The 64,285-nt window shown below is 51.7% G+C and overlaps 3 protein-coding genes and 1 long non-coding RNA gene across 6 annotated transcripts in view; all 4 read left to right on the forward strand.

Moving 5' to 3' along the window:
* PVR (PVR cell adhesion molecule) overlaps positions 1-2,474 on the forward strand; it is a 15,180-nt gene extending 12,706 nt beyond the window's left edge. Inside the window, exon 8 of the mRNA XM_058280394.2 lies at positions 1-2,474. This exon is cut by the window's left edge and continues 551 nt beyond it. The gene's annotated coding sequence lies outside the window, so the exon portion shown is untranslated.
* A 5,580-nt stretch (positions 2,475-8,054) lies between these two features.
* On the forward strand, positions 8,055-39,918 carry CEACAM19 (CEA cell adhesion molecule 19). 2 transcript variants are annotated; one of them, XM_058280396.2, is made up of 8 exons: positions 8,061-9,873; positions 10,477-10,845; positions 30,505-30,655; positions 35,190-35,273; positions 35,674-35,720; positions 36,373-36,458; positions 37,319-37,378; positions 37,927-39,918. In XM_058280396.2, exons 1-8 carry the CDS (start codon positions 9,762-9,764, stop codon positions 37,978-37,980), a joined length of 963 nt encoding a protein of 320 aa, XP_058136379.1. In that variant the 5' UTR covers positions 8,061-9,761; the 3' UTR covers positions 37,981-39,918. The 2 variants fall into 2 exon arrangements, with proteins under 2 accessions (XP_058136380.1, XP_058136379.1); XM_058280397.2 differs by lacking the exon at positions 37,319-37,378 and having other exon boundaries at positions 8,055-9,873; positions 37,927-39,136.
* LOC139436879 (uncharacterized) lies at positions 23,005-28,572 on the forward strand. Its single transcript, XR_011646371.1, has 3 exons — positions 23,005-23,035; positions 26,393-26,493; positions 28,462-28,572. It is a non-coding gene; the product is annotated as an uncharacterized lncRNA (long non-coding RNA).
* A 10,334-nt stretch (positions 39,919-50,252) lies between the features above and the next one.
* On the forward strand, positions 50,253-58,257 carry CEACAM16 (CEA cell adhesion molecule 16, tectorial membrane component). Of its 2 annotated transcripts, XM_058280395.2 has the most exons (6): positions 50,253-50,381; positions 51,816-52,160; positions 52,484-52,759; positions 53,609-53,887; positions 55,915-56,241; positions 58,058-58,257. In XM_058280395.2, exons 1-6 carry the CDS (start codon positions 50,345-50,347, stop codon positions 58,066-58,068), a joined length of 1,275 nt encoding a protein of 424 aa, XP_058136378.1. In that variant the 5' UTR covers positions 50,253-50,344; the 3' UTR covers positions 58,069-58,257. The 2 variants fall into 2 exon arrangements, with proteins under 2 accessions (XP_058136378.1, XP_023441998.2); XM_023586230.3 differs by lacking the exon at positions 58,058-58,257 and having other exon boundaries at positions 55,915-56,389.
* Positions 58,258-64,285: the final 6,028 nt, after the last annotated feature.

Raw genomic sequence — 64,285 nt, forward strand, 5'->3', positions numbered from 1 at the left:
TGGTGGGGGGCAGGCAGGGCAGCTGGTGCGACGTGCTCCCCTTGGTCCTGGTGGATGCCGCCCAAGACCCGAGGGCCTTGGACGCCACTGACGTGTTTATTTTTTAAAGTCTGTGCTCTTGGGAAGCGGACTTGGCCCAGTGGCTAGGGCGTCTGCCTACCACATGGGAGGTCTGTGGTTCAAACCCCGGGCCTCCTTGACCCGTGTGGAGCTGGCCCATGTGCAGTGCTGATGTGAGCAAGGAGTGCTGTGCCACACAGGGGTGTCCCCTGCGTCGGGGAGCCCCACGTGCAAGGAGTGCGCCCCATAAGGAGAGCCGCCCAGCACCAAAGAAAGTGCAGCCTGCGCAAGAATGGCGCTGCACACACACAGAGCTGGCACAGCAAGATGACGCAACAAAGGAAGACAGATTCCTGGTGCCACTGATAAGGATAGAAGCCATCACACAAGAGCACACAGCGTCACAGAAGAACACACAGCGAATGGACACAGAGAGCAGACAACGGGGGGATGGGGAGGTGGGGAGAAATAAATTTTTAAAAATAAGTAAATCTTAAAAAAAAAAAAAAGGTCTGTGCTCTTGGGCGTGAGCACCCGATGACTCTTACAGAGAGGACCGTGGGAGCATCTCAAGAGGGAGCTCACACCTTGGGCTATGGGGGAAAGCAAGGTTTAAAGGGCGCTGTGAAAGAAAACCAGGGAGCTCTGGGCTTGCTGCTGGCAAGGATGGGCGAGTGCTGAACAGAGAAGGGAGGGCGAGAGGCAGGAACCGGTGGGGGGGCAGGAGCCGGGGATTTGGGGAGCCAGGAGGCCATTGGGTCACCCACAGGGTCGGGGCGGGGGCAGAGGCAGAGGGGCTTTGCAGGACACTGATGTGCCCAGTGGGAGGTCGGTCACTTTACCGCAGCGTAAACCCTTTGTCCGCCCCCGGCCTCTGGCAGCTCAGGGGGGCCTGTGTACTAGGCCTCAAGTGCACGTGGGTCTTTTGTGGAAATGGAGGAGGGGCTGAGGGTCCTGGGCATGCAGAGCGCGTGGACGAGACCGTGAGGGCACCAGTCCCCGGGACTCTCAGGACCCCTGGGAGAGCTCATCTTCCTTCCTTTATTTTTAATTATTTAATTAGGTAATACATAAACATTCCAAAATCAAAAGTTATTTAGGGGGAAGCGGACGTGGCTTAACTGATAGAGCATCCGTCTACCATATGGGAGGTTCAGGGTTCAAACCCCAGTCCTCCTGACCCGCGTGGAGCTGGCCTACGTGTGACGCTAATGCATGCAAGGAGTGCCCTGCCATGCAGGGGTGTCCCCCACATAGGGTAGCCCCACGCACAAGGAGTGCACCCTGCAAGGAGAGCTGTCCCACACAAAAATAGCACAGCCTGCCCAGGAGTGGCGCTGCACACATGGAGAGCTGATGCAGCAAAGTGACGCGACAAAAAAAGAGACAGATTCCCAGAGCCGCTGAGAATGCAAGCAGACACAGAAGAACACACAGCAAATGGACACAAGAGCAGACAATAGGCAGGGGAAGGGGAGAGAAATAAATCTTTTTTAAAAAAGTTATTTAGGGGAAACGGACTTTGGCCCAGCGGTTAGGGCGTCCGTCTACCATATGGGAGGTCCGCGGTTCAAACCCCGGACCTCCTTGACCCGTGTGGAGCTGGCCATGCGCAGCGCTGATGCGCGCAAGGAGTGCCGTGCCACACAAGGGTGTCCCCCGCGTGGGGGAGCCCCACGCGCAAGGAGTGCGCCCATGAGGAAAGCCGCCCAGCGTGAAAAGGAAGTGCAGCCTGCCCAGGAATGGCGCCGCCCACACTTCCCAGGCCGCTGAGGACAACAGAAGCGGACAAAGAAACAAGACGCAGCAAAAAGACACCAAAAACAGACAACCAGGGGAGGGGGGGAAATTAAATAAATAAATAAATCTTTAAAAAAAAAAAAAAAAAAAAAGTTATTTAGGGTGCAGATGTAGCTCAGCAGTTGAGCACCTGCCTCCCATGCACAAGGTCCCAGGTTCAAGCCCCAGTACCTCCTAAAGTAAAAAAAAAGTTATTTGAAAAGATGTGGTAAAGTGGATGTGGCTCAAGCAATTGGGCTCCCATCTACCATATAGGAGGTCCAGGGTTCATTGCCCAAGGCCTCCTAGTGAAGGCGAGCTGGCCCACACAGAGTGCTGGCCTGCACAGAGCACTGCCCCACACAGGAGTGCTGGCCCACGTGGAGAATTGGTGCAGCAAGATGACGCAACAGAAAGAGACAGAGGACAGACAATAAGAGACACAGCAGACCAGGGAGCTGAGGTGGCACAGGAGGATGATCGCCTCTCCCACTCTGGAAGGTCCCAGGGTCGGTTCCCAGAGCTGCCAAATGAGAATGCAAGCAGACACAGAAGAACACACAGCGAATGGACACAGAGCAGATGATGGAGGGAGGGGGGAGAAATAAATACATAAATAAATCTTTTTAAAAACATTTTTTTAGAGATGGGGAAATGTGTCTCTCCCCGTATTCGCTTCCGGTTGCTGCCAAAGCGCCTTAACACAAGCCTAGTGGTGTGAACGGCACACGTCTATTCCCTCACGGTTCCAGAGGCCTGAAATCCGAAGTGGGGCTGACAGACGGGAGTCCAGGTGTGGGCAGGGCCTCGGTTCCCCCTCGGATGCTCTGGGGAAGCCCCCTGCCTCTCCAGCCTTAGAGGCCACCCGCTACCCCGCTCAGCGGCCCTGCGGCCCCTCGTCTTTTCTCCCCGCTGCCCCCCTGGCACGCTGCCTCTGCCCTCCTTTGACCTCCTTGCCTCCTTCTGTCCCTTATTAGGACCCTGGCAATTAATGCAATTAATGCGAATAATGCAGGATAAACCCCCCATCTCAGATCACAGTTTAGTCACACCCGCACAGTCCCTTCTGCCACCTAAGGTCACGTGGCCACAGGTGTGGAGGATGAGGACGGGAACATCTTTGGGGGATCGGGGGTGTTTTTTGTTTTTAGGAGGTACCGGGGATTGAACCAGGACCTCGTACCTGGGAAGCAGGTGCTCAACCACTGAGCTACAGCCGCTCCCCCGGGGGGGGGGCCGGTGTTATTCTGCCACCCTTGCACCCGATTTCCCCCACTCCACTGCAGAGACCACCACACAACTTCCTGGTGAGTTTATTTTTGCACAGACCCCAAAAGATACACTGGATTTTTCTCTTCTCTGTCACAGTTGGTAAGGGGCTGTAGGCACTGTTCGGCCCCTCGCTTTTCTTAAGTTTTCTGGCAAGTCAGAGAGACCCTCCCTAGTCGTTGCGGAGTTGCCTGGAACTGCATGGGCTGAATGGACAGAAGGTTTCCCCACCAGGCCCTGCGGGTGGACTTGTGCATCGTTTCCTGCCCTTCAGTGTCACCACGCCGTAGTGACCAACTCGGCACACTTGTCCCTTGGCTCATGTTGACGCCTGGGTGTCAGATACACTCTCGGAGGTGGAATTTGGGGTCAAAGAGCACACGCCCTTGCAGTGTCGATGGAGGCTGACAAATGGTTCCTCCATGGAAGTTGTGCCTATCTCTAGCCCCGCCAGGGACATAGGTGGTGGCCTGTTTCAGGAGAAAGCTTTGGATTCCCCAGAGCCAGGAATCAAGAGTGGGCACAGGCGGCGGACTTGGCCCAGTGGTTAGGGAGTCCACCTACCACATGGAAGGTCCAAGGTTCAAACCCTGGGCCTCCTTGACCGTGTGGAGCTGGCCCAGGCGCAGTGCTGATGTGTGCAGGGAGTGCCCTGCCACACAGGGGTGTCCCCCGCGTAGGGAAGCCCCATGCACAAGGAGTGCGCCCCGTAAGGAGAGCCGCCCAGCACAAAAGAAAGGGCAGCCTGCCCAGGAATGGCACCGCACACACGGAGAGATGACACAACGAAAAAGAAACACAGATTCCCGTGCCGCTGACAACAACAAAAGTGGACAAAGAAGATGCAGCAAATAGACACAGAGAACAGACAACCGGGGTGGGGAGGGAAGGGGAGAGAAATAAATAAATCTTTAAAAAAAAAAAAAGAGTGGGCACAGAATTTTGATGCAGGTCTTGTATATACTTTACATAAGATTGAGAATCTCACAGTTATTATGTTTCAGAGAATGGCATGGGGGTCTGATGGAGATCATGGAAAAGTTCAACAACTTTTCCCCACCACACACACACTGAGAGCATATCAAGATAATTTTTTAAGAAGATTTCTTTATTTCTCCACCACCCCCTCCCACTCCCCATGGTTTGAGCTCACTGTCTGCTCTCTGTCTGTTCGTTGTGTGCTTGTCTTCTTTTTTAGGAGGCACCAGCAACCGAACCCGGGACCTCCCATGTAGGAGGGAGGTGCACAATGGATTGAGACACCTCTGTTCCCACTCGTGGCTCTCATTATGTCTCCTTGTTGTGTCTCTTCATTGTATTACCTCATTGCGTCATCTTGTTGCATGAGCTCGCCATGCTAGCCTGTCACATCAGCTTGCTGTCTTGCTCGTCTTCTTTAGGAGGCACCAAGAACCGAATCCAAGTTCTCCCGTGTGGTAGGCAGGCGCCCAACTTCTTGAGCCACATCCGCTTCCCTCAAGATAATACTTCACCACCTCAAGGAATTACGATGTCCCAAGAAGTCTCTGGTCTGCAATTGTGCTTGACGATGCAGTGGCCTCTTCTACTGAAATTCTAACTTAATGAAAACTTACTGAGTGACCCAGCAATTCCACTGGCAGGTATATACCTAAAAGAATTGAAAAACAGGTACCCAAACAAATACTTACATAACAATGTTCACAGAAGCACTATTCCAGTAGCCAACCAATCAGTGTGTCTATACGGTAGAATATTATTCAGCTATAAAAAGGAACGAAGGGCCGGTCCGTGTAGATGAGCCTCAAAAATGTATGTTAAGTGCCATATCAGTCACAAAGGTCCCATATTGTATGATTCCATTTATATGAAATGTCCAGAAGAAGCAAATCCATCAAGGTAGAAAGCAGGTTAGTGGTTGCCGGGAGCTAGAGAGGGAAGAAAGAAGAGGGACTGCTTCCCAGGGACAGGGTGAGGACAGTGCTCTGGACCACGACAGTGGTGATGGCTGCACAACCCTGCGAATGGATGCGATGCACTGTATTTTTTAATGTTTAAAACAGAAAATTTCGTATTATGTATATTTTACCACAATTTTTAAAATAATAGGACTTCTTTTCACTCACGGGCAGAATTTTCAGGAACCAGCTAAAGTAGCAAAGTGAAAGATGGGTGTGTACAAAGATGTGATGGCGAGAACGCTTCGACTGCCAACACAGAAAGCTCCACCAGGCTGGCTCCAAATCAGGAGCTGCGGGCTAGTTCCCCTCTAGGTGCAGCGGGAGCCGGGCTCTGCTCTCCTGCTCTTCCTTCTGCTCTCCTCGTGGACCATCTTCATCCACATGCTGGTATCAAAGTGGCTGCTGAGAAGAGAATTCCCTATATTTTTTTAATGTAACATTACACTCTGTGTGATCTATGTATCTTTTACAAATAAATATAAAATATTTTTAAGGAAAAAAGCCCAGAATGCCAAGTTTGAGTGTGACTTCTCTTACCACTATCCATCCTGTGGCTTGAAGTTTGTTGGTACAAGGTATAAGATCTCATCACTATTTGTTTTCTTCTTTCCACTCCCGTAAAACAATTTTTGTTTCTTAAATTTCTTTTTTTTTTCCTCCCCTCCCCCCGCCCCCCACCATGCTATTTTTGCTGTCTGTGTCCATTCACTGTGTGATTTTCTGTGTCTACTTCTCTTTTTGTCTTCTTTTCCCATTTTCTCCTCTAGGATTCCCTGGGATTCGATCCTGGGGACCTCCCCTGGAGAGAGATTCCCTGTCACTTGCGCCACCTCAGTTCCTGGTTTCTGTTGCGTCTCACCTTGACTCTCACATCTCTCTTTTTGTTCCGTCATCATCTTGCTCTGTGGCTAGCCAGGCGGGCCTGGCTCGCTGCATGGGCACTGACTCACCATGTGGGCACTGGCTCACCACACAGGCACACCTTTACCAAGAGGCCCTGGGGACAGAACCTGGGTCCTCCTGTATGGTAAATTTCTTTTACATTTTATTAAATAGATTCCTTTAAAAATAATTCAAAGGGACATATGTTTACTTCAAAAACCTAAGAAGTAAAGGATAAGCAACATAAAGCCTAGTGCCAACATATTGATGCATTTTGTTTATAAGTGGGGTCATAATGTACTAATAGGCTTTAATACCTATTGTTTGAGTTATATATATATATATATATATATACATATATATATATATATATTACGTAGGGCTGGGGAAACATGCGAAGGGGGGTGGAGTTTTGGGTTTTTTTTGGAGTAATGAAATGGTCCTAAAATTTTTTGTGGTGATGAATGCACAACATTGTGATTATACTAAAAGCCAATAGATTATACACTTTTTTTTTTTATGGAGCAAAATGAGACTTGTTTGTGCTGAAGGATATAAAAAGCATACAAATGTATCTTCAAGAGTTTTTCTGGTGCATTCTGACATATTACATTAAAGCATCAACATTATCTAAAACATTAAATCATCTGAGGAGCAGTGCAAATGTTTTAATGCAGTGACATCCAACAGAACTTCCTGTGATGATAAAAATATTCCATATCGCTTTGCTGTCCAATACAGAAGCCATTTGCCACATGAATACTTGAAATGTAGCTAGTGCAACTGAGGAACTGAATTTTAATTTAATTTAATTTAATTTAAATTTCATAGCCACATATATAGCTAGTGGCTACCACTTGAACAGCACAGTTCTAATGCCTCATGCTAATTGACTGGGAGAAGGGTGTGGGAAAAAAGATCTCTTTGGCCACTGAAACAAGATTGGGAATTCTCCACTGCTTCTGGAGGTAGGGGGTGACACAACCTAGTCTGACGGATATGGGAAGGACTCTTGTGGAGACCCCAGTATGCCCTTCCAGCTTCTGGCTAATGCCACTGGAAGGAAAAGGTCTAGGATACTGATCACTCAGATGGCCTATGGTTCAACGAAGAGTCAAAGGCTTAGGCCATCTGTACATGCAGGTCATGGCTGAGGGGCTGGTAGGGAGCTTGAAATGGAGGTGCTCATTTTCGGACAGAGTTTCCAGAGGCAGAGGAGGATTTAGAAGTGGAGGGACCCGAGGGCCCTTTCTGGGTGCCTGCAGGCGATAATAAGCAGTAAAGGTATCTGTGAGAAAATGCCAGTCTAAAGCTCTGTCCAGGAACCAGATTTCAGTGTCTTGTGCTAATGCTGTTCCCATGAAGAAATCATATGACGTTCAGCAGGTGCTTTTTCTATGATGGTCACCTCCGTCACTCCCGGGGAAGATTCTAGAATGCAGGTGATTCCGAGGGTCAGTTTCTCCAGGTGCCCCTTGCTGCCGCCCAGCAGCGGGAACTGCTTGTCCTCCATAGCTCGCGAACCGGCTCCTTGCGCTGCCGGGAGAGCGGCGTGGACCCGGGAGGAAAGCAGAGCAGGCCCAAGGAGATCATACACTTTAAATAGACAACATGGTATGTGAATACATCTCAATAAAACTGCTTAATAAATAAATAATTGTGCAGAATAGCCAGAGATAGCAGCTATGTACAGCAAGGGAAACAGAGAGATTGAGAGGCGAAGAATTTTCTTGTTTTGTCTGTTTTTTATTATTATCATTATTGAAATAATGAAAAGCCTCTAATAATGACTGAAGTGATGAACGCACAACTCTGTGATTATACCAAATACCACTGATTGTACACTTTGTATGAATTGTATGTTTATTAATATGTATCAATAAACTTGATTTTTTTTTTTTTTTTAAAGGCTGCTGCATTCCGGCCACCGCATCCAGACTTCCACGGTCTGGAGGAGCGGCGCACCCCTCCCTGGGTGAGCCCAGCAGCCTCCCTTCCGGTCTCATCGGCCAGCCCCGCCCCACGCGTGCCGCTCAACCAACCGCAAGTCAGAAGCCTGGGACCTCCCCGAGGCCTGGACCAATCAGGACCTGAGCTCTGGGGTGGGACGAGGGAGGAGGGACCAAGGATGGGAGGGAGCCTCGACCTCGGGCGGCGGCTGGGATCATCTCTGGGATGTTGGAAGATGGTTGGGTTTTTGCTTCTTTTTGAGTCTGTACTGCCTAAATTTTCTATAATAAAATCTCTCCTTTTCTTCTAACGATGCAAAAGGAATAAAAATTGTATGAGAGAGAAAGGAGGACCAGAGAGAGAAACCGTAGCAACTGGACAATCCGGAATAACAGGCCTTGCTTCCTTGCTTGAAGCACCGCCTTTGCCCTGTGCGCCGCTCCGGAGCCTCGGACCTGAGGTGTCTCAGCACTTTCCCCTCAGCTGGCACGGCCGGCGCCCCCCACCCCACCCCCACGGAATTCCCACGGGAGTGAGCTCCGACGGGGGCCTTCTTGTTGCGGCCCCAAGTCGGGCCTGTCTGGCTGTGCCCCGGGCAGCTGCGGTGAGAAATTATTGCTGAGTTCGCAGTGACCCCTCTGCGGGGAGACAGAAGGGACCTCAGAGACTGCCAGATGGACGGAGGGCACGACCTGTGCACAACAGGGAACCCGCCCGCGTCAGGGAATGCTGGGGAAGTGGGAGGTGGGAGCCCCCTGCCGGGAATGTGCATTTCCCCTGAGCAGGTGAAGTCCAAAGTCAAGATGAGTTGTAACCCGCAGGTGTTACACAGGCATCTCCTTCCTCCTCCCGACGCCCTTGACGCAGGGATGCTTGTCCCCGTTTTCCAGAGCAGGAGGACGAGGCTCAGAGAGGCCAGGTGCCGGCAGAGCCAGGAGGGAGCCAGGCTCTCCGCGCTTGTTCTGCCATCCTGGGCGACGGCGCCTCTCCTGGTGGTTCCAGATCAAGATTTCTGAGTCTCCCCAACCTGGAGACTCTGGACGTTGCTTTTCCCTGTGACAGGCTGAGTGTCCAGGAGACACACACTCACAAGCCTGGTGCTGCTTTGCACTGCCCTTGTCTGCCCGGCAGCCCGGGAGCTCACCCAGAGGGGGCCCGAGCCCCCACCCCCAGGCCACCTGCAGACGTTGTACGTCCGCCCTGTCCAATGTGGCAGCCCTGGCTGCCCATGGCCCAGGAGCACTTGTACGCGGTCACTTTGAGGAACTAAATGTTTTGAAATTTTAATTAAATGTATATTTAAATAGCCACAGGTGCCGGTGCCTACAGGATCTGAGCGGGCAGCTCAAAATCCAGCACGACTGATCCCGCCCACCTCCCTGGGCTCCCCCTCGCCCACTCGGGCCTCCGCCCACCCAGGCTTTGGCCACTTCCTCCGTGCCCCTTGGCGGCTGTCTTCCGCATCTCTGCGTCACCCCGTCCCACCCTGTCATCTGCCTCATTCCTACTCCTACTCCCGGTCTCTGCTCAGGTGTCCCCTCCTCCAGGAAGCCCACTGCAGGTGGATCAGGCCCCTCCATCCCAGCCCTGATCACTCTAGACCATCACCGGCTGGGGACCAAGGGCAGCCTGGGAGCTGTATCCGTCACCACCGCGGCCCGGGTGTGCATTGGGCCTGTCTGCAGCAGCCCGCCCTGGGCAGGGAGATTGCTCAACCAGAGGCCACTGTCAAGGCCCCAAAAAGTTCTCCACTCACCCTGGAGAACTGGTTCAACCAGCGTCTGCGCTCCCAGCCCCCGGAGCTCCTGGCCCTGCCCAGGGATCCAGGCGGAGTCTCCCGAGCCTGTGGAAAGGGGATGCTGGGCTGCGCCCGCCTCAATCATGTCTCAGAGCTGCGCCACCTCCATGTCCCACTGGTGGCCTCCAGAGCACACCAGGATGGACCCTCTCACAGGAGCTCTGGGCCACTTCTCGAGGGGTCTTCTGCTCTCAGGTAAGGAAGAAGCACACTCCCAGGGCCAAGGGGGGCTTAGCCCCAAAGACGGAGGTTTCCTCGTGGAAGGAGGGAAAGATTGTCACGGAAGATGAAATTATTGGGGGGGGGGCAGTGGAATCACAATCCCATTCTTGTATTTCATATGGAATTTTCTAGAATGCGAGGACTATGAGGTCAGGAACTTATTTGTGTTTGGTTCCCTGATGAATCCCTAGTGCTTTGATATCTGGGGAATTTATAGGCACATCATATATAATGTATAAATATATGCCTGTTACTATGTCAAATATAACATATATGCCTTACATATATGTAAGAGTTGACTGAATGAATGAAGTTAGAGAGCCCCAGTGTTTAGAAGCAGGGTTCACAGCATCTCAGGGCAGAGAAACCTGAATTTGTGGGATGGCAGATTAGTGGCAATCATAGCTGCATTTGCCACTCCTGCACCCAGGGCAGACATCACTAATCAATTCCAACACTGCTTCCAATGAGCAACGCTCAGTATCCTTGCCCCTAGATGAATACCTATAGGGAGGAGAACGTCGCGGTCCTTGCCTGACACCTCGTATCTCAGGAGTACCCCATAATTCCCCACAGCCTCCGTCTTGGCCCTCTGGATTCCCCAAGACTCCTGGGCAGCCCTTCATATCCAGAAGATTCCAGAGCAGCCGCAACAGAACCAGGACCTCCTCCTGTCCATCGAGGGCATCCCAGGCGCCTTCCAGGACTTAAACTGGTATCTAGGGGAGGAGACCTCTGGCGGCACGAGGCTGTTCTCCTACATCCCTGGGCTGCAGCGGCCCCAGAGGGATGGCAATGCCATGGGGCAGCGTGACATCGTCGGCTTCTCCAACGGCTCCATGCTCCTGCGTCGTGCCCAGCCCACGGACAGCGGCACCTACCAGGTGGCCGTCACCATCAACCCCTCCTGGACCCTGAGGGCCAAGACCAAGGTCCAGGTGGACAGTGAGTGTTGGGAGTTGGGGGTGGAAGGCGGGAGGAAGGGGAGGGGAGCAGAGCAACGCTCCTTGAGGCCAGGCCCCGTGCAAGCACCGTCTCTGATCATTTCATTCACTCATCCATGCAGCACTTGTCCATGGAGCCCCTACTGCGCACCTGGCCCAAGGGTATTGTTCAATCCCCCCATGCAATAGCTCATAAAATCGTTATGGAAAGCCTACCTTGTGCCAGCGTCTGAGCCAGGCCCTGGAGAATGCCCCTTCTCATTTACTCCTCCCGTGTAGTAATCAATCAAATATTTACTGAGCACCATTCATTAATTAAGCATTTACTGATGACCCCACTCAGGACGAGGTGCTGGGGACACAGGGTAGACAATGGCAGTAGCAAACCTTTCTTGGGCACTTGTCATGGGTCAGGCACCCTTCTAAGCCCTTTCCCTGGAGCACAGTTTCTCAAACCCGGCACTGCTCGGCATTTTGGCCTGGCTAATTCTTCGCTGTGGGTGCTGTGCGCCGTAGGAGTCCGGCAGCAGCCCTGGCTCCACCCACGAGATGTCAGGAGCACCCTCCCAGTCATGACAAGCCAACAGGTCCCCAGACCTGGCCAAATGTCCCCCAGCAGCAAAACCACCCACAGTCAAGAACCACTGCCCTGTGTTAACTTATGACAATCTCATGAGGCAGGCACCATTATTGTCGCCATTTGACGGGTCGAGAAACTGAGGCACAGAAAGTGGTAGAGCTGGAATTTGAGTCCAGGATCTGGGCAGAGAAAGAGAGAAAATCTCCCTTCCCTCCTTTAAATGTAGTATATGACAATGACTGTGCAAATAAATTAAGATGATATTTTAGACAGTGACATTAATAATAATATGTAGGAGGGGGAGGGAAATGGGCTATATTGGAATCCCCTATATATTTTTTTTAAGATTTATTTTTATTTCTTTCTTTCCCCTTCCCCCACCCCACCACACCCCAGTTGTCTGTTCTCTGTGTCCACTTGCTGCGTGTTCTTTTTGTTTGCTTCTGTTGTCAGCGGCATGGGTATCTGTGTTTCTTTTTGTTGTGTGATCTTGCTGTGTCAGCTCTCCGTGTGGGCGGTGCCACTCCTGGGCAGGCTGCACTTTCTTTCGCGCTGGGCGGCTCTCCTTACGGGGCGCACTCCTTGCGTGTGGGGCTCCCCTACGCGGGGGACACCCCTGCGTGGCAGGCACTCCCTGCGCACATCGGCACTGTGCGTGGGCCAGCTCCACACGGGTCAAGGAGGCCCGGGGTTTGAACCGTGGACCTCCCATGTGGTAGAAGGACGCCCTAACCACGGGCCAAGCCCGCTTCCCCCCTATATTTTTGATGTAACATTATGTAATCTAAAGCTTCTTTAAAAATAAAAAAATTAATATGTAAAATAATATTAATAACAGCAATAGCTAATGCTATGTAGTGCTTATTAACGTCAGCTTTATATATAGTAATTTATTGAATCCTCACATGGTCCCTGGGAGGTGGGTAATATTGTTCGACCCATGTTATGGGTGAGGAAACTGTGGCACAGAGAGGGTGTAGCTTGCCTACAGCCACGCGGCTGCCAAAAAAATTAAACAGGATGAGGTGACATGGAAAGGGAGGGGCTCACCAAAGAGTTGGCATTGAGGGGAGGGAGGGAGGGAGCCATGCAGATTTCTGGGGGAGGGAGGAAGGAGTTCCAGAAAGAGAGAACAGCAAGTGCAAAGGCCCCGAGGCTAGACACGTGGCTGTAAGGTGACGAGCAAGGAGGAGGGGTTAGGAGGAAAAGTGTCAACATCAGCCCAGTGTGATGTGCTGCATAGGCATGCTCTGTATTTAGTCATCTGGGTGGTATGCTGGATGATGGTCTGGGTGCAGGAAAAAGCTTACAGGCGCCGAAAACCACAGGTGCAAGCAGTGAGGACTACAGCCAGTGGGTTTATCAGTGCAACGGCCTGGAACAAGCACAAGCAATTTGTGAAGTTTTATCACTGCTCTTGACTCTGTCTTGTCTTCGAGAAATCTTGAATTCTGCCATTGAGTGGAAGTCAACTTCATTTGGAAGAAAGTTCAGATGTTTTCTTAATAGTCCTTTTCCAATCTGTAACACTGAACTATTATGGAAATTTGAAGTGATCTCTTGTTGTAGGTTTTTTTGAAGAAAATGAAATGGGTATGTTGTTTTCATGTTAAAATGTGAATGTCAACTCTCAAAAAAAAAAAAAGAGGGAGAAAGGGGGTCATGGTCATGTGCATCAGGCATCTCTTGTCCCCTAAATCTAGCAGATTTGGGGCCTTGGAGCAACCCTGAACAGGTTCCTCAGAGCCCCCCAAGACACCCAAGGCAGCTCATCCCCAAGGAGTCCGACCCCCCTTTGCTGACCACATTTCTCCTCTCTATCTCCCCACCCAGTGTATGATGATGCCCATTTGACAGATGGGGCAACTGAGGCACAGAGCATTTAAGTAACTTGCCAAAGCCTGAGCCCAGGCTGGCTGCTCAGCATTCACAACTACTAGGTGGAGTTGTGGTTAGGAGACCACAACTTTATAATCCAATGGCCAATGGCCAACCCCCTCAGAGCCTCGCCATGTCTGTAAACGGGGGTGAGGGGGGCGGGGATGACGACAACACCTCCCAGCAGAGGGCCCCTATGAGGACTGGCTTGGTAAATCCATGTGAACCTGGTGCCTCTTAGGCACTTTCTGGACATGACTGTAGCTAATCAAAGACCAGCACAGATAACTCTGATCCGTGGAAGACCTGGATGGTTCTTTTTCAGTAGAATCCAGGCCAGATGGTCCCAGAGACCACTGCAAAGGAAACCCAAAAAAGAAAGGTTTCGGTCCTGGAAGATGGAACAGAATGTGTGGCTCTGTTCCAAATACTTTTTGCTGTGAGACAAACCACACCAAACTCAGTGGCCTAATACCATGACCATTTTATTGTGCTTCTGATTTCTATGATCAGAAATTCAGACAGAGCACAGCCAGGATGGCTTGTCTGCTTCATGGTATCTGGGACCTCAGATGAGACGTTAAAAACAAAACTTTAAAAAAAGGTTGCAGGGAGCGGATGTAGCTCAAGTCTCAAGTGGTTGAGCACCTGCTTCTCACGTACGAGGTCCCAGGTTTGATTCCCAGTACCTCCTAAAAACAAAAACAAGTAAACAAAAAAGAATATTTACATGACATTGAACATTTTTTCAAAAACTACAAAACTCTCATTGGGGAGCAGATATAGCTCAGTGGTTAAGCGCCTGCTTCCCATGTATGAGTCCCTGGGTTCAATCCCTGATCAAAACTCCAACTAAGTCCTCTGCTCTGCAGCGTAGTTTTCTCTGAATCCTCACCCACCAAGGGGGCAGGGATGCAACGTCCTACTGACGTGACCCAGTCAAAGCCTTAATATTATTTAATCAAGTAAAAGTGAAACCTCTGAATCCAATATACTTTAGTGTGCCCAGAGGGACAGACCAGTTTACAAACATAATCCCATATCTATTTTTGGAATTCATACACTATCAAACTGCCACAAATGATAACAATAATAGTAATATAATAGTGAAACTGATTGTGCATACAGTGTGCAGGCACTTGCTAAGGGTTTTATATCTTTCCATAACTTAATAGTGTAGGGATTTTTCTCAGTCTGTTTAACAGACTATGAGCCCGTCACTTCTGTGAACCTCAGTTTCCTCATTTTTAAAACAGGACAATGACCCTCAACTCCATAGTTCTATACATTTTTTTCTCTACTCCACTCAAGTTCCTCATACTTGGCATTTCCGGAAAGCAGTATTTTTTTTATATATATTTTTTAATCAAAGTATATCATTTGTACATGAACATACATAAACAAAAAGTGTGTAGTGAAAGTTGTGAATTTACAAAACAAACATGTATAACATCATACAGGGGTCCCATACATCAACCCTCCACCAAGCCTTGCATTGTTGTGAAACATTTGTTATTACAAACTATGCAAGAGCATTGTCAAAATATTACTAATAACTATAGCCCGTCTCTTACACTTGGTGTATTTTTCCCCTATTTTTTTCTATTTTTTAAAATATATTTTTGTTACAGAGTGTAGCAGTTTGATATAATTGATGAATTCCAAAAAGAAATATTGGTTTATGTTTGTAATCTGATCTGTACCTGGGCCTGACTGAGTTATTGCTACAGCGTGGAGTTCTCCCCCAGTCCCCACCCCTTGGCGGGTGGAGACTCACAGATAAAAGACATGGCAAAGGACAGAGCTGGAGCTTTTGATGCAGGGATTTCTGGTGTTAGAGTTTGATACTGAAGACCCGCGAGGTCAGCACCCGGAGGAAAGAGAAGCCAGCCCCAGGAAGGAAGGAACCTTTAGCCAGAGTAAAGCAAGCCCCAGGAACATAGGAGCCCAGGAAGTCTGAAACCTCGCAGACATCGGCAGCCATCTCGCTCCAAATAAACTTTGGTGAGGGAAGTAACTTATGCTTTGTGGCCTGGTATCTGTAAGCTCCTGCCCCAAATAAATACCCTTTATAAAAATCAACCAATTTCTGGCATTTTGCATCAGCATCCTTTTGGCTGACTAATACACAGAGGTTGTGAACTTACGGAACAATCATGCACCTGAGTAGAGTTCTCAGACAGTATCCCTCACCAACACATCACACTGTGGTGGAACATTTGTTACCAATTATGAGATAATATACCACCAACCATGGTCCTTAGCGTATGTTTGGTATACTTTTTCCAACTCTGCCTGTAGCAGTTTCATATTGATTATGAATTCCAAAGATAGGTATTGGATTACATTTGTAAACTGGTCTGTCCCTCCAGGCATACTAAATTATATTGGATCCAGAGGTTTCACTTTTACTTGATTAATTAATGATTAAGGCTTTGATTGGACCACATCAGTAGGATGTTGCATTTCCCCCCTCCCCTTGGTGGGTGGGGACTCACAGAGAAAAGACATGGCAAAGGACAGAGTTGTGAGTTTTGAGTTGGAGCCCGGGAAGTAAACACACAGAGAAGCAGATATGACAGAGGCCCCGGGAATAGAGACAAGCCATTCGCCTGATAGTCTACAGCTGGCCTTGTAGAGAGAGCAATGCAGCTGAGCCCAGAGAGAAGCAAGCCCGGGGAAGAGAGGAACCCAGCAAACCTGAACCCTTGCAGGCATCAGCAGCCATCTTTCTCCAGCACATGACAACAGACTTTGTGGTGAGGGAGGTAACTTGTGCTTTACGGCCTGGTACCTGTAAGCTTCTACCACAAATAAATACCCAAATATAAAAATCAACTGATTTCTGGTATTTTTCCATCAGCACCCCTTTGGCTGACTAACACCCCCCCCCCAGTATCAGCACAGTACGTCTTTGGCATTAATGCAAGAATATTATTGTATTGCTGTTAACCACACTCCATAGGTCACACCCATTGAATTTTTCCCATGCTTCCCCACATTTCCCCCACCTTGCAGTAGGGACGTATGTCTGCTCTAGCTCACGGAAGGACACTCTTGCACCTGTACCATCAACCACAATTCTCATCTACCTCTGGGTTCACTATGTTATTCAGTTCGTAGATTATTCTCTAGCTTTCTTTCAATTGACATTTACATCCCTAGACTACTCTTTTCAGCCGCAAACCCATTTATAAAACACCTGCTACTCGCTATGTGTTACCATCAACTCTACCTATTTCCACACTTTTACAGTCAAGGTAATTAAAACGTCTACATACATTAAGCATCGATAGTTCTTCTCAACCCCCCTCTTATTTCCTAATAACCTATACTCTAGATTTTAACTTCATGTGCTTATTCTTCATGTTTGGTTCATATTAATGAGACCATGCAATATTCGTCCTTTTGTGTCTGCATTCCTTTACTTAGCATAATGTCTTTAAGAGTCATCTATGTTATCACATGTGTCCCAATTTCATTTCATCTTATTGCAGCATAGTGTTCCATCATACCTCTACACCACATTTTGTTTATCCGTTCATTGGTGGATGGACACTGGGTTGTTTCCATCTTTTGGCCATTGTGAATAACGCCGCTATGAACATTAGTGTGCAGATGTCTGTTTGGTCATAGTTTTTAGTTCTTCTGGATATATTCCTAGTAGAGGACTTGCAGAATCATTTGGCAGTTCTGTATTAGCTTCCTGAGGAACCGCCAAACTGTCTTCACAGAGGCTGCCGTTTTACAATCCCACCAAAAGTGAAGGAGTGTTCCTATTTCTCCACATCCTCTCCAGAATTTGTTTTCTGTTTTTTTAATAATGTCCATTCTATGCTGTGTGAAATAATATTTCATTGTTTTTTTTTTAAGATTTATTTATTTATTTATTTCTCTCCCCTTCCCACCCGCCATACCCTGGTTGTCTGTTCTCTGTGTCTATTTGCTGCATCTTCTTCTTTGTCCGCTTCTGTTGTTGTCAGCAGCATGGGAATCTGTGTTTCTTTTTGTTGCATCATCTTGTTGTGTCAGCTCTCCGTGTGTGTGGCGCCACTCCTGGGCAGGCTGCACTTTCTTTCACGCTGGGCGGCTCTCCTTACCGGGCGCACTCCTTGCGCATGGGAGAGGGCTCCCCTACACGGGGGACACCCCTGCATGGCAGGGCACTCCTTGCACGCATCAGCGCTGTGCATGAGCCAGCTCCACACGGGTCAAGGAGACCCGGAGTTTGAACCGCAGACCTCCCATATGGTAGACGGACGCCCTAACCACTGGGCCAAGTCCGCTTCCCTCATTGTCGTTTTAATTTGAATTTCCCTAATAGTGATATGGAACATTTTTTCACATGCTTTATGTCCATTTGTATTTCTTCTTTGGAGAAATGTCTATTTAAATCTTTTGCCCATTTTAAAAATTGAATTGCTTGCTCTTTTATTGTTGAGTTGTATGATCTCTTTTTTTCTTTATCTTATTTTTTTTTAAATATTACATTCAAAAAATATGAGGTCCCATTCAACCCCACCACCCCCACCCCCACTCCCCCCTGTATGATCTCTTTATATAGAATGGAAATCAAACCCTTATCAGATACGTAGTTTCCAAATATTTTCTCCAATTGAGTGAGCTGCCTTTTCACCTTCTTGACAAAATCCTTTGAATCACAAAAGTGTTTAAGTTTGAGGAAGTCCATTTATCCGTGTTTTCTTTCATTGTTCGTTCTTTCAGTGTAAGGTTTAAGAATGTATCACCTACCACCAGGTCTTGAAAATGTTTTCCTACATTTTCTTCTAGGAGTTTTATTGTTCTCGATTTTATATTTAGGTCTTTGATCCATTTTGAGTCAATTTTTATAAAAGATTGAGAAAGAGGTCTTCTTTCCTTCTTTTGGCTATGGATATCCATTTCTCCCAGCATCATTTGTTGAATAGACTGTTCTGCCCCAGCTGGGTGGGTTTGATAGGCTTGTCAAAAATCACTTGACCATAGATGTGAGGGTCTGTTTCTGAAACATCAGTTTCAGATAAACATCAGTTTCAGATAAACATCACTTATCTATGTGTCTATCTTTATGCAAATACTATGTTGTTTTACCACTGTAGCTAGGTAATACGATTTAAAGTCCAGAAGTGAGAGTCCTCAAACTTTGCTTTTCCTTTTTAAGATGTTTCTGGCTATTCAGGGTCCCTTACCCTTCCAAATAAATTTGATAATTGTGTTTTCCATTTCTTTAAAAAATGCTCGTGGAATTTTTATTGGGATTGTTTTGAATCTGTATATCCATTTGGGTAGAATTTATACCTTAATGCTATATAGTCTTCCAATCCGTGAGCATGGAATGTTCTTCCAATTATTTAGATTTTTTAAAATTTCTTTTTTTTTTTTTTTTTTTAAAGATTTATTTATTTATTTAATTTCCCCCCCCCTCCCCTGGTTGTCTGTTCTTGGTGTCTATTTGCTGCGTCTTGTTTCTTTGTCCGCTTCTGTTGTCGTCAGCGGCACGGGAAGTGTGGGCGGCGCCATTCCTGGGCAGGCTGCTCTTTCTTTTCACGCTGGGCGGCTCTCCTCACGGGCGCACTCCTTGCGCGTGGGGCTCCCCCACGCGGGGAACACCCTTGCGTGGCACGGCACTCCTTGCGCGCATCAGCGCTGCGCATGGCCAGCTCCACACGGGTCAAGGAGGCCCGGGGTTTGAACCGCGGACCTCCCATATGGTAGACGGACGCCCTAACCACTGGGCCAAAGTCCGTTTCCCTAAAATTTCTTTTAACAATGCATTATAAATTCCTAAAGAAGTTGAATATAGACTTGCCACGTGACCCTGCAATACCACTACTAGGTATACACCCAGAAGAACTGAGAGCAGTGACACGAACAGACATCTGCACACCAATGTTCATAGCAGCATTATTCACAATTGCTAAAAGTTGGAAACAACCCAGGTATCCATCAATGGATGAATGGAGAAATAAACTGTGGTCTAGTCACATGATGGAATATTATGCAACTGTAAGAAGAAATGAAGTCATAAAACATATGAAAACATAGATGAACCCGGAGGACACTATATTGAGCGAAGGAAGCCAGACACAAAAGGACAAATACTGTATGATTGCGTTACTGTGAACCAAATATATTGTGTAACATATTGTATGATTCAAAAAAATTTATATGTGTCCAGTACATTTAAATGAGAAATGTATGTTTTTATGCAACTATGTTTTCTTATTTTTTCTTCCCCCCTCCCCCATCCTGCTGTGTTTGCTGTCATTTTCTGTATCTATTTCTCTTTTTGTCTTTTCTTCTCGTCTTTCTCCTCTAGTATTCACCGGGATTCGACTGGGGGACCTCTAATGTGGACAGATGTTCCCTGTCAATTGCGCCACCTCAGTTCCTGATCTTTGCTCCACTTCACCTTGACTCTCCCCTTCGTCTCTCTTTCTCTTGGGTCATTATCTTGCTGCTTGACTCACTTGTGTGGGCACTGGCTCACCGTGCGGGCACACTTTCTCTTCTTTTTCACTAGGAGGCCCCAGGGATCAAACCCAGGTCCTCCCATATGGTAGGCGGAGGCCATATCACTTGAGCTACATCCACTTCCCAACTATGTTTTCTTTTTTAGTTTTTAATTGTTTATATTTTCAATATTAAATGTACAAAATAAAGTTTGAAAAACATGTTAATATGCAAAAAAAAAGAATTTAAAAACAATGCATTATAGTTTTATGAATACAAGTGCTTTACATCCTTGGTTAAGTATATTCTGAAATATTTGATTCTTTTGGTTACTTAGTTTATTGTAAATGGGATTTTTTCCTGAATTCCTCCTTATGTTGAACTTTACTAGTGTATAGAAACACTACTGATTTTTGCATATTAATCTTGTGTCCTGACTCTCTACTGAAATTGTTTATTAGCTCTAGAAGCTTTGTTGTAGATTTTTCGGGACTTTCTATATATAGGATCATACCATCTGTGAATAGCAAAAGTTGTACTTCTTCCTTTCTGATTTGGATGATTTTTATTTCTTTTTCTTGCCTGATTGCTCTAGCTAGAACCTCTAGCACTGTATTGAACAACAGTGGCGACAGTGGGCATCCTTGTCTTTTTCCTGATCTCAATGGGAAAGCTTTCCATCTTTCACCATTGACTACAATGTTAGCTGTGGGTTTTTCATATTTGGCATTTATTTAATGTTGAGAAACTTTCCTTCAATCCCTATCTTTTGTAGTATTTTTATCAAGAAGGGATACTGTATTTTGTCAAATGCCTTTTCTACATCAATTGATAAGATTGTGCGATTTTTCTTCTTTGGTTTATTAATGTAGTATATTATGCTGATTGATGTTCTTGTGTTGAATCACCCTTGCATGCCTGGTATAAAACACACTTGACCATGATGAATAATTCTTTTAATGTGTTGTTGGATTTGCTATTTTATTGAGGATTTTTGCATCTGTATTCATTAGAGAAATGAATCTGTAGTTTTCTTTTTTTGTAATATGTTTATCTGTCTTTGGCATTAGGGTGATATTGGCTCCATAGAATGAGTCTGGAAATGTTCCTTCTTGTTCAATTTTTTTAAATAGCTTTGAAAGCTTAGTGGAACTCACCTGTGAAACCATCTGGTCCTGGGCTTTTTATTTTGGCGGCTATTTGATGGCTGTTTCAATCTCTTTACTTTTGATTCATTTGTTGAGGTCTTATATTTCTTCTAATATCGGTGTAAGTTGTTTGTACATTTCTAGGAATTTTTCTATTTCCTCTACATTGTCTACTTTTTTGGCGTACAGTTGTTCATAGCATCCTACTAAAATCTCTTTTATTTCTGTGGGGTCAGTAATAATGTTCCCATTTTCATTTTTTATTTTATTTATTTGCATCTTCTCTCTTTTTTTTCTTTGTTGGTCTAGCTAAGGGTTTGTCAATTTTGTTAATCTTCTCAAAAAACCAACTACTGGTTTTGTTAATTCTCTCTATTGCTTTTTTTTTTTTTTTTGGTTTATGCAACTTTATTGAAGAAAAATAAATCAATTACTAGCAGAGCTATTAGTTGATCACTCATCCATTGACAACTTGCTTCATTTATTCAGTGCTACATTAAACAGTGTATTGGAAGATAGATTAACTAATAGCTACAAGGTTCCTAACAATTTAAATGAAAATTACAAAATGTTTGACACCCTGTTTTGGAATACAAAGGGTGTTTGACTTCCAATTTCCATTCTCTGTAGAACAAGAACAGGTCATTCCCTTATTGACATGCATATAATACACCACATTTTCTGTTCTGTTGATGCTATAAATTCAATACCAATTCTCCAGCCACATCAGTTATGAGCATAAAGTATATCGTGTAACCTCAAATCTCTAACAGTGGAAGGCTTAAAGAATGGGTGCTGCTATAGAGTAATGCTGCTTCCTTTGATGTGACTTCTTCAGCATGTTAGAGCGGTGAGGAATGGTTTTAGTCTCATAACCAAGTTAGAGTGAAGACATTGACCACATAATGCACATGCTCCATTTTTTTTTTTAAATTCTGAATCTTGGGCAACTGTTCTCTTGTAACTACTTTACAGTTTCTAAAAGCAGTTATTGTCCAAAGCTGGAAGAACTTAAGTCTTCTCAGATGAGCATGTGAATGAATGGAGGTAAACAAAACAATAAAATTTAAAAAGATGAGGTCTGATAGGGGAGCAGCCGGATAAGAAAATCAAAAAAGGAACAGTAATTTAAAGTTTATTCCAGCTATAATGCAGGTTATTCTGACTTTAAGGTAGCATCACATGGCATACTTCTGAGTCCATTCCCGAGATATTCTGTTGTACTTATCTCTGTCTGTTTTATACATTCGTGCAATCTCTGGCACTAAGGGGTCATCTGGGTTCGGATCACATAGCAGTGAACAAATGGATAAAAGAACTTTAGAAATAGTTAGAGCAGGAGTGATCTTAGAATATCGAGACAAATGCTGCCGTTACTGAATATTTGGATGATAAATTCTTGTTGTAAATGCAACCTTAGGTGGTTTGAAGGGGTAGTCTGTAGGAAAATGAATTGTCAAAAAGAATACACCGCCTTGATATGGGCTGTCATTAGGTCCCATAATTGTGGCTTGCCAATGAAACATATCCCCACCTGGACCTGCAGAACGTTGTGCTGGGGGGTCACGGGCCAAATCACTAAGTTCCTTATTAATTTCAGCGCCACAGTCTGTGCTTTTCGTCTGGCTCCGCGCTATCTCGGTGCGCACTCAAAGGTCCGGCCAAAACTCTTGATTATCAGGGCGGCGGGGAAGGATTCTAGAAATCTTGGTCTCACGCCGGTTCTGCCAGACACAGGCGCCTTTTGCAAAAACGGAGCAGATCCGCACTCGCCCCGGCGAAGAGGCCCTGCCGAACCCAGGTCCCTGAACACGGTCGCGATCCGGGGTGGGTGCGGTGGCAGAGCCACCCACAGCCTCTGCGCCGGGCTTCGGCCCGAAGCGGGAGCGAGGGTGACGGGAAGAGCACAGCGTGACTACAACTTTGACCTCCCGGCCTCCCGAGAGGAAGAGCCCCGGTGGGAGGGGAAGAGGCGTAAGAGGAAAGGGCGGGAGCGGGGCGGTCCCGAGCCCGGCGCAGCAGGAGCCGGGGCAGGAGCCGGGCCTAGTCGGCGCTCTGCAGAGGAAGGCCCGCGGGAGGGGAGCCCGGGAGACTCCGGGCTGCGCCGGGGCGCTCTCCGTTTCTGCTTAAAGGTGCGGCCGGGAGAGGAAAGAAAGGAAGGAAGCGAGGCTTGTTATGTGTCGCTGTCCCCGCAGCTAGAGCTATTCCGTGTCGCCGCTGACGCCACCGTGCACTCCGCCTTCCAGCGCGCTCCTGCTTCTCTATTGCTTTTTCATTCTCAATTTCATTTATTTCTGCCCTGATCTTCATTATGCCATTCCTTCTACTTGCTTTGGGATTGATTTGCTGTTCTTTTTCTAGTCCCTCCAGCTGTATAGTTAGGTCATTGACTTTAGCTCTTTCTTCTTTGTTAACGTAAGTGTTGAAGGCTACGAACTTCCCTCTGAGCACTGCCTTTGCTGCATCGCAGAGGTTCTGATATGTTGTGTTCTCGTGGTCATTCGTCTCAAGATATTTGTTGATTTTTCTCAAAATGTCCTCTTTGACCTGCTGATTATTTTTTTTAAAAAAATATTTATTTATTATTATTATTTTTTAATTACATTAAAAAATATATATGAGGTCCCATTCAACCCCACCGCCCCCGCCCCCCACTCCCCCCACAGCAACACTCTCTCCCATCATCATGACACATCCATTGCACCTGGTAAGTTCATCTCTGAGCATCACTGCACCCCATAGTCAATGGTCCACATCATAGCCCAGACTCTCTCACGTTCCATCCAGTGGGCCCTGGGGGGATCTACAGTGTCCCGTAATTGTCCGTGAAGCACTATCCAGGACAACTCCACGTCCCGAAAACGCCTCCACATCTCATCTCTTCCTCCCGTTCCCCACACCCAGCAGCCCCCATGGCTACCGTTCCCACACCCATTTCACATTTTCTCTGTGGACGTTGGATTGGTTGTGTCCATTGCACACCTATGTCAAGTGAGGGCTTAGATTCCACATGGGTACTGGATGCACTCCTCCCGCTTCTAGTTGTAGACACTCTAGGCTCCATGTTGTGGTGGTTGACCTTCTTCAACTCCATGTTAGCTGAGTGGAGTAAGTCCAATAAGTCAAAGTGTAGGAGCTGAAGTCTGTTGAGGCTCTGGGCCCGGGTGTCATATTATCAGTCCAGAGATTCAAATCCCCTACATATATCTTAAACTCAGCACCAACTACAATTCCAATAAAGTAGCATGCAAGTCTTGTGAAAAGAGATCCCCTCTGAGTCCATTTCCATCACGCAGAAACACCAGCTCCAAAGAAGGGCCATCTGTCATGGCAGTGAACCCCTTCTGCCATGACCATAGAACCCGTGGGTCTCTTTATCCCTCAAAAGAACCAATACCTGGGGTTGTATCTACCTTATCTGTCTCTTAGACTCTGTTCAGTTGTACATAGGGGTATTCCTTCTGACAACCTCCAGACTCTTTTTTAGAGACTCACAGCCTTATAATCTCATTTCTCCTTTCCATTTCCCCCTTACATTAGGTCAAACCGCTTCCCGAAGTCATGTTATTATATGTAGACAGGTATATTCTGCTGTTGCTGATTATTTAAGAGTGTATTGTTTAATGTCCATATTTTTGTGAATTTTCCCTTTTTCTGCCTCCTGTAGATTTCCAACTTTATTCTACTATGATCAGAGAAAGTGCTTTGTATAATTTCTGTGTTGTTCTGCTTTGTGACCCAACCTATGGTCTATCCTGGAGAAAGATCCATGAGCAGTTGAAAAAAAATGCATATCCTGCTGTTTTGGGGTGCAATGTTCTGTATATGTTTATTAAGTTTAGTCCATCTATCATATTACTCAAACTCTCTGTTTCTTTATTGGCCTTCTGCCCAGATGTTCCATCCCATGCTAAGAGTGGTATATTGAAGTCTCCAGCTATTATTGTAGAAATGTGTATTTCTCCCTTCAGTTTTGCCGGTGTTTGCCTCATTGTATCTTGGGGCATCCTGATTCGGTGCATATACATTTATGATTGTTATTTCTTCCTGGTGAATTGCCCCTTTTATTAATATATAATGTCCTTCCTTATCTCTAAAAACAATTTTGCTTTTAAAGTCTATTTCATCTGATATAAGTATAGCTACGCCTGATTTTGTTTGTTTGTTTTTACTGCATGCATGGAATCTTTTTCCAACTTTCACTTTCCATCTATTGGTATCCTTGGGTCTAAGGTGAGCCTCTTGCAGACAGCATGTAAATGGATCATATTTCCTTGTTCATTCCACCAGTCTGTGTCTTTTGATTGGGGGAGTTAGTCCATTAACACTCAATGTTATTACTCTAAAGGCAGTTCTTATTTCACCCATTTTGACCTTTGGGTTTTATCTGTTATATTTTATTCTCACCACTCTTTTGACATTTTTAGTTACTGTTACTGATACAATCTTCACTTTTAGACTCTCTTCCAAGCCTCTCTCTCCCATCTTTTCAGGCTGTAACAGTCCCTTTAGTATTTCCTGCAAAGCTTGTCTCTTTGTTATAAATTCTCTCTCTGTTTATCTGTGAATATACTAAACTCACCCTCATTTCTGAAAGACAATTTTGCTGAATACAAGGTTCTAGGCTGGCAGTTTTTTTCTTGCAGTATCTTAAGTATATCATACCACTGCCTTCTTGTCTCCCTGGTTCCTGATGCGAAATCAGCACTTAAACTCATTGGGTATTCCTTATACATTATGCATTCCCTTTCTCTTGCTGCTCTGAGAATTCTCTCTTTGACTTTGGCATTTAACATTCTGATTAATATGTGTCTTGGAATTGCTCTATTCAGATTTTTTTGAATGGGGGTACATTGTGCTTCTTGGACATGGATATCTCTGTCCTTCAGTAGGGTTGGGAAATTTTCTACCATTATTTCTTCAAATATTCTTTCTGCCCCTTTTCCCTTCTCTTCTCCTTCTGGGACATGACACATATGTTTGCACATCTCTTGCTGTCATTTACTTCCCTGAGATTTTTTCCACTCCTTTCTTCATCTGCTCTTTTGTATGTTCACTTTCAGAGGCAAGGTCTTCAAGTTCACTGATCCTTTCTGCCTCCTGAAATCCGCTGTTATATGCCTCCAGTGTATTTTTAATTTCACTTATGCCTTTCATTCCCATATCTGCTATTTTTCTATGTATGCTTTCAAATTCTTCTTTGTGCTCATCCAGTGTCTTCTTAATTTCCTTAATCTTTTAACCACCTCATTGAATTTACTAAAGAGATTTATTTGAACATCCATGATTAGTTGTTGCAACTCCTTTGTATCATCTGGAGGCTTATCTTCTTCCTTTAACTGGGCCATATCTTCCTGTTTCTTGGTATGGATTGTAATTTTTTGTTGGTGTCTTGGCATCTGACTTACTGGATATATTTTTTCTGGGTGTAGTTTCTCTTTTTAGTTTAGGGCTTTCTTGCCTTTTCTCACTTGCTGGTTGTGTATTAGGAGCTGAGGATGTAGTTGGTGCTGTAAACTGGGGAGGCTGAAGCTGCCCACTCTGCCCCAGGAATTGATGAAGCTTCTCCCACCTTTCTCCTCTGCCAAGGGTAAGGATAGAGCCAGAGCCATGTGTAATAATCCAGCTTGTGCAGGCCTAGACTGCAGTTTCCCAGAGAGACTGATGAAGCTTCACACCCCTTCCTCCCCTACCTGGAGATAGGATGGCGCTGTATGTATGGGCAGCAGTCTATGCCGTGCGGGTCTAAAATGACTGCACTTGCCCTGGCAGACCAATGTAGCACACACACACCCTGCCGGGGGTAGGGATAGACCCTCTGGAGTGTCCAACAGTCTAATCCATGTGAGCCGAATGTGCCTGCAGCTGCCCCGAGAGGCTGAGGGAGTACTGTCCCTTCTGCACTTTAGGGGGTCGGAACGGAGCCACCAATGCCCAACAGTTCAGTCCCTGTGGTCCAAATGTGCCTGCCGTTGCCTGGAGAGGCTGAGGAAACACCAGGCCCCTCCTGTCCTATTCGGGGGTGGGGATGGATCCATAGTTCTCCATTGTCCAGTCTGCGCAGGCCAGAAGTGCCTGCCATTGCGCGGAGAAGCTGAGGAAACACCAGCGCCCTCCTATCCCATTGGGTGGTGGGGGTAGATCCACAGGCACCGCCAGTCCAGGCCAGGCAACCAAACACGCCAGTCATTGCCTGAAAAGGCTGAGGAAACCAGCCACCCTCCTCTCTTACTGGAGGGCAGAGATGGAGCTGCAGGTGTCTGACTCTTCAGTCTGTGTGGGCTAAAAGCACCTGCAGTTACCCAGAGGGGCTGGGCCAACACAGTCCCTCTCTTGTCCTATTGGGGGTGGGGGTGGAGCCAGGTTCCCAGCAGTCGGGTTTGTGAGGCCAAAATCGCCTGCCATTGCCCTGAGAAGCTGAGGAAATCCCAACCCCCTCCTATCCTATGGGAGTGGAAGGGTAGAGATGGAATAGAAGGGGCTCAACAAACAGATCGTGTGGGCTGAAAATGCCTGCAGTTACCAGAAGAGACCAAGGAAACAGCTCCTTTCCTATCCTATTGGGGTGCAGGGATGGAGCCCCAGGGGTCCAACTATTCAGTCTGCACCAGCCAAAAGCACCTGCAGTTACCCAGAGAGGCTGGCACAGGTTTCCCCCCAGCTTCCTCCCTGCTGGAGGTGGGGCTGGAGCCTAAGAGAGGGCTGCAATCTGATCTTGGTGGCAAGAAGCCAGTCCCTAACTTCACTGTGATTTTCAATCAGCCCTGCTTCCCCTCATGCCAGGGGCCGAGTTAAAATAGCGGCTACAGGCCTCTTTCCAACTTGGACAGGTTCAAACTTTAGCTGTTCTTAGGATTATACTTTAGCCAGCCAGGCTTACTAATTAGTAGCTGAAGTCGGTGGCCAACCATCTTTTCCTTCCCCATTTTTTGGGAAATGGAGCTTCTAACTCCATCCACAGAATAGCTCCTGAAGCGGCAAGCCCCACGGGCACCGGCCTCCGGGCCGTGGAGTGCTCTACTTATAAATCTTCTCTGCAGACAGGCAGTGTCCTCCTTCCATTCCTTCAAGGATGTTGCAGGATGCTCTTCTGGTCTCCTGGAGCCCCCAAACAGGTGCTTTAGAGAGCTGTGGGTGGTTACCAACTGCCCTGTAGGATGAGCTGACTCTAGGAGCTCCTTACTCTGCCGCCATCTTGCCCTTCCCCCTCAGCAGTATTTTTTTAGCCATGAAATGTTTCGGAGCAAAAACTGTCAATAAATTCACTCATTGCCAAGCCCAGTGCTGAGTGGCACAAGGTAAAAGGAGGCACAGAGTATATGCGTCAGGCTAACTGTGGCGGGTAAAAGAAAATCCCACTCCGGCTGTCTTAAATAACAAAGGGAATGGTTGTCTTATATAACTGGAAATTCTAACAAGATGTGGACTTCAGGCACAGTTCGATCAGGCCCCTGCCTCTGTTTCTCTGAGATTCTGTCCTCTTGGCCCTTCTCTGTGGGTTGGCGCAGTTCTCAAGCTGGCTGCCCTCATGATAGCAAATTGACTTCGGTGTCCACAGGTCTCACAACTCCACAACAACGTCCAGAACAAGGGATCTCTGTTTCTGTAACTCTGAATTCCAGCCCTTTCTCCACTCGGATTGAGCCAACCTGGAGCAATTACTGCAGCCAAGGAAACACGGAGCTCTGATTGGCTTAGGCCTGGCCTGCCGCCCCTCCCTGTTCCAATCACTGCGACAAGGTGGTGAGGCCAAGCTGATTGGAATGTGCCAACGAGAGTCCAAGCCCGCTAAACCCCTGGAGGCCTCACAGGGGGCGAGGTGGGGGGCGGGGGAGGCACCACCGTGTCTGCTCTACCAGTGATAACCAGCTACTTGCATAATTAAGCCAGGAAGCCAGGAAGGGAAGTACGCAGGGCACGCCAGGAGGCTCCCTGGTCTAGGGTTGTCCCAAAAGCCTTCCCTAAGGCAGTGACGCGGGAACTGGGAAAGTGCCGGAGTCTTGGAGGGCGGGGAAGAGAGTGCCAGGTGGAGGGAACAGCATGGGGGGGGTTGCTCAGAGTGAGGAAGGGAGTGGTGGGTGATGAGCTGGAGGCGGTGGAGCAGCTGGCATCCTGGAGCCCAAAGGGGGCGGGAATCGGGACATTGCAGGCACCTGGGGAGGGGCCGGGGTGTGAACTTGAGGTCAAGGTGTAGGGGGCCCAGGAGGCTGCTCCACAGCCTGAGCCATTCGCAGAAGTCGTTCATTTCCACACACTGTCACAGGAATTACATCAGGTAACAAGTGCAAATGTGGCCAACGTCGTGCCCGGAAGAGGGCGAGGCTCCAGAGGGCCTTCCTAGTCTGCCCAGATGCAATGCCTCTGGGCCTTGCTTTCCTCATCTGCAAAAAGGGCCTGACGTAGCTGCCACCTGGGGCTCTGGGGACAATTCCCACGTATACCCCAATACAAGGCAAGCCTGGCTAGAGCGAGAAGAGTGCAGTGAAAAATGGGGTTTGGACACTTTTAACAGATACACTTTCAACAGATATACTTTCAGGGAAATCGTTGCAATAGTCAAAGGCAGACTCAAAATATTGATTAATGTGCGTCCACAAATATCCATGAGGTGGCACGCTAGTCTGCTTGGAAATAACCGTCTTTTCTCCACTCTCACGGCCCCTGAAGTAGCTGGTTTCTGCTCTTTGAGGGCACCCAGGAGGCAGGAGCTTTCAGAAGCGGCAGAGTGGTCTTTAGGAACTCCAGGCGGCCTGGGTTGTGGTGCCAACACTGCCCTGTGAGCCCTCAGACACAGTCTGTCTCTCTGTGCCTCAGTTTCCTCATCTGTAAAATGGCACAGAACCTACTTTGTTGAATAACTGTGAGAACATATTTTACATATATGCAAGTTTGTATATTTATGCATGTATGTGTATATGTGTATAAGTGTATTATATATGCTCATACGTGTGTGTGTGTAGAGAGAAAGAGAGATTCATCAGAGTCTTCACAACAACTCTATGAAGTAGATATTCTTATTATCCCCACACAGATGAAGAAACCAAGGCACAGAAAGGCCGAGTAACATGCCCAAGGTCACACAGCCAGCAGGCATCAGGGACTTGAACCCCAGCATTCTGGCCCCAGAGTCCAAGAGCTGAACGGCCCAGAAGGACTAGGACAAAACAGGAGTTCAGCTTGAGAGTCAAGGCTGGGAAGTGCCCGTGCTGGGGGGCGGAAGGGTGGGAGTCAGTAGGCTTGGTCCCCAATCTGGCACATCAAGACTCCCGTGACCCCCTCCATCCCCCGTGAAGCTCAGCCGCGCTCCTCGGCCTTGGCTGGCTGGCCGGGGGCGTCGTCACTGGGCGGGGGGCGGGGGGAGCTTGGGGGAGTACTGAGCATGACAGCAGAGGTTTCAGGTGGGGAGAGCCGGGCGGTCCACCGGGGTCGTGCCGAGTCGTCCTGCAGCGGCGCCGGCCAGACGGTGGGACACCCAGCTCTGAAGAGCAGAACGCTCGGGACTGGAGATTAGAAATCCCACATCGGTGCTCCCTGGGCAGTCGAGGATGTGGGGGGGTCAGCCCCCCAAGGCCTCACACCGTCCTCACTCTCCTCCCCTCAGAGAAGCACAAGGAGCCGCCCGCTGCGCACCTGCCCCTGAGCGCCGGGCTCATGGCTGCGGTCGTCGTCGGCTCTCTGGCCGCAGGGACCCTCCTCGTGGGCAGCATCGCTTACGTCCTGGTGACAAGAGACCGGAGGGGCCAGAGCCACAGGTACACGGGCCCCAGGCCTCTTTCCCCTCCCTTCTGTCCCCTCCCCTCCCCTCTCGGGTCCCACTGATTCTTCACGTCACATCCATCTGCTCAAATCTTGGGACCCCTGAGGTCTCCACCTGTGTTAGACCTCTCCACCTGTGTTAGAAAGACTTCTGTAAACTGGCTTACAAAAAAATAACGGTAATAATAGGAAACGTTTGTTCTATATAACGGGTTGGCTTTAGGCATGGCTGGAACCAGAGGCTTGGTTTTGTTGAGAAACGCCTCCAGGTACCTTTCGATGCTACTTGTCCTTATGGCGGCTTCATTCCCAGGCAGCCGTCCCCTTGTGATGTGACAAGCTGCCTCCCAGGGGCTCCAGCTCAGCTCAGCTCCCCTCAGCTCAGATGCTCCAGAGGAAAGAGGGCACCTTCTATGTGATGGTTCCAGCACAGCCCCAGGACTCACTGGCTTAAGTCAGATCCTCACATGAGCCAGTCACCGGGGCCAGGTGTTGGAACGCTCCGATTGGCCAAAACTGGACCGTTTGTACAGGGCTACACCCACCTCCGCATGGACTGAGGGTGGGGGGCTGGTTCCCAGAGGAAAACCAGATGCTGGCACCAAAGGCGGGGAGTGAGCACTAACAGCTCAGGCCATCAGTTTGTGCCCAGGTGTGGGCAGAGGTAGAGGGATGGGAGCCCTGGAGGCCAGCCCTGTTCATGGAAAATGCCTTCCTTATGGGATCAGCCTCTTTACAACTTTCTTTCCTGATCCTGATTCCTAGCTAGTTGAGCTAAGATGTTTAATTTTTCTGCCACCTAACAGAATACAAAGAATATGAAGGCAGAAATTTTGCCCTGATCCTGTTCCTTAAATGCCCCGTGGCTTATTAACTGTCATCATTTTACTTGTCCTTCTCCTAATACTTTCTAATTTAGGTATAGCAGATAATTTTTACGGCTCAGCCTGACGCTGGTCAGTAGATGTTCAGGCAGTCAACACATCCTCGTTGAGAGCCTGCCGTGTGCCGGGCACTGTTCTAGGCACTGGAGAGCTCGGTTGGGAATTTGGAGATCACTTCTGAGTTCAGTGGGAAAGGATGCTGTGAGCGATTAGCAATGCCTGCCGGGGTCCTATCAAAGGAAGTGGAGGCACATGTGCCATCCCTGCTACAATTTGTCAAGGACCTCCTTAAAGCTGATCTAAACTTATTACCCTTGTCGAATCTGGTTTGTAAATTCCAAAAGTGTTTTTTTAACCTCTGTCGGGTCAGTCCGCAAATGCCAGTATTGCTTCTTTTAAGCACTACATCTCCCTGAGCTTGTGGTCAACCACTAAGTTGTTGGTGTTGGGTTTTGAGTTTAAGGGAAAAAAAAAGATTTTTACTGGCCTTTGCACATTTTCAACCTAATGCAAGAATGTTCACTTTATCCCTGTTAAAATTCATCATTTGTTTATCATTCCAGTCAGTCAAAATTGTCTTAAAACCTAATTTAGTCATCCAATGAAGCAAGCATTTGTTTCCATTAGAACTTTTATGTAGCAAGTAACCACAAACTCTAACTAGATTGACTTAAGCATAATGGAAATGTATTAGGTCATGTACTGGGAAGTCCAAAGTTTTGTGAATTTACAGACTGGTTTGATCCAGTACCTCAAAATCATGAACCATGACCCAGTTTCTTCCAACCTTTTGGCTGATTTCCAGGGTTATCGGCTCACCTTGAGGCTGTTCCCTGCCTGATTACAAAGTGGCCGCCAGGAGCTCCTGGAGCTCAGGCCACATCTGGAAAGCACCTCCCCTGAACCTTTCTCCCATCTCCATCCACACCCTCCTCACCGCAGATAGTGAAGGACAGTCCTGAGCTTAACTCTGATTGGGCCAACTTAGGTCAAGAGCAAGCCCTATAGAAACTGAAGTTAGGGGCGTGCGGTGCATAGATTGGCTTATGCCTGGATTACACACACTTACCTTAACCCACCACTATGGCAAGGGGGTGGGGTTATGCAAATATGCTCAGACCAATCAAGGCCCACCCTGGCAGCAGGAAGTGGTTAAATCCCACCCACGCCACAGGGATCAGCAGGAAGATCATTCCAGAAGAAAATCCAGAAACTGTAGGGAAGAGAGGGACGGGAAAGGAATGTAGGAAGCACAGCCAATAAATGTTCACTCCACTCCTCCACCCCGTTTGTGTCACACGAGCTTGATGGGCATGCCCTAGCGACATGCCCAAGGCCCTGGCGACCAGCTCGCCATCACCAATGCAAAGGAGGCTTCCTGGTCACACACCTGAGGTTGGGACAAAGAGCCAGAGACCTGTGCAGAAATACCACGATGACCATGGCAGTGATAAATATATCATGACTTGAACAATAGTTTTTCATTGCCTCGTTTGATCTTCACAAAAACCTGCTACTGGGGATAGAGCAGAGTTGGCAAGCTTTTTCTGTAAAAAGCCAGAGAGTAAATATTTCAGCATTGAGGTCGCTTCTAGTCTCTGTCACGTCGACTCAGTTCTGCAGTCGTGGGAATCGAATGGGCATGGCCGTGTGCCAATAAAACTTTATTTATGGACACTGAAATCTGTGTTTTCATATTTCACAGAATATTACTCTTCTTTCTGTTTTTTTTTCAGCCATCTTAGAAATGTAAATTCTTAGCTTGCAGGCTAGACCAAAACAGACGGTGGGGCAGGTTTGGTCCCAGGGGCCATAGTTTGCCAACCCAAGAGAGCAGAGGTTATCTCACACACATGACAGAGGAGGAAACTGAGGCTTAGAGAGGTGAAGCTGTTTGCTAAATGGTGGAGTGACCTGGGGATTGGAAACCAGGCCAGAGTGACTTGTAAGCTCCAGAACTAGACACACGTGTCCTGACCCTCGGATCAGCTTTCTTTCGCCCACAATGATTCCCAGAGAGCTGTGCCCCCAGCTGGGGAGGAAGAGGGGTGGGTACGGTGGGGGGCTGGGGTGAATGTTCGGGAGGTAGGAAAAGGACATTTTTACTTTCGAACCTCTGTGTCTCTTTCTCATACAAATAAAGGAAGGGAAAATTAATTAATTAATTAATTAAAAACCACAAAATTATGTGGAAGAATTTAGGGTGAAAGGACCATGGTGTGTGCAACTTAGCCTCAAATTGGTTCAGGGGGAAAAATTACTCTTGGGGGTGGAGAGAGAAAAAGGACAAAAGCTAAAGGAAATGGGATTTTTAAAAACTAGGTGAATCTGGGCAAAAAATTTATAGATGTTCTTTGTACTCTTTTTGCAACTTTTCTAAACCTGGAAATTATTTCCAAATCAAAAGGTGTTTTTTTTCATGGTTCATGATTTTTTTTAAAGGCATTGAATCACATGGTTTGAAAATACAGTTACTTTTTCTATTCTGTATCCGTTTTCCTGATTTTGGCAAAACAAACATCCCAGTCAGGTTTGTGGGTCCCGAGCACCTCTCTAGAACTTGCTAAGTTCACCCCCCACGCCCCCATCCCCCCACCCTGTTTTACAGAGAGAAAATAGGCAACATTATCAAACTATAAGTTTAAACCATTGTCTTGCTTTCCTTTTATTTCTTTTCTTTTTTCTTTCTTTCTTTTTTTATTGTAGGACATTCATTGCATTTGGTGAATACATTTTGGAGCACTGCTGCACCACCTGGATCATGGTTTACATTGTAGTTTACACTCTCCCCCAGTCCACCCCGTGGGCCATGGCAGGGCATACAATGTTCAGCATCTGTCCCTGCAGCACCACCCAGGACAACTCCAAGTCCTGAAAATGCCCCCACATCATATCTCTTCTTCCCTCTCCCTACCCTCAGCAGCTGCCGTGGCCACTTTCTCCAAGTCAATGCTACAATTTCTTCCATGACTAATCACAATAGTTCCATAGTAGAATATCAGTAAGTCCACTCTAATCCATACTCTATTCCTCCATCCTGTGGACCCTGGGATGGTGATGTCCACTCCCCCTCTATATCGAGAGGGGGTTTAGATTTGGGGTTTTTTTCCCATTTACAATGTGGTAGCCTCCTATTGGTCTCCGTCCTCCCAGCCTACCCCGCTTCGGCAGCCCGAGAGCTCCTGCTAACATCAGTCGGTGTCCATGTCTCCTCTGCTCAGGGCTCTCCCAGCTCCCGTCTCAGAGTTAAGGCCAAAAACCCCCCCCCCCCCCGGCTGACGGGGCCCAGAACTATCTGCCGCCCCCATCACCTCCCTGACCTCATCCCCCGCCTCGCGCTCTCCGCCCAGTGTCACCGCCTCCCAGCTGTTCCTTGATCTTACCAGGCCTGCTCCTGCCTCAGGACCTTTGCACTGGCGTCCTCTCGGCCTGGGACTCTCTTCCCAGGATTTCCGTGACACTCACGCCCTCACCCGCTTCAGGCCTGTGCTCAAAGGCCACCTCCTCAGATGATCCTGTTTGCAACTGCACTTGTGCCCCCCACCCCCACTCTGCCCCATTCCCTCTTCATTTTCCTTCATCACGTCTTCCACTCCCGGGCGTCATACTGCCGATCATTTATCTGAATCCCCTCTCTCTCCGCCAGAGTGTCCGCTCCGGGAGGGCAGGGCTCTTTGTCCGTCTTGTACCCAGCTGCGTCCCCACTGCCTGCGACGCCAGCCGGTGCATGGTGAGTGCTCCGCACGGACTTGTCTAACTGGTCGTTAAATTTGCTGGAGTGATGTCAGGTGTACGTTTAAAATGAGGGTATTTAAATGTCGATTTTAAGAAGACTATTAGGGAAATCATAAAACAGGTGGGCAGAGTAGAATCATTTAGATGGTATGTGTAAAAGGTGACGTTTGAGAAATACCGCTCGTTGGCAGGAGCGGGCAGCTGGGGAAACTGAGGAAGGGCTGTGTGGCCGGGGATCGTGGGAGAAGAGGCCCTGGTGGGATGGGACAGGCCTGGAGTCTGGTCTTTGGCTCACGCTGGGGCGGCGTCCCTCGCTGGGCAGGGTCGTCTTGCTCTGGGGGGGGGGGGGCTTGGAGTCTTTCTCTTTAATTTCCATTCCCGCCCCTTCCCCCCAGGCTGACACCTGCAGAGAAGCCAGAGCTGAGCCTGAGCCCCTCTGCCGGTAAGCCGGCGCCCCCGCCCCAGCCCCCCTCCTCGCGGCTTGCGCCACTTTGACCCGCCCCCCACCGACCCCTTGTTCTCGCTTGCCCAGCCCCGTCCCCGGCTTCCAGGCCCCTCGTGAGCTGGCCCCCACTGTCTTCCTCGGCTTACTCTCTCACGTGTAACAACCCCCCAATCCCCCCCCAAAAAAAATCAGAAATTATGATCCCGAAGGTCCAAATAAATGTAGTTCCTTCCACGCCAGACTCTCTCGGCCAGGCCTTCAGATGCACTAGCCTCACTCCTGCCTCTGCAGAGCTCTTGCTTCTCTTTCCAGGCTCATACGTCCCCTCCTCCAGGAAGCCTTCCCTGACCCTCGGGATGGTCAGGTTCCCCACTGGGCTCCCCCAGTCCCCGAGTTTCCCCATCCCCCCCAAACACTGGCTCAGCACTGCCTGGAGGTGGGTCCATCTCCCACTGGACGGAGAGCCCCAGAGAGGCAGGGCAGGGCTGTCCTGGTCACCGCTGTGCGCCCAGCACAGGGCCGGGTCCAGAAGGGGGGTTTGCGAGAACATGGGTTGAATGAATGAGCGAATGAATGAATGCCCCCGGGCAGCCAGATTGGGCCTGAGGGCCACTGGTCACCCAGGACGCCCCCTTGTCCCCTGCTTCAGGTGACGACAACGTCTACGAGGTGATGCCATCCCCGGTCCTCCTGGTGTCCCCCTTCAGTGACACAGGGTCCAAGGGCCCCGCTGCGGTGAGTCCACCCTCTGCCCCAAAGCCGCCTTCCGACAGGGCTCCTCCCCTCTGACAGTGCTGCGGCACCCTGGGGCGCCCCAACACAACTCGGGGACCACCGCGCTCTCTGCAGGATGCTCCCTGTTTTAAAAACCACGAGGAGAAGCGGATGTGGCTCAAGCAGTTGAGCTCCTGCCTCCCACACGGGAGGTCTCAGGTTCGGTTCCCGGTGCCCCCTGAAAAAACAAAAACAGCAAGCAAAACAAACAAAAATAAAACAACTCAGGGAAGCCGATGTGGCTCCGGGGTTGAGCACCGGCTTCCCACATACAAGGTCCCAGGTTCGTTCCCAGCCCCCCAGTACCTTAAAAAAAAAATCATAAGGAAACAGTGAAACACCAACAGCATTTGCCTCTAGGGTGTGGAGGACAGCGGGTGGGTTTCTTTTCTTTTCTATTCTATTCCTCTGTATTTTCTATACTGAGTGCATATTCCGTTTATAACCAAGGGGGAAGGGTTGAGTTTTTTAAAAAAAGTGTTAAATTAAAACAGAAATTTTTAAAAGCTAACGCTAAAAGTTTAGAACCAAAGGTGTCAGTGGGGTCAAAGGTCAGAGGCATGGAGGTGGGGGGGGCGGTTAACGGGGGGGGGGAATGGATGGGCCTCTGGACGTGCCTCCCCAGGAAGATGGCACCTTCCCACCTGTTTCTGAGGAGTGAGGTGTCGCGAGGGTCATTCCTTTCCCCAGGGGCCAAGCAGTCAGGGAGGGGGCAATGGGGATTGGCATCGAGGTCTGTCTCGAGGCCAAAGTTCAAAGGTCAGAGGGCAGGGGGAAGCGGAGGGGGGGAGGCCTGGCTCACCTGTGTTGTTTCCTTGCAGCCCCCACCCCTGCCTCTGCCCCCGCCCCCAAAGCCTGAGTCCGAGAATCACGAGTACCAGGTGTGGAGCTGCCAGGTGTGGGGGGCGTCCGGGAACCCCAGGAGCCTGGAGCCTGGGCGGGGAGGGGCCAAGTGGAGGAAGTCCTGGGCAGGGGGCACTGTCCATGCTCGCGCAACCCGAAGTCCGCGCCAGCCTCCCCGGGAAGCTTGGGACAGTCCCTTCCCTCCTTTGTAAAAGGGATCCAGGGCCTTAAATTTGCCCAAGAGGAAATGAGGCCCAGAGAGGGATGGGGCTTGCCCGGGGTCACACAGCAGGTCAGGGCCAGAGTCTCAGGCCCTCTCCACCCCCTCTGGGTCTCCGTCCCTGTCTACATCTATCTCAGCGTCTCTCTGCCCCTCTCCTGGGGTCTTCATCGCGCTCTTGCGCTGTGCCTTTTTAATTCTCCTCTAACCCTTTCTCTGCATCTCTTTACATATCCGCGTTTCTCCTCTCGTCCCGCTGTGGCGTCATGCCCGCCCCCCTCTTTTTCTCTCCTGGGCCTCTCGCGCTCCGCCCCTCTCTGTCCCCCATTCTCACAGCTCCTGTCCCCTTGCCCCTCTCCTCCCCAGGACCTGCTAAACCCTGACCCTGCCCCGTACTGCCAGCTGGTGCCCACCCCCTGAAGGCGCCCCCGGCCGGGCCAGCGGGGAGAAGACGACGCCTCCGCCCTCCCCGGGGGGGCCCTCGCCCCCAGCAGAGCCACGCCAGAGGCGCGGCAGGACGCGGCCGCGAGATGGACTCTGCCCAAGACAGCAGGTGCCCGTGAGAGGGGCGCGGCTCCCGCTCCTGCCCGCAGCGCCTCCCGCCCCGGCTGTGTTCCTTCACGTGGCCGGTCCCAGGACACCGGGAAAAGCAGGCTCCTACCCCCTCCCAAGGTCCCCCATCTGGGTATTTGGGGTAAGGAGGGTGCTAGTCACCTCCTGGGCCCCAAAGACCCTTTCCTTCCAGGACAAGGCGGTCCCCACCACGCAGGCCCCGGGGCACGAGGCCCACGTGACGGTCCTGACACGTTACCTGGGCTGCCGGCCCCCGCCCCGCCAGGAGGCTGGACCCTTCTCAACACTCAGCCTCTCCAGAAGCTCCTCCGGCTCCTGTCATTGCTCCCACCATGCCTCCCACCAGGGCCCGCGGCAGCAGCTCCCTTCTCCACCCCCGTCCAAAATAGGACCCCCCCCCCCCGCCCCGGGCATCCCTTAATTTATTCGTTCATTCAGCAAATGCCCGCCGAGCCCCCGCTGGGTGCCAGGCACAGTTCTGAACCCTGCAGCTGTGGCAGGGACAAAGTACTGCCCTCTGGGAGGGAACTGGCAGGGGAGTCAGGAAGCAAAGTAGGGACTCAGATTTGACTCAACTGATAGAGCATCTGCCTACCACCTAGGAGGTCCAGGGTTCAAACCTGGGCCTCCTGGACCCGTGTGGAGCTGGCCCATGCGCAGTGCTGATGCACGCAAGGAGTGCCCTGCCATGCAGAGGTGTCCCCTGCATAGGGGAGCCCCACGCGCAAGGAGTGCGCCCCGTAAGGAGAGCCGCCCAGCGCGAAAGAAAGTGCAGCCTGCCCAGGAATGGCGCCGCACACAGGGAGAGCTGACACAGCAAGATGACGCAACAAAGAGACAGATTCCCAGTGCTGCTGACAAGAAGACAAGCAGACACAGAAGAACACACAGCGAATGGACAGAGAGCAGACAACGTGGCGGTGTGGGTGGGAAGGAAGGGGAGAGAAATTTTTTTAAATCTTTAAAAAGAAAAAAGCAAAGTAAACAACTAAATTCCTTGGTACGTTGGATCATGAAAAGTGCAGGGGGTGTATAAAGAGAGGAAGGGGGACTGGGGGTGTGGGAGATTAAGGCTGGAAAATAGGAAGGCAGAGGAGGAGAGGAGCCTGTGGGGATCGGGGGAGAGCATCCCAGCAGAGAGACCTGCACGTGCGGAGGCCCGGGGGTGGGGCCCTGCGTGGTCAAGGAGCAGCAAGGAGGCCAGTGTGGCCTCAGCGGAGTGGGGAGGGGCAAGGGAGAGGCCGGGGAGCTGGGGAAGGGGTGGATCCTGCAGGACCCTGTCAGGCGCTACAGAGACAGTGGCTTTTGCTCTAGGGACAAACATACATTAATTAACAAGATCGTGGGGTACGCTGACAAGAGCTCCCCAAAATTGTCCGCTTCTACTCCCTGGGGCCCGTGAATGTTCCCTTCGATGGAGAAAGGGGCTTTGAGGATGTGATTAGCTCGCGTCGTTGGTGGGCAGGTCGTCCTGCGTTACTGGGGGGCCCAGTGTCGTCACAAGGGTCCTCATTAGATGGAGGCAGAGGAGACAGAGCCACAGGAGGAGCTGTGACGATGACAAAACGGGGGATCAGAGCGGTGCGCTTTGGAGCGGGAGGAGGGGCCACGAGCCAAGGACGGCAGGCGGCCTCGAAGGCGGGGCAAAGCCAGGAAACGGGGTCTTCTCTGGAGCCCCCCAAAGGCACCAGCCCTGCTGACACCTTGACTTTAGCCCGCTGACACTGACCTGGGAATTCTGACCCCCAGAGCTGCACGGGAATAAATCTATGTTGTGTTAAACCACCGAGCGTGTGATGATTCCTTACAGCAGCACGAGGAAACGAACGCAGGCGCTGCTGGAAGTGCTGGAAGTACGGACAGAGCGGGCGTGGCTGGGAAAGAAGCCGCAGAGGCCAGAGATATTTAGGACAAAGCACTGACAGAATTTGGCATCAGATCGGGGGTGTCAATAACTTGTTTGTTCATCCGTTCGGCGAACACTTAGTAAGCGCCTGCTGTGTGCCGGCCCCATCCTAGGCACTGGGGAGACAGCCGTGAATGGAACAGACAGCCACCCCTGCCCTCCTGGGAGAGACAGGCCCCAGGGAAGTAAACAGCACCCGCTACACTGCCAGGGGGTGATGATGCCGCAAAGGGCACGAGGCGGGGTGCGGAGAAGGCAGGAGCTTCCGGAGACTGGGCACACTCACGGGTGTCTGGCTGGTGCCGGGGAAATGGGGCCTTGCACCCGCAGAAGCCCGTGCAGGGGCGTCCACAGAGCGCAGCCAGGAGCCTCGCACGCGCCCAGCACCCGATGATGGATAGAGAAAACGCCATCTCTCCAGACACCGGAATGTTACTCAGCCCAAAAAGGGGTGAAGGGCTGATAGGTGTGACAACATGGACTGCCCTTGAAAATTCCGGGCTGCCAGGAAGCAGCAGCCACAAAAGGCCGCATCTTGACTGTGCCATTTACGCGAAATGTGCAGAAGAGGCAAATCCACAGAGACGAAAAGTAGCTGCGGTGTCTCCAGGGCTGGGCAAGGGGAGAACAGGGAGAGGCGGCGTCACGGGCCCGAGACTTCCTTGGGGTGGCGAAGATGTTCTAAAGTTGCCTGTGGTGGTGGCCGTGCAACTCCGCGAATCTACCAAGAGCCGCTGAATCGCACAGTTGAAATGGGGGAATTGTGCCGAGTGTGGAGTCCAGCTCAATAAAGCCGTGAAACAAAAACCAAAAAGGGGCCTGGGTTTGGGAGGCCGGTCCTGAGGCCCATTTAGGTGAGCCGGCAGGACGGGGCAGTGGGGACCCGTTCCAGGCTGGGCCTGGGGACAGGGGGCGTGAGGGCGCCCGCCGGCCTCTCCGGCTGGGTGCCGGCTCGTTTCAGTCCGCAGGGCCAGGCTGCGGGCAGGCCGCGAGGCCGCGCTGGGCCAGCAGGGGGCAGCCGAGGCTCACACGGGCCCGGGGACAGCGGCCCTGGCCAGGCGGCGGCGTCCGGCCCTGGTCTCTGCCTGCCCTTTCCTTCCCCTCGCGACCCGGGAGTCCACCCAGCTACCCAGGCCCGCAACCTGGCCCCCACCCTTCCCACCCACACGGTGGCAGGCGCCAGCACCTTTCCACTTGGGCTCTTGAACTTGACCTCCCCGCGGCCCAGCCATGGGTCAGGTGTTTCCCCCACTTCCCGCCGCCCTCGGCTTCCTGCCCTCTCCCAGCCTCCCTCCGCATGGGCAGCCCCCGGGATCTCTCTAAAGAGCTGCCCCTCCCTGCTCAGAACCAGCCCTGGCTCCCCAGTGCCCCTCGAGCCCCGGCTCCTCGCCGTAGCTTCAGCACGCTGTGAGGTCTGGCGCCTGGGGGCCTCTCAGCCTCGCCTGTCCTCACCCCCTGCCCCCCACTCTTACCCTGTGGTCTGTGGTCTACCAAACCGAACTTCTTGATGCTTCATCAATGCACTGTGTTCCATCGCACTTCTGGGCACGAGCAGGTGCAGTTCCCTCTGCCTGGATCCCACCCCCAGCACACAACGCCAGTTTACCTGCCTCACCCCTATTCAATCTCCAGGGCTCAGCTCAAATGTCCCCTCCTCCAGGAAGCCCGCCCTGACCTCCAAGCTGGGTCAGGTCCCCCTGCCCAGTCCTGCCCACTCTGAGTCGTCACTCTCTGGGGATGGGTCTATCTCCCCCACTGGAGTTGGGACCCCTGGAGGGCAGGGCTGACAGGTCCCAGAACCACCCAGCACCAGGCAGGCACCGGGCAGGGGCTCAAGGAATGGGTGTGGAATAAAGGAATGTGTGTGGGTGCCCTTTATGCATTGCCTTCCTTGTCTATACCCAGCAGTCTCCATTCTTTCATTGACAAACGTTTATTGAGCAACTACTGTACACCAAGCTCTGTCGAGCAAACTCTCCGGGGCACCAGAGACGTACTATAAGCCAGAGCAGGCCCTATGCTCCCAGAGCTTGCAGCCTAGCGGGGGAGATGACATGGAACCCGATGTGATAATAATTAACAATCAACTGGTAGTGAACGTTTCTTCTCCGTCCTGCTGTGTTAAGTGCTTTCTGTTGTGAGGAAACTGAGGCTAGGAAATTTTAGATCACACAGGGCATGGACCAGGTGGGCCTGGAACTGAAGTCTTTCTAATGGCAAAGCGTTATCCTCTGCTCGCTTCAGGCTGGTGGGAGGAAGGCGCAAGACGTGGCCCACACGTGGGGGCCTGCCTTCCACGAGAGGGCAGCCAGGAGAGGGCGACGCATAAGCCAGAGGACGAATCTCAGGCACGGAGTGGCGTTTGTCCTGGGCTGGAACGAGGAACCGCCTCCCAGGACCCACCTGCTCCCTCCACCCAAGTGCCGGCCACCAGGAGCCACAGCCCCACCACCACCTTCACCCCCTTTCCGAGGGTCCTGGGCCCCCACTGGGTCCTCGGGCCCGGGGCTCCTGGTTTTACAGCTGAGGAAGTGGCGGCCTGGGGGAGGAAGAGGCTGGCCCGACCACGAGCCGCTATGACTCACGGGGGAAACCCTCCTCCCCTAAGCTCAGCTCCTCATTGTGCAAACGGCCCGTGCTCTCGGTCAGCGAGCGGCGCCCGGGGTCAAGAGCAGGCAGAGGTGCAGACCCCCCCCACCCCTCCGTGCTGCACCCCGCCCCCCACCTGCAGCCGCTGGTGGGAAGGAGGCAGCTTTCTCCCATTCCCGGGGCAGGCAGGGATGAGTTTGGATTGAGGACTTTTTCGCTATTGTTCACCTGGGGAACCCATGTCCGATTTAATCTGAGGAAAGCAGTCGACTGCGGAAGGGCAAATGTCTTTAACATCTTGAACCCTTTCTGGATGCAACTGTAAAAAGTATTCAGATTGACGGCAGCCTGGCCCGAGGGAACTGTCCCCGGCGGTGACAGACCTAACCCCGGTAGGTGGCTCTTCCAGGTGAATTTTATAGGATCTAAACTCTGCCCCAAGGAAGCTTAGCCGGTATGCCAAGAGACCGTGGCATTTGTTGAAAATCCACACACTGACTGGATATTTGAAAACGTTGAGGAATGACTGGTCATTTCATTTTACTGTTTAGGTGAAACGCGGCCTGGTGAGCAGGTTTCTTAGGGTCATTAGCTTTTAGAGGCCCAGGCCGAAGGAGCTACAAATGAAACGATAGGAGGGCTGGACAGAGGGCACGGGCGGGTAGGGGAAGCAAGGCTGGCGGCGGCCTGGATCTTGGCTGTGGGGGGCACAGGGCATGGTGAGTCTCTCTACCTTCAACAAATGCGTGAAATTTGCCATAATAAAAAGTGGTTTGGGATTTTATTTTTATTAATATTATTTGAGTTTTTAGCCATAACTATAAACCCAAGTCTGGTCCCTTCCCATTTTCCTGATGAGAACAAAAAAAATGAGGCCCAGAGAGAGGAGAGCATGCAGCCAGGGCCTTCCGGTCTTTTGGGGTCCCCCGGGAACCAGGCACCCTCTGCGCTCACCTGCATCTGCCTCACTCTGCCCTGTGCTTCCTGCTCTTGACCACCTTCTAGAGAAGTCCAGCCCACCCTTTGCAGTCTGAAGCAGCCCTTTGTCCCGGGCCCAGGCCCTTCCCCCCCTCTCCCCAGACAGCTCTCCTAACCCCACCCGAGGGCCACCTGACTGGGACCAGCCAGCGTCAAGGACCTACAATGAGCCGTCCCACATCCTAAGTCCTCCGCTCTGGGTGCCCTGCTCCCTCTCCCACCTCCTCCCAATTCCCCTCATCCCCTCAGTTCCAGCCACACCCGCCTCCTTGCCGTTCACACTCATCAAGACACACCTGCCTCGGGGCCTTTGCACTGGCTGTGCCCTCTTTCCCCCAGTATCCAAAGGCTTCCTCCGCCAGCTCAAGGGTCGCCTCCCCAGAGAGGCTCTCTCCGACCTCCCTAGCTAAAAAAGAGCAACGCCTCTCCCTCCCTAGCCCCTCGTCCTACTTCATTATCTGTAGCCCTGATCCCTGCCGGCGTTACAGGCTATAGCTGTTTTTCGATCATCAGCCATCTCCCCCTGTTAGGATTTGGTCCCACGAGAGAAGGGATTCTGTGTGTGCGTAGCAGTTTGATATGGTTATGAATTCCGAAGACAGATATTGGATTATTCTTATAATCTGATCTGTACCTGGGCATGATCGAGTTATGATTAGGGCGTTGAGTCTCCGTGGGAACTCACAGATAAAAGGCATGGCAAGAAACAGAGGTGAGGGTTTCTGATGTCGGAGTTTTGATGTTGGAGTTTGATGCTGAAGACTTAAGCTGGAGCCCCAGGAAGTCAGCTCACAGAGGAAAGAGATGCCAGCCCCAGCAAGCCCTGGGAAGAAAGGAACCGTGAACCCAGAGAGAAGCATCGCCCTGGAAGGGAGGAACCCAGGAAGCCTGAACCCTCACAGATGTCGGCAGCCATCTTGCTCCAACACGTGGAAATGGACTTTGGTGAGGGAAATAACTTATGCTTTATGGCCTGGTGTCTGTAAGCTCCTACCCCAATAAATACCCTTTATAAAAACCAACCCATTTCTGGTATTTTGCATCAGCACCCCTTTGGCTGACTAATACAGTGTGTCTCCCCAATACCTAAAACACAGCCTGGCACATTATCAGGGCTCAATAAATACTTGTTAAATGAAGAAACGAATGACTTGGGAAACCCAGGAGAGTGGGGGGAGGGGGTGGGTTTCCAGGCCAAGGGAGGGAACAGACAACAAGCGAGGTGCTCTTTCCAGAGGGGCGGGAGGGGGGTTCCTTTCACCCCAAGAACAGCCTCCCAAGCCCAGGCCTGCCAGGCTGGCACAGGAAGCCACTCCCTGAGGTCAGATCCTTGAACAAATATTGTCCCACCCTGGCGAGGAAGGGAGGGAGGGAGGAAGGGGAGGCGGTCCCAGAAAACAGCTTCAGCGCTGAGCGCTCCTCCCTGAGCCAGGGAGAGGAGACGAGGGTCCTGGCGCAGGGGGCTTGACCAAGCCCCCCTTTCCACCCAACAAATGCTGAGGACGGCAGGGGTGGGTGGGGTGCGGCAGGGAGAGAGAACGCGGAGGCCCCGCCCCGGGGGCCCGCCCCGGCTGCCCCCGCTGCTGAGAGCAGGGGCTGAGGTGGGGGGAGCGCTCCTGAGTCAAGGTCACAGAACCCGTGCCAGCTGGCGGCGCCGCGAGATAAGACTCCCCAGCTCCAGCCTCCCGGGGTAACAATCCTGGGCCTCGGTTTCCTTGACTGCAAAACCACGGGGTTCTGGGAGCGGGGATTGGATGCGCTCATAAACGCAGGCGAGGCAAGGATGGGAAAAAAGGTCATGATATCATTAGCCGCATAGATCCACGGTGGGGCGGGTGGAACTCGCCCGCTGAGCACAGGCCTCGCCTTTACCAGGTCCCAGGTTCAATCCCCAGGACCTCCGAAAAAATAAAGCACACAGGCCAGGACAGCCCAATGGAAATAGGATGCAAGCCACATAAACAATGTTTTTTTAAAGATATTCCCCTTCCCCCTGTTGTCTGCTCTTTGTGTCCATTTGCTGTGAGTTTTTCTGTGTCTACCTGTATTCTTGTCATGCAGGACCAGGAAACTGTGTCACTTTTTTTTTGCATCATCTTTTTTTTTTTTTAAAGATTTATTTATTTATTTAATTTCCCCCCCTCCCCTGGTTGTCTGTTCTCGGTGTCTATTTGCTGCGTCTTGTTTCTTTGTCCGCTTCTGTTGTCGTCAGCGGCACGGGAAGTGTGGGCGGCGCCATTCCTGGGCAGGCTGCTCTTTCTTTTCACGCTGGGCGGCTTTCCTCACGGGCACACTCCTTGTGCGTGGGGCTCCCCTGCGCGGGGACACCCCTGCGTGGCAGGGCACTCCTTGCGCGCATCAGCACTGCACATGGGCCAGCTCCACACGGGTCAAGGAGGCCCGGGGTTTGAACCGCGGACCTCCCATGTGGTAGACGGACGCCCTAACCACTGGGCCAAAGTCCGTTTCCCTTTTTGCATCATCTTGCTGCATCTGCTCTCCGTGTGTGCGGTGCCACTCCTGGGCAGGCTGCACTTTTTTCACAAGGGGCAGCTCTCCTTACGGGGTGCACTCCTTGAGCATGGGGCTCCCCTACACAGGGGACACCCCTGCGTGGCAGGGCACTCCTTGCATGTGGCAGCTCTGCGCATGGGCCAGCTCACCACACGGGTCAGGAGGCCCTGGGTTTGAACCCTGGACCCTCCCTATGGTAGGTGGATGCTCTACCAGTTGAGCCACAACCACTTCCCCAGAATATACGATTTAATATTTCGTAGTAGGGAAACGGATGTGGCTCAACCGATTGAGCTCCCTTCTATGATATAGGAAATCCAGCGTTCGAAGCTCAGGGCCTCCTGGTGAGGGCAAGCTGGCCCACATGGAGTGCCAGCCCACGGGGGAATGCGGCCCTGCGCAAGAGTGCCGGCCAACGCAGAGAGCTAGCGCAGCAAGATGATACAACAGGAGACACAGAGGGGAGAGAACGAGAAGACACAGCAGAACAGAGAGCTGAAGTGCTGCAAGAGAGTAATCGCCTCTCTCCCACTCCGGAAGCTCCCAGGATCGGTTCCCAGAGCCGCCTAATGAGAATACAAGCAGACACAGAAGAACACACAGTGAATGGACACAGAGAGCAGACAACTAGGGGAGAGGGGTGGGGATAAATAAAATAAGTCTTTATATATATTTTTCTTAGTAGTCACACTAAGAAAACTTTAAAAAGTAGAGGGGGGCAGAATTAATTTTAATAATATATTTTCTTGAACCCAATATATCCAAATTGTTCTCATTTTGACATGAAATTGATATTAAAAAATGACTAATGAGCTATTTTACTTTTTTTGTTTTTGGTCTGCATGAAGCCTTCAGTATCTGCCGTGCTTTTTCACTTACTGCTGTCATCCGGAGTCCCCTCTGGCACCTTCTCTCCGCCCTAGGTAAATCTGCTCCCTAACCACCCTCGCTCCGCTCAGTCCTGCTCTACTTTCCTCCAGAGCGTTATCTCCACCTGATGTAACATATTTATGCTTTTGTGTTTGTCTTCCCCCCACCGCAAGGTCAGCTCCCTGGAGCAGGGGTTTTGTCCGTGCCACGCACAGCGGGGGCCCCGGCACCCGAGCCCAGCGCGGGCGCGAACTGGGTGCTCTGCAAACAGTGGCGCGTGAACAACGGCCCCCACAAGCGCAGCCCCGCGGTGGGGCCGCCCAGGGCAGAGCCCTCCGCCCGCCCCCGCGTCACCTGCTCGCCCCTGTCCAGCCCTGGCGCCCGGAAGGCGCCTGAGACCCTGCAGGAGCTGCAGCTCTGCATGGGACCGCGCCCTGGAGGAGGAGCTGGGGGGGACTGGGCAGGGCAGGGGGAGCAGACGGGGAACGGTGGGCGTGAGGCCGTGGGAGCAGCGGAGCCATGGCTCCTCAGCCAGACGACGTCTCCGGAAACCTGGGACTCTCTGGAGACGCCCGCTCTGGGTCAGTCACTCCTGGTGTCTGGTTCCACAAACACTCCCTGAGCTCCTGCTCCGTGTCCAGCCCCGCGCCGGGCAGTGCCGGGGCTCAGAGGTGACCCCGGCAGCCACCCCCTGCCCCCCCTAGGGCTCACAGTGCAGTGGGGGAAACAGCCCTGTCCCCAGACAGTGACGACCCAGAGTGGACAGGACCGGGGTGGGGGACGCAGGGGGCTGGGAAGCCCAGAGTGGGGGGCCGACCCAGCCCGGGCAGCAGGGAGGGCTTCCTGGAAGAGGAAGAATTGTAGGCAGGCATGAAGTGGAGCAGTCCGACAGAACGAAGCAAGGATGTGCTGGGCGAGTGCAAGTGAGACGGGAGAGCTGGAGCAGAGAGTTCCCGCGAGAAAGGGGTGTCCAGTGGGTAGGGGCCAGGCTGTGAGGGGCCGCAGGGACACAGCAAGGAGCCTGTGCCTTCTCCCGAGGGCAGTGGGGAGCCACGGCGTGTTCAGAGCAGGGCTGGAGGGAGGCTTGTGCTTTAGAGAGACTGCCTGGCCACGGGGTAGAGGGTTGGGAAGGGGCAAGATCAGGGAGGGGGCTGGGGACTGGAGGGTGACCAAATCCGGGGACTGGGGTAGGGGTGGGGTGCAGAGGAAGAGATGGCACCTTGGGGTGCGGCAAGCTGGGCCAGGGGGCGGGGGTGGCAGGGACGAGGCGGGGGCTCCCTGTCCACAAGGGGCTGGCTCTGGTGCCTTCCCTGCACCAAGACAGGAAGAGGAACGGATCTGGGGGAAGATGCCGAGGTCAGGCTGGGACAAGGTAAGTGGCAGGTGCTCAGGGACATGCAGGGGGGGCAGCCCGGACAACACTGGGGCTCAGAACAGGGGTGAGGTGAGGCCACGGGGGGGGGGGGCGGTGAGCAGGAGGCGCCAGGCCACCCACACCTCTCACCTGGCTTCACCTGGCCCCTCCCACCCCCCTCCCCGCACCTGCTGCCTCAGGGCCCCGCCTTAGAGGGCAGCCCAGGACAGGGAGCTGGAGGGAAGCAGGACAGGTGAGGCTCAGGTAGGGCCCTTGAAGCATCGTCACTACTAAGAACGCCCCCGCCAGGACGCTCTTCTCCCCACAGCCTCGGCTCAGAAACGCCTCCCCTGCCACCCCCACCCCAACCTAGAATCACCAGTCCACTTTAAAAACCCGGATTTAATTTTCCCAGCAGCATTTCTCTCTACCTGGACTGTATCTTACCTTTTTCCTGGTTGACCCCCGAGGGCAGGAACTTGTGCCTGTCACTGCTGTTGCCCCCACACCTACAGCAGCGCCTGCCACCCAGTAGGTGCTCTGTAAATGTTTGCCAAACAAGCGGATGAGTGATGTATTGAGCACTTACTGTGTGCCAGGCCCTGCGGCGAGCACTTCATGTACATCTGCTCTTTAATCCTCCCAATGGCCCCACGAGGAAGGGTACTTGTATCACCCCCCTTTTCCAGAAGGTCACGGAGGCAGAGGACCTGGAGCCGGGACCTGTGCCTGCATCTTCAATGGCAGTGACACTGGCCAGACGTCACGTTGGGGGCCCGTCTCCGCCAGGTCTGCTTAAATCCTGCCCCGTGGTGCGTCCCCAGCTTCCTTCTATTACCCTTGAGGTAGGGTGGCTACCGGCCCTTTTTCTTTTTAATTGTGGTACCGTGTACAACACAAAACGTCCCATTGAGCCGATTCAGGTGCACGGTTCAGCGCACGGTAAGCGCGGCTCTGGATGCTGCACCACCATCGCCAAACTTCCTCATCCTCGGCAGAGACTCCGTGCCCACGTGTGAGAACCCCACCCAGCCTCAAGTTCAGAGCAGCAAATGGAGCCTCAGCCGGGGCTGCCCCAGCTGCACGGCCACAGCTGGTAAACGCACTGCCGAGCTCGGAATTTGCCTTTCTCTGACCCCAAAGCCTCCACCATCGGCCCATTTGACTGGAAAACGAGGCCTCAAGGGGGAAGAGAGAAAATGTGGATTCTTACCCACAAGCAGAGCCCTGGAGAAAGCACGCAGCCACCCCAGCTTCCTTCCTGCAAGGAGCTGCCCGGCGGTGCCCACGTGCAGCAGAGCTGCCCTCCCTCTGCAGCATGCCGGGGCTCCTGGCTCACACCTTCCCTCTCTCTACCTGGCGGCAGGGGTCCCCCCTCCCCGCTCTGAGCCCAGGCGGGGCCGAGGGGCAGTGGGGCGCCATCCTCGCTCACCACAGAAGGTCCAAAACCCCCCTGAGCCCGGCGGGAACTTGGGCACGCCGTGGCGCCTGCCCGGTGCCTCCATGTCCCCCTTGGCCCACCTCGGGGGTAGTTTTGACATCACTGAGATGACGCCTGTAGGTCACATTTGACACTGAGGCTGGGAAGACAGTGGTCGTCCGTCACCGGTTTTGTTCTTTGGTGACCCCCAAGGCGAGTGGGAGGCCAGGGCCTGGCCTGGTAAGGACTGCCCTTCCCTCTCCCCCGCCCTTCCACCCGCCGACCTGGTTCTCCTCCCAGTCCCAAATCCAGGCCCTCGGCACCAACAGGGCTAGGCAGCTGCCCCAGGAGGCCTGGCCGGGTCGTGCCCCCTGGCCGGTGCCCGCCACACCCACCCCGGTGCCCACACAGGGCCCCAGATCCGCGGTGACTCGATCCCTCCAAATTCAGGTGATCTCCCCCGGCTCCAAATCCCCGCGCCCTCCCAGGTCCCGCGGCAGACGGAGCCAGGCCCCAGCCGGAGAGGGCCTCGGAGCACCCGGGCACCGACGCGTCGCCAAGGCCGGGCTTGGGGTGAGAGATGGCGCTGACCGGGCACGGCTGGCTCCTCCTCAGCGGTGAGCGAGAACCCGCCGCCCCTCGGCCCCCTCTGGCCTCAGGGACGAGGGGACCCCTGGCCTGGGAGAAGGAAGGTGTGAGCCAGAAGCCCAGCCTGCCGGGGAGGGAGGGCAGCTCTGCTTCAGGCAGGCACAGGGCGCTCCTCGCCAGCCAGGGCCAGGCCGGGGCCGCTCCCAGAGAGCTTATCAGGGGCACTACGGGGATGTCTAGAAGGGGACGTGAGCCAGGGCCACGGGCCACTGCTATCCTCTCCTCATTCCTTGGACAAAGACTTCTGATCATGGGCTAAGCCTGGCCTCGGGCGAGTTTTATCCAGCAGCTTGGCCCTGTACTGCAGATGTGGTCTGAGGCAGCTGCCTTCCCCTTCTCGGCCTCAGTTTCCTCGTCTGGGACATGGGCCTAGCTCACAGGGTCATTTGTAGGTCACTCTAACCAGCGTTCGTTAGCACTTGTGCCTGGAGCTGGTCTAAGTGCTTTCTGAGGGCTATGAGGCAGGCCCATTTTCACAGATGAGAAAAGTGAGGTTCAGAGAGGTGAAGTCACTGGCCGGGGGTCACACAGCCAGGAAGCAGCAGGGCTGGGTGCCAGCCCAAGAGGCCACTGTCCTAGGCATGGAAAGTACCAGAAACCCGGCCGGGCATGCAAGTGCTTCCCACGAGAGAACTGCCGTGGCCGCCCACTCCAGGAAACCACACCCAATTCAAACCTAAGCAGCTCTGACCAGCTAATCAGTTTGAGGGTATCTCTGTTCAGTTTGAGGGAGAAAAAAGAGAGTGGAACGTGTTAGCCAAATCCACGCTCCATGCTGGGGTCGAGCCTGGAGAGGCCCTGAGCTGGGAGCCAGGACCCAGTGGCAGGTCCAGAGGTCTGACGTGGGACCGTAAAATTGGCTGGACCGGAGGAGCCAGCTCTGACCCCTAACACCCGGTTTCGTGACTTCTGGTGCAGAGGACGCTCTGCGGGTCCCCGCTACATGCGCGGCGTTAACCTAAATCCTCAGCGCAGACTGCGGCACTCAATCCTCCCAACACGCCCCTCCCTGGACGGAGACCCGCGCCCGGCTAGCTTTTATTTTATTTTTTTCGGCCAGCTTTTATCGGGCGCTTACCGTATGCCAGGCGCTGGTCTGAGCACACTGTGCCACTGAGTCCTCCAGAACCCTCTGAGGTTGGCAGTATCTCCACCGCCTCACGGAGCAGACGGGGAGGCAGGGAGAGCTGACGCAGCTTGCCCAAAGCCAGGCGCGTCAACTCCAAGAAAGATGAAGTGGTTAAGGGGTCGGGAGTCAGGCGGCTCTGGGTTCAAATCCTGGCTCTGGATGTGAGGACCTTAAACCTGGATCACCCCTTCTCCGAGCCCGAGTCTCCTCCTCCGTCCAGCGGAGGGACCCGTCAAGCCCACCCCACCGGGCCCCTCTTCTTCCTCTTCCTCAGCCACGTTCCTGGGGGCCGCGGCGGAAATTTCCATCACCCCCGAGCCCGCCCAGCCAGCCGAGGGAGACAACCTCACCCTGGTGGCGCGCGGGCTCTCGGGGGAGCTGCTCGCCTACAACTGGTATGCGGGGCCCGCCCTCAGCCTGGCCTACCTGGTGGCCAGCTATATTGTGAGCACAGGCGACGAGACCCCCGGGCCGGCCCACACGGGGCGGGAGGCCGTGGGCCCCGACGGCAGCCTGGAGATCCAGGGCGTCCTGCCCAGCCACTCGGGCACCTACATCCTGCAGACCCTCAACAGGCAATTTCAGACCGAGGTGGGCTACGGACACGTGCAGGTCTATGGTGAGACACCCCCCACACATACATATCCCCTTCCATCTCAGCCGAGCCTTCCCATCTCCCTCCTAATCCCTCTTTCAAAAAAAAAATTTTTTTCTAAACAGATGTAAAACCATTGGGGAAAAAAAGACCTAAAATAATTAAAATGCTCGCCTCCTCCAAGATGGCTTCCAGGATTTCATTGCCTCCTGTTCTGTTCTTTAGCCCTCCTGCGGGGGGGGTCCAGGGGCACCGCCAGGATCTGGCCGTGCCCCTTGCCCGAGTGGGGGAGGTCCTCGGAGCAGGCGGTGCCCGGCCCCCTCCCCCTCTGTCTCTTGCCCCCACAGAGATCCTGACCCAGCCGGTGGTCCTGGCCAACAACACGGCGCTGGTGGAGCGCCGCGACACGCTGCGCCTGGTGTGCAGCAGCCCCGGCACCGCCAAGGTCCGCTGGTTCTTCAACGGCGAGACCCTGCCCATTACCCTGCGCCTTGGGCTGTCCCCTGATTGCCGGGTGCTCACCCGGCATGGCGTCCTCAGGGAGGAGGCCGGAGCCTACCAGTGTGAGGTCTGGAACCCGGTCAGTGCCAGCCGCAGCGAGCCCATCAACCTGACCGTGTACTGTGAGTCCTCCTGGCCCCCCAGAGATCCCCGGTGCCCAAACCGCATAGGTGGGGAAACTGAGGCCAGGAGAGGCGGCCCAAGAGCTGGGGTGGGGAGCCAGGGGTCCCTCTTAAAATACACTTTGACCCATCACCCAAGGCCTTTGAAATGGAATAATCCATCCATGTGAAGCAATGCCTGCAGGAAAGGGACGTGGGACTGCTTGGCTTTGGGTGAGCCAGGGAGGGAGTGGTGGGATGGAGAGGGGGGTAAAACTAAAAAATATAACCCAAGCATGGAGTCCTTCCCAGGGGCGGCAGATACGCAGTGTGGAAACCTGAGAAACTAAACCACAGAGGTACATGAAGACCAATGACGTAGAAAAATTAGAACCTAGAATCCCAGAACCCTACGACCTAGATTTCAGAAGCACGGAGTTCTAGACTCTGCGACTCCTAGAACCATCTACTTCTAAAATCTTAGAGCCACCAAATTCTAGTCTCTTAGAAGCATAGATTTCTAGAATCTTAGAATCCTGGAACTAGAAGCTTCAGCTCCTGGAGCCCTAGAATTCTAGACTCTTAGAATGGCTTACTAGAAAAAAGTCAGTCCAGCTTTATTATTTTTTTAAATACCTTTCATTGTGTCCAGCCCAATCCCTTCTTTTCACAGAAGAGAAATCTGAGAGCCCCGAAAGGGGAAGTGATTCTCAAGATCCTAGAGCAAGTTAGAGACCGATGTGGGATTCGAAAATGCCAGAGCTCTTTTCCCCTCCATGGGGCCCAGCCTGGTGGAGAGAAAGCCGGGGCTGCCACCTCTACTCCCCTCTCCCTCTCCCACCCCGTTTCTCTCCCTCCTGCCTCCCACAGATGGCCCAGAACGCGTGGCCATCCTCCAGGACTCCACCACCCGCACAGGCTGCACCATCAAAGTGGACTTCAACACATCCCTCACTCTGTGGTGTGTGTCCCGGTCCTGCCCGGAGCCCGAGTATGTGTGGGCCTTCAATGGGCGGGCCCTAAAGAATGGCCAGGACCACCTCAACATCAGCAGCATGACAGCAGCCCAGGAGGGCACGTACACGTGTATTGTGAAGAATGCCAAGACCCTGCTCTCCGGCTCTGCCTCGGTGGTGGTCAAGCTCTCTGGTGAGTCGCCACCAGCCTGTTCAGCACTGCCCTCCAGGGAGCCCCCAACAGACAGTGACGGTTTGGCTGCCCTACCAATGGTTAGGTTGCCATCCGCCCAACAGATGATAGGAAAATGGGGTGTCACGGACCATTCATTGGCCAAGTGACAAAGTGGCAAGTCAGGCAAGCCCCTCTTCATCCAGGTGACAAAAGGAACCAGCCCCAGACACTGTTACCTGGAAATCAAATGGCAAATCAGACTCTCTTCTTTGTGGGTTGACAAAGCGGGAAATGGGTCCCACTTCCCACATTGTTGGGGTGACAGCATGGGAAAGTATTTGGATGCCCCTTCAAGGGGCATGAATTCAGTCCCTAGCAGTTTAGTGCTCAATCCACTCTCTGCGACACAGAGAGCTCAACTGCAAGCAGATCACTTGGTTATCTGCTGCAGATGACGGCACGTGAGTGCATACGCACACACACACGCGTGGAAAATCACAGCCAATCTCTCTATTGGTAGATGGAAAAACACAGCCAGGGAGGCATTGTCTTGCCTCTGTCCTAAAACGACCTGGGGACTGGGTGTAGCATGGACACAGCTGGTGCTTTCAAAGCCACTGGGATCCTCAGGGGACAGTTTCTCATCCCTGGGGATGGTGGCTTTGAACATTGGGGCCTCATTAACTCCGCCTTGGTTCCCCTGGGGACAGTGGGAACGGTCCTGCCCTCCCTCCCTCCCTCCCGCTAACAGGCTGGGTCTCATCCAAAGGGTGGATACTCTTTCACCCAAAGCAGAAATGGCATCCCCAGAGGTAAGTGTACCTCCTGCCCCACCCCGCCTGGGGCCTTGGCAGGAGGCAGGGGGGTGGACCTGATGACCTCAGGCACTGCCCCCAGCCCTGCCTGTGCAGGCCAAGATGGGGGGGTGCCCCAGGTTGCAGGTATGTGCAGGGAGTGGGTTCGATATCCCAAGGGCCTCCTGAGCTGTCAGCAACCCTGTGGTGGGGGCCGGCAGGGAGACAGAGGAAAGGGAGACACCAATTTCCCCCTTGGGGGAGTCTGATGGAGGAGACACGGACAGATGGTCCTGGACATGGAAGAATGGCCCCTTTATTTGAGGAGCTGCCAGTCAAATGGAAGAGGCAATGCCTCGTCCTCCATGGTCTTTCCAGCAGTGATGGGGGAGACATGACACCTAACCTCAGGGAGCATCCAGTCAGAGAGAGGAGACACAGCCCTCTTTTGGGGAGAATTTCCATTCTGACTGGGGAGACACGGTCTTGAGGAGACATAACCCTGTTTTTTGAGAATTCCTAGAATAATGGAGGACGCACGGTTCCCACCTTTGGGATACTCCCAATCTGATGGGGGAGTACAGGCCCCCATTATCTAGGAATTTCCAGTCTGATGAGGTAGACATAACCTCCACCTTCTGGAGTTCCCCAGCCTGATTGGAGAGACCCAGCCCAATAATCTGAAAGTTCTAATCCAATGGAGGAGGCAGGATCCCCAACTTGTAGGAATGTCCAGTCTGATGGAGGAGACATGGCCTTCTACCCTCTAGTCTTTCAATCTGATGGGAGAGCTCTAGGTCTCCTACCCCACCTTTTGGGGTCTTTCAGTCTGACAGAAGAGACATAATTTGGTAGATGCAACTCCAACCATCTGATGGGGGAGACACGGCCCCCATATTCTGGAATTCCAATCTAATAGGGGAGACATTTCTCCCAGTTTCTAGGAATTTGCAATCTGATGGAGGAGACATAACCCCTTCCTCTGGGATCTCCCATTCTGATGTGTCTTAAAGGCTGGGAAGTTCCAGGCTGACGGAGGAGATACAGCTCCCAGGCAGGCCCTGGTGGGGCACAGAATCCACCCCCACAACCACACAAGTCGCCTCCTTCCTCTGTCTCCCTTCCCAGCACCCTGCATGGGGGAGTGCCAGCCAGTCGGGGGAGGCATAAATGAGCCGGCAGGGGAGGGAGGAGGACGCCACCCTCCAGGCAGGCCCAGCTGACCCAGGGCCTCCCTCCCTCTCTCCCCAGCTGCGGCAGTTGCCATGACGATTGTGCCTGTGCCGACCAAGCCAATGGAGGGCCAGGACGTGACACTGACCGTGCTGGGCTACCCCAAAGACCTGCTGGTCTACGCCTGGTACCGCGGGCCTGCCTCCGAGCCCAACCGGCTGCTCAGCCAGCTGCCGTCCGGGAACTGGATCGCCGGCCCCGCGCACACAGGCCGGGAGGTGGGCTTCCCCAACTGCTCACTGCTCGTGCAGAAGCTGAACCTCACCGACGCGGGCCGCTACACGCTCAAGACCGTCACGCTGCAGGGCAAGACGGAGACGCTGGAGGTGGAGATGCAAGTGGCCCGTGAGTTTGCAGAAGGGGACAGAGAACCATCTCTTTTCAGACAGGAGCTCCAAGGGGAGGGCATGTCTCCTCCCTAAGATCGGGGGACAGAGGCCTAGGATGGATATGCCTCCCCCATTGGACCTTCTCTTCTCTATCTGACTGGGGGTGGGGGCATATGAGGCCCCTGCCTCTCCTGTCAAGCTGATAACCAGTGGCAGATAGGCCTCTTCCATCCGATGGAGGGCTACTAAAGGGGGCTTGAGTGGAGTTTCTCCCATAGACGAGGTATACCAGACTGAAGGTTTTAAAAGGGGGAAACTAAATAAAAATTTTTTAAAAAAAGAAAGATATAAAAAGGGGGGACATAGTCTGAGGGTGGAGCATTCTTTTTCCTTCAGGCTGGTGGACCTTAAAACACAGGAGATATTGCCTCTTCCACCATATTAGGGAAATGAGCTCATGATGGGGAGTTTGCCTCCCCCATTAGACTAGAGCTACAGAGTGAGAAGGGAATCATTCCTCCATCCTCAGACTGGGAGCTCCCAGACAAAGCAGATCATACCTGCTCTTTTCCATCACAACGAAAATGAGGACAGAGCTTCTACCACCAGAGGGTGGAGTTTATCTCTCAAACAAATAGGAGCTGTCTCTTTCATCAGGATGTAGGCTCCTAGGTGGTGAGAATTATGTCTCCTCCAACAGACTGGGAGTTTCCAGTGGTCAGGAACAATGTCTCCTCCATCAGACTGGGAGCTCTCAGATGTGGGGGACCGTGTCTCCCCCATCAGACTGGGAGCTTCCAGAAGTCAGGGACAATGTCTCCTCCATCAGACCGGGAATTCCCAGATGTTGAGGATCATGACTTCCTCATTAGCCTAGGAGCCTCCAGAGTAAGGGATTATGTCTCCCCCATTAGATATGTAGTACCCAGAATCAGGGACCATGTCTCCTCCATCAGACTGGGAGCCCCCAGAGTCAGGGACCATGTCTCCTCCATCAGACTGGGAGCTCCCAGAGTCAGGGACCATGTCTCCTCCATCAGACTGGGAGCCCCCAGAGTCAGGGACCATGTCTCCTCCATCAGACTGGGAGCTCCTAGAGTCAGGTACCGTGTCTCCTCCATCAGACTGGGAGCTCCCAGAGTCAGGAAGCATGTCTCCTCCATCAGACTGGGCATTCCCAGAGTCAGGGACCATGTCTCCTCCATCAGACTGAGAGCAACCAGAGTCAGGGACCATGTCTCCTCCATCAGAGTGGGCACTCCTAGTGTCAGGGACCATGTCTCCTCCATCAGACTGGGCGCTCCCAGAGGGTCAGTGGACCATGTTGCTGAGGCAGGGCCAGAGTCTCACCCACTAGTCTAGGAGCTCCGAAAGACGGGGGGGCTACAGCATTCCCGAGCTGGAGTCGCCTCCCCATAGGACTGGGCTTCCCTGAGTCAGGATCTATGGTCCCTCAGCCTGGAAGCTACAAGGATCCAGGACCAGTCACCGCAAGACGCCCCCACTCCCCCTCCTTCATCCAGGCTCTTACCAAACCCTGGGTTTCTGGGTCCGGGTTAGGGGGTGTATGTTGTTGGAGGGCAGCAGCCACCCCACCAAAGCCTCGGAATTCCTTTCCACCCTGTCTCTCTTCTCACAGTCAGCCTCCCTCCCTCGCACGAAGACCAAGGCCACCTTCCTGCACCTGACCCGGCACAGGCTGAGCGTGGGGCGGACGGGGCCTCCGGGAGGCCCGGGGCGGGCAGGGACGCAGGAGGGGTGGGGGCACTGGGGACTGGGTCCTCCACCTCCCTAACAGCAGCCTGGCCCCCCACCCCATCCTCCCCCCACAGCCCTGGAGTAGCAGTGCGGCCGCGAGACCTCTGGAGAGAAGAGCTCTTGGCGCCATCCACCCTCCTTCTGCTCCTGGGCCGGGGACCCTCCCTCCAGCGAGGACGCCTGGCTGTGGACCTGCTGTGCTCCTGCTTCCACCCTAGAGTTAGAGCCGACGGGCCCGACTCCCTCGCTGAGGCCATAAACGTCCTGGTTAACGCAGCCATGTGTCAGCCTCTCCTTCCACCACCCCAACCCCACCATTTCCTAGTGCCCACTCTTGCCCAAATCCAGGTGCTCCAAGCGCCCACCGCTTGATGCCAGGGCCTGCCTCGGCCTCCCCAGCTTACATCTGAGAATGCTGCTTCCCCGCGGGCCCAAGGCTGCCCCTGACTGGGGGGTACAAGCAGAGCTGGGTTTGGGGGAACTGGCCATCTCCTTCGCTGCACCTCACTCCATCTCCCGGGCCCTGAAGCAGGGCTGCTTATGCAGAGGGAAAGACTGAATTTCTCAAGAACAGTTCTGCCACCTTCTGGGCCTCACCCACTTAGCCAAAGAAGAGCCTGCATGTCCCCCCATGTCTCTCTCAGACATCCCCTGCACAACCCTGCAAAGACCTCCCTCTTCCTCTAACTACAAAAAAAAAAAAAAAGACCCTGTGAATAAACAAAAGCAAATGGGGCAGGAGTAAGAAGCAGGAGAGGTGGGTAGTGGGAACCAGCAAGAATGTGTCTTCTAATTCTTCTCATCAGCACGGTCTGAGCCACAGGCCCCACCCACCAAGATGTCCGTCTAGAGGGAGGATCTTGGTGCTAGAAGGGGTGACAGCAGCATCCAGGCTTGGGGTAGAAAGAGAGATTTGGGAAGCTCTAGAAAGGCCTAGTAGAGAGATTTCCCAGAGATTTTGGAACAGAACCTTTCTGGGGATAGCTGTGTTGATAAAACTGAGGTGTCATAGACAGAAGCCAAAAACCACAACATAGAAATGAGATGGTGGGTGGGTGAGTGTTGGTCATCCTTAAAAGAGCCCCGGAATGAGAGTTACAAAATCTTGATTATGATCCTACGTTTACCAGGGATTCACTAGAGCCCCAGTTCGTCCATCAAGGAAAAGGTGTGAACTTGGAGTAGCTCAGATTTTTTTCCAAACCATTTTATTAGTCAGAATCTTTCCTTCAAATGCAAACTTACATGAAGTTCAATATATTATTTTAAATAGTAGTGCAACAAAAGTAGGTATCAATTTAAAAGATATTCCCCATTCTATATACTCAAAAATTTTTTAAACTAAATAATACTTGGATTACAGAGGGAACCAAAATGCAAAGTACCAACCAGAATCAAATGACAGTGAGAGCACTGTACATCAAAGCCTGTGGGATATGGCCAAAGCCATACTGCAAGGAAAAATGATAGCCTTAAAATGATGACATGTATTTAAAGTACTAAAAAAAGAAAAAGTTTGAAAATAAATGAAACAAGCTTGCCGCTTAAGAAACTTTCAAGAGTCTTTCACATAACTTTAAAGTAAACTCAAGGAAACAAGTAGGGAGTTATGAGAAGTAAACACAGAAATGGATGAAACAGAAGACAAACATAAACTATAGAATTAGTCAATAAAACCTAAAGCTGGTCCTTTGAAAATGCCAGTGAAATAGATAAACTTTTGGCAAGTGCGGTCAAGAAAAGAGAGAAACATAAAGAAATGACACAAATAGCAAAGAGAGGAGCAATGATAAGAGAAAAAGAGGTCTGGTTGAAGCAGCAGGTCTGGTCTCCCACAAGTCTCAATAAATACATGCTGAGGGAAGAGGGGATGGCTGACCTGTCAATCACTCCCCAGCAGCCACTCCCCTCCACCTCTTCCAAGAGGCCAGACACTACCTCCCACAATGGAAGCTGAAAATGTCAGGTACTCACATTCCCAGACTGCCTTGCAGTTAGAGGTGCCATGTGACCAATTCTGGCCAATGAAGGAGGAAGAAAGCTCAAGTCCTATCCTTTGACTCCACCCCACTTGAGGAGACCCTAAAGGAGCTCTTGGGAGTGCAGTTTAAAAGTCATTACCAAGATCAGTGGGCTCCAACGTGGGGTCTCCAGGCAAAGGCACAGAGAAGGGAAGCCCATGGTCACAGCAGGGAGGTGAGGACAGATATGAGCCCATACTCTTAACCCCACTTGACCTAGCCCAGAAAAGGAAATAGCGTCTGTATTCCTTCCCCAAGTTCACATAAGGTCAGTGGCATATATGGATATCTCAGTTAGAAATTCTCTTCCATAGCTTAATAAGGAAGACTGGAAATAACACACACAAACAACAAAGAGAGGAAACCACTATATAAGATAAAAGTGAAATTGGTATACGTAAGAGTAATTTACCTGGATAGCTGATTATTTCGCTCACACATAAAAAGCACCCAGAAGCAAGCTCTTTAGCGCTGGAATGGTGACTCTCCAGCACCATCAAGGACACAGCTCTTTCTGTCTTTTTACTCCATCATCCTTAGCTTGGGGCTTCCATCCTCTCAGTTACCTCATGGCCTGAGATGGCTGCTGGAGCTGCAGCTGCCACATCTGTGTTCCAGGCAGAAAGCAGAAAAAAGGGGAGTGTGGTACCCCCAGAAAATCATGTTCTAAAATTAAATCCATTCCTGTGGTGTAAACCCATTATAAGTAGGACCTTTTTGATGAGGTTGCTTCAGTTAAGGCGCAGTCCAAGATGGGACTTAATCTTACTGGAGACGTTTATAAATGGGATGAATACAGAGAGAGAAAGTCAGGGGAGCAAGAAGCTGAAAACAAGGAAACCTGGCAAAGAAGGGAGAGACCAGAAGATACCACCGTGTGCCTTACCATGTAACAGGAGTCCAGAATCGCCAGGGGCCAGTTTTCAGAAAGAAAGAAGCACCTGATGATGTCTTGATTTGGACATTTCTCTCAGCCTAAAACTGTAAGCTTGTGGGAAGCGGGTTTGGCCCAATGGATAGGGTGTCCGCCTACCACATGGGAGGTCCAGGGTTCAAACCCAGGGCCTCCTGACCCATGCGGAGCTGGCCCATGCGCAGTGCTGATGCGCACAAGGAGTGCCCTGCCACGCAGGGGTGTCCCCCACATAGGGGAGCCCGACACGCAAGGAGTGCGCCCCGTAAGGAGAGCCGCCCAGCGTGAAAAGAAGAGTGCAGCCTGCCCAGGAATGGCACCGCGCACACAGAGCTGATGCAGCAAGATGACGCAACAGAAAGACACAGATTCCAGGGGCCACTGACAAGAACACAAGCGGACACGAAAGAACACACAGCGAATGGACATAGAGAGCAGACAGCTGCGGGGGAGGGGACGGGTGGGCAGGGAAGGGGAGAGAAATAAATAAATAATAAATCTTTTTTAAAAAAAGAAAATGTTTTTAAAAAAACAAAAACTGTAAGCTTGTCAGCTAATAAAGTCCCCATTGTGAAAGTCAATGCAGTTCATGGTATCTGCTTTGAGGAGCTTAGCAAAATAAAACAGGGGGAAAGGGCAAAAACAGCCCCAACCCAGTTTATGAACTGTGCGCCTTTTAAGACACCTTCCCCAAAGTGCCACCCAACTTCCGCTTATATCTAATTGGCCAGCTCTTAGCCACATGGCCACTCCAAGTGCAAGAGAAGCTCGGAAGGGCGGTTTTCTCCCTGGACATACTGCTGCCCTAAATAACATCAGAGTTCTGATATTAAGGAAAGCAGGCGCCTGAGTAGACAACTGCCAGGCTTGGCCACGCCAGACCTTGGACTCCTACCTCCCGGGTGGGCAAAATAACCTTTCTCACCTAAGCCCAAGAGGTAAGAGTCAAAACCGCAGGAGCAGGCTTTTGGGAAAGACTGGGAACCAGCAGACTCTAGCTGGAGTTGTCTTCTGCGGGGGCTTGCTGTGTGCGATGCAGAAGGAGGGCAGTGGGCAGGGCTGGGGGCTGGAGACTGAGGCAGCTCAGGTTTCTAGGTCAAGCCAGATAGATATCCCCAGCGGACAGAGGTTCCGATGACCCCAGGACCAAGGCTCCAATCTCCCCGGGCATCTCTGGGCACTGCTCCTGAATTCTCCCAGACGCTCCAATCCCCTTCTGTAACAGTCCAGGAAGGAAGAGCATAATATCATAGCTCCTGCACGTCAAGCATCCGCCATGACCTCCTACACGCACGACTTCAGTGAATTCCTATGCCCCATAAAACTGAGGCACAGAGAGAAGACTTTCCTCCAGCCCTCATAGACCCCACGGTCTTGGCACTGTTCAGCAGAGCAAGGTGGTTAAGGGTTCCAGCGCTGAGCCCAAACAGAGCTGAGTTCAAATCCCAGCTTGTCCACGTTCAGCCGTGGGACCTTGGGCAAGACGCATCTGTAAAATGGACATAATAACAGTCCCCATCTCTTTGGATAATTAAAAGGATTAAAGAGTTAATGCAGGGAAGCGGACTTGGCCCAGTGGTTAGGGCGTCCGTCTACCACATGGGAGGTCCGCGGTTCAAACCCCGGGCCTCCTTGACCTGTATGGAGCTGGCCCACACGCAGTGCTGATGTGCGCAAGGAATGCCGTGCCACGCAGGGGTGTCCCCCGTGTAGGGGAGACCCACGCACAAGGAGTGCGCCCCATAAGGAGAGCCGCCCAGTGTGAAAAAAAGTGCAGCCTGCCCAGGAATGGCACTGCACACACGGAGAGCTTGACACAACGAGATGACGCAACAAAAAGAAACAGATTCCTGTGCCACTGACAACAACAGAAGCAGACAAAAAAAACACACAGCAAATGGACACAGAGAACAGACAACCGGAGTGGGCGGGGGAAGGGGAGAGAAATAAATCTTAAAAAAAAAAAAGGAAGAAATATATATTTTTTAAAAAGAGTTAATGCAATGGTATGTGAATATATCTCAATAAAACTGCTTAATAAATAAATAAATGTGCAAAAATAGCTGGAAATAACAGCTATGTACATCAGGGGAAATACAGAGATTGAGAGGTAAAGAATTTTCTTGTTTGCTTTTTGTCTATTATTACTATTAAAATAATGAGAATGATCTAATAATGATTGAAGTGATGAATGTACAACTAAGTGATTAAACCAAATACCATTGATTGTACACTTTGGATGAATTGTGTGCTTTATTAATATGTTCCAATAAAATTAATCTGTTAAAAAAAAAAAGGAGTTAATGCAAGTTAAAGCACCTGGCACATAAGTTCATAGATACTTAGGATCCCCCGGAAGGTATTAGATTTTGGCAACAGGAAAAGTCAAAATGGAATGAGGAGTTACTGCTTAACGGGCACAGCATTTCTGTTTGGGTGGCGGACAAGTTTTGGTAATGGATGGTGGCGATGATAGGACAACCTCGTGAATGCCATTAGCATGACTGAATTGCATACTTTCCCGAGTCTGGAGTCTTGCCTCCTCCATAAGACTGGGCATGTTAAAATGGAAAATGTCAAGTTGTGGATAAGTTATCACAATAAAAACAATTTCAAAGAAAAGCCAAAGATGACCATTTTGCTGAAATGCCTGGAGGACAACCCCACAGAAATAAAAATGATTATTAGAGGATACTGAACCACCATACACCAACAAACTAGATAGCCTAGATAAAATGGACAAATTCCTAGAAACAAGCAAAATACCTACACTGACTCAAGAAAAAAATAGATTTTAACAGACCAATAACTAGTAAAGAGATTGGATCAGTGATCAAAAACCTCCCACCAGGGAAGCGGATGTGGCTCAAGTGATAGAGCTTCCGCCTACCATACGGGAAAACACAGCTTTGATCCCTGGGGCCCCCTGCTGAAAAAGAAGAGAAAGCATGCCTGCATGGCAAGCCAGTGCCCGTGTGGAGAGCCAAGTGCCAGTGCAACGAGCTGAGTGCCCACATGGTGAGCTGCATGCCCACACGGCAAGCCATGTGCCCATGTGGTGAACCAGTGCCCACACGGCAAGCCTGTGCCCACGTAGTGAGCCAAGTGCCCACACGAGTGCCTGTGTAGTGAGCCAAGTGCCCACACGAGTGCCTGTGTAGTGAGCCAAGTGCCCACACGAGTGCCTGCGTGGCAGCCTGGGTGCCCACACAGCAAGCCAAGTGCCTGCACCATGAGCCAGTGCCCACGCAAGTGAGTCATGCAGCAAGATGAAGATGCAACAAAAGAGAGACGAAGGGGAGAGTCAAGGTGAAGCTAAGCAGAGACCAGGAACTGAGGTGGCGCAGGTGACAGGGAACCTCTTGTCA

The sequence above is a fragment of the Dasypus novemcinctus genome, chromosome 18 (assembly GCF_030445035.2).
Source record: "Dasypus novemcinctus isolate mDasNov1 chromosome 18, mDasNov1.1.hap2, whole genome shotgun sequence".
Lineage (NCBI taxonomy): Eukaryota > Metazoa > Chordata > Mammalia > Cingulata > Dasypodidae > Dasypus > Dasypus novemcinctus.

Excerpts from the sequence above, each read along its gene's own strand:
- CEACAM19 (XM_058280396.2), top strand. The coding sequence starts at position 9,762 with ATGTCTCAGAGCTGCGCCACCTCCATGTCCCACTGGTGGCCTCCAGAG. Across the intron at positions 10,846-30,504 it reads GACCAAGGTCCAGGTGGACA|AGAAGCACAAGGAGCCGCCC; the intron begins GTGAGTGTTGGG and ends TCCTCCCCTCAG. Across the intron at positions 36,459-37,318 it reads GGTCCAAGGGCCCCGCTGCG|CCCCCACCCCTGCCTCTGCC; the intron begins GTGAGTCCACCC and ends GTTTCCTTGCAG.
- CEACAM16 (XM_023586230.3), top strand. The coding sequence starts at position 50,345 with ATGGCGCTGACCGGGCACGGCTGGCTCCTCCTCAGCG. Across the intron at positions 52,161-52,483 it reads CGGACACGTGCAGGTCTATG|AGATCCTGACCCAGCCGGTG; the intron begins GTGAGACACCCC and ends TTGCCCCCACAG. Across the intron at positions 52,760-53,608 it reads CATCAACCTGACCGTGTACT|ATGGCCCAGAACGCGTGGCC; the intron begins GTGAGTCCTCCT and ends TGCCTCCCACAG.